The sequence below is a fragment of the Odontesthes bonariensis genome, chromosome 11, assembly GCF_027942865.1.
Source record: "Odontesthes bonariensis isolate fOdoBon6 chromosome 11, fOdoBon6.hap1, whole genome shotgun sequence".
NCBI classification, from domain to species: Eukaryota; Metazoa; Chordata; class Actinopteri; order Atheriniformes; family Atherinopsidae; genus Odontesthes; species Odontesthes bonariensis.
Window position 1 is genome coordinate 8,135,937 of NC_134516.1, and position 71,865 is coordinate 8,207,801.

The following is a 71,865-nucleotide window of genomic DNA, read 5'->3' on the forward strand; positions in this document are numbered from 1 at the left end:
TCTGGATAACCACACGACCTGCAGCAGCCAATCAGATCCCTGCTGGCTGCGTTGGCATGGTGACAGAGGTCAGAGGGTTCACTGACCCACAGAAGGAGGAGTACTTCAGGAAGAGATTCAGAGACGAGGAGCAGACCAGCAGGATCATCTCCCACATCAAGACATCCCGAAGCCTCCACATCATGTGCCACATCCCAGTCTTCTGCTGGATCACTGCTACAGTTCTGGAGGATGTGTTGGAAACCAGAGAGGGAGCAGAGCTGCCCAAGACCCTGACTGAGATGTACATCCACTTCCTGGTGGTTCAGGCCAAAGTGAAGAAGCTCAAGTATGATGGAGGAGCTGAGACAGATCCACACTGGAGTCCAGAGAGCAGGAAGATGATTGAGTCTCTGGGAAAACTGGCTTTTGAGCAGCTGCAGAAAGGAAACCTGATCTTCTATGAATCAGACCTGACAGAGTGTGGCATCGATATCTCAGCAGCCTCAGTGTACTCAGGAGTGTTCACGCAGATCTTTAGAGAGGAGAGAGGGCTGTACCAGGAGAAGGTGTTCTGCTTCATCCATCTGAGTGTTCAGGAGTTTCTGGCTGCTCTTCATGTGCATCTGACCTTCATCAACTCTGGACTCAACCTGATGGGAAAAGATGAAGAATACAAGAGGCCTGAAGTACTTGATATGAATTATCTCAATCAATGGGCTGTGTACAGGGCCTTAAAGAGTCCAAATGGACACATGGACCTGTTCCTCCGCTTCCTCCTGGGTCTTTCCCTGCAGACCAATCAGAGGCTCCTACGAGGCCTGCTGACACAGACAGGAAGTAGCTCACAAACCAATCAGAAAACAGTCCATTACATCAAGAAGAAGATCAGTGAGAATCTGTCTGCAGAGAGAAGCATCAATCTGTTCCACTGTCTGAATGAACTGAATGATCGTTCTCTGGTGGAGGAGATCCAACAGGCCCTGAGTTCAGGAACTCTCTCCACAGATAAACTGTCTCCTGCTCAGTGGTCGGCTCTGGTCTTCATCTTACTGTCATCAGGAAAACATCTGGATGAATTTGACCTGAAGAAGTACTCTGCTTCAGAGGAGGCTCTTCTGAGGCTGCTGCCAGTGGTCAAAGCCTCCAACAAAGCTCTGTGAGTACAAACACAGATATATTTCTGTATAAATACATTGTTTACTTATTAACTGGAGAAAAACAACGGAATCTGGAGCTGATCTGATCACGGGATGAGCCAATAACAGCAGCAGATACATCTTTTAGTTTCTCCATCTACTGAGTTAAGACGGCACATGTAGACATCGTCCATCACACTTTAATGTCTTTAACAAATAAACAGAAACAAACAGGGAAACAGAATTCTTCCACTTATCGAATATGAATGTAGTTTCATTGATTAATAGATCAAGTTATTTCCTTCCATCTCATTCCCTCCTCAGCCTGAGTGGCTGTGAGCTCTCAGAGAGAAGCTGTGCAGCTCTGTCCTCAGCTCTCAGCTCCCAGTCCTCCAGCCTGACAGAACTGGGCCTGAGTAACAACAACCTGCAGGATTCAGGAGTGAAGCAGCTTTCTGATGGACTGAAGAGTCCAAACTGCAGACTGGAAACTCTCAGGTAAGGACTGTATGAAAACAAGCTTCTCCAAACAACACTAAAGCTCCAGATAATGTAGATGAGGATGAAATCACGTGTACGCTCAGCTGGGCTCAGATGGACCGAGGTGCTCTGTGGATGTTCCTTCTTGTTGTATCTTTTAGCAAAAACAGTAAAGTGTAGGTGTATATTAATCCTGCTGAATTCCCAATAAAGCTGCTCTCATTCAAGGATTTTTCTGGGGTTTTTGTCACAGTTTTAAAGTGTGACTGAAAATCAGCCCATTAAGACTACATGTCAGCTGGTGGTCACTTAAAGCATGTAATAAAATCACCATTCAAGTAACTTAAAGACAACAGGTGTACAGTGAGTTCAGCTGTACTTACATGTACCCTGAAGCCAAACTGGCAGCTGGTTCCACAGAGAGGGGCCTGATAACTGAAGGCTCTGCCTCCCATTCTGCTTTTAGAAACTCTGGGAACCACAAGTAAACCTGCAGCCTGAGAGCAAAGTGCTCTGTTGGGAACATATCCAACAATGAGATGTTCTCACTCAGGCTGCAGAGTTGCAGCGTCAGACAGACTTCAGTCAGTAACTGGATTCTGCTCCTCTGCATGTGAACAGTTATAAGGAAGGTGTTCCAGTTAATGATCCAGTCAGGCTGTGAGCAAAGCTCAACTCAAATGTGGAGGAACTGTGCATGATACAGCCAGCAGCTGCAGAGTCATCAGAATATTTGAGGAGATGACAGGACTCTGGGGTGTGCTGGAAGTCTGAGGTGTGCAGAGTTCAGTGAAGAGTGAAATGTTGAAATATTCACAATAATCTAAAGTTTTTATTCTCAGAGGTTTTCTTTTCATCCAGGTTTTTCCTTCACTGCTGCCATGTTTCCTCATTGTTTGTCACAGAAGATTGTTTATATTTTCTTCTCATTTTATCTGAAACTGTTACTGGAGCAAAATGATGAAAAGAATCTTTCTCTAAGAATGTTGTTACCATTGGATGACCTTCAGCTTGAGTTTCAGAGCAGTTCTCTCAGAGTTTCTGTTGTTGTGTGTGTCTGCAGCCTGTCAGGCTGTCTGATCACAGAGGAAGGCTGTGCTTCTCTGGCTGAAGCTGTGACCTCCAACCCCTCCCATCTGAGAGAGCTGGACCTGAGCTACAACCATCCAGGAGACTCAGGAGAGAAGCTGCTGAGGGCTGCACTGAAGGATCCACACACACTCAGGTATGGAGAGGCCTGCTGCAGCCTCACAATGTCTGATAGAGGAGGAAGAGCTGGGAACATGTTCTCTGTCCTGCACTCAGCCCTGTGCTTCCTGCTGAGTGTTGCATGAACAATCACACATGTAGGAGCCTTTTTACCTTTAACCCTAACCCATTTGTAGAGGAGGTCTGCAAGGAGAACATCTGCAGGAACAACAACGAGAAGTGTCTGTTGGTCAAAGTTAATTTAGTTTGGACAGATCTCTGCATGTTAAAGGAACAGTCTTTCATTTTTAGAAACGTCTTTTTGGTCCTCTGACCCTGATTCATTTACAAGGATGGGTCCAGGACATGTTAGCCTAGCTTAGCACAAAGATTTATAAACCCCTGTGGTTCAGGTAAAGTTTCCTTCATAAATCCTGCTGATTGGAGGTTCCTGATGGTGAAACACAGCAACAGACCCAGAAAATTGATTTAGTCTTCTATTGGTGCCAGTGCCCCGTGTAACATCACACACGAGTGGCATTGCAGCATTTATCTGTTTAGTTCAATCACCTGCAAACACCTGATCAATATGAAGGTAACAGACAAACAGACAGAGGGACGTGCTGCCATCTTGGACATCAGCTTTGTGACACTCTGGCTTTGAATAGAGATCTTTGAGCAGATGAAGTTGCTGCAGCTCATCTTGTCCAGGCAACAGATCTGATAGATGCTGAAAAGCTGCTTGAACATACATCAGATTATCAATCAGGTTCAATAACAGAGTGGATGTTGGACTAAATAGAAGCTTGATGATGTGACTGCACTTCAAAGTGGAAATGAATCCTGGATAAGATTTGGAAGGAGTGTGGTGAGCTGATGCTGCTGATCCCTCTGAAATGTGTTGCTGTCCTCACAACAGCAGCATCTGCAATGATAATGTGAGGGAACAAATCCTCAGTGTGATGATGAAGCAGTTGTTAATGGTCAGTGTGGAAACAAGCTGTCACAGCTAAAAACCTGCCTCAAACTGTCTCTGACAGTCACTTAGCTTCATGTGCACGGAAAAGAAGTCACTTTAACATTTCCCAGCTGAGTCAGAAAAAAGAGCAACAGTGAAAACAATGTGAAGAATCTGAGGCAGGCTGCTGTGCAGAGGATGTTCCTGTCAGAAGCAGATCAGTCAGACTTTAGGGCAGATAGAAGGTTGCAGCTCTGGGTCAGATCAGGAGTTTTTACAGTGTTCTTCATATGTGAAGAGATGAAAAGGAGGAGACGGCTGAAAGAAGAAATTGTGACTTCCACAAAGCAGTTTTGTACGCGTCAGTGTTGATTCTGCTCATTGTAGTTTCCAGATGCTCCACTCCAGTGGATGTGTCCAGATGTTGGACTGTTCCTTTCTCAGTGTAGAACAATGTGTGTGAGAGCCATGTAATGTCCATGTTTGATGCTGAAAGAGACGGTGCTGCTCTGACCCCCCTCCTCCTTTCAGGGTGGAGCCTGCTGGAGAACGATGGCTGACACCAGGGCTGAGGAAGTGTGAGTGTGTTCTTCATCTGATTCATGACATCCAGCCATCGTCACACTGTCACATCACTCATTGATCAAAGTGAACAGATGATAGATCAATAACTGCAGCTGGACTGTGTTTGTTCTCTCCTTCAGATTCCTGTCAACTCACAATCGACACAAACACAGTGAACAGAGTCCTGAAACTGTCTGACAACAACAGGAAGGTGACATATGTGGAGAAGGTTCAGTCATATCCTGATCATCCAGACAGGTTTCATGTCTGGCCTCAGCTGCTGTGTAGAAATGTTCTGACTGGTCGCTGTTACTGGGAGGTCGAGTGGAGAGGATGGGTTGAAATATCAGTGAGTTACAGAGGAATCAGGAGAGGACGAGGCTGTGAGTTTGGATGGAATGATCAGTCCTGGAGTCTGAGCTGCTCTGATGGAGGTAAATACTCTGTCTGTCACAATAACAGAGAAACACCCATCACCTCCTCCTCCTCTGTCTGTAACAGAGCAGCAGTGTATGTGGACCGTCCTGCTGGCACTCTGTCCTTCTACAGAGTCTCCTCTGACACACTGATCCACCTCCACACCTTCAGCACCACATTCACTGAAGAACTTCTGCATCCTGGATTTGGGTTCTGGCCCAGTTCACCTGGTTCCTGGTTGTCTCTGTGCTGAGTATACAGAGTGTCCTCCTGTCAGAGAATCCCTGCTGAACAGATAGTTCAGTCTGTTCATGTCTGTCTCTTTCACTCAGAAACACCTTTTCAGATTCATGGACTCAGTCAGTTTCTGTTTGAAACTCTTCTGAATGATTCCTTGGAAACTTCTTCCTCTTCCAGTCCTTTAAAGATGGAAGCTGCCATTCTTCCAGGATGTTGTTTTTCTGTGTGTTTCCAGTCAAAGCTTCACACTGAGTATCAGCAGGTTGTGTTTCTCTGCAGCTCACTTTAACTGAGACCATTCAGCTGAAGTCAGCTGCAGTTAGTTTGCTGCACATGTGACAAACTGTGACATCAGAGAGGAATCACTGAGCTGCCATCAGCCCAGATGGATTCCAACCTGCTGACAGATGTTCACTGATTCTGCTCCAATGAGCAGAGGTCTGGTGAGCAGCCGGGGTTCATCCTGATGTTTCACACATTCACTTCCTGTTAGATGATGAAAGGACACCTGGACTGGAGTTGGTTCCTGATGGCAGAATGTTGCTGAATGTTGCTGTTGAACGCTCACAAAGAGGACTGAAAGGATCCTTTACAAACAACATGTGGACATGAACAGTCCACAACATCTGCTTTGGACTGACAGTTCCTGATGTGGAACATGTCGGCCAGTTTTCCTCGCTGCTGCTGTTTGGATCCAGATGTTGCAGAGACTCTTCCTCCTTCTCTCAGTACGTGCATGTGTTTGTGAACGCTGGTGTGAAAATGAGCTTTTTTTTAAGTGGCAGCTGAATGTGCTGATGTCCTGCAGACAGATGGACAACAGCTGACCTGATGGCTTTAAAGTGAGTAGCTGGCTAAGTCTCCATGTTATTTTCTTCTGTGATTGTTTCATGTTCAGAGGGAAGAGTTGGAAAATATTTACTGTTTACTGTGTGAAATATATAGTTTGCTATGATCACATGATTTAAAGTGAACTGATGTTGAAATCCCAGGGTTTTCATACATTCACATGTTTAATTTGTCCCTTTGTGTACATGTACAGACAGTAATAATACAGAAAGTAAATGTAATGCAGAACTAAATAAACACCAATCTTTATTGATTTATATAGAGAGTAATTTCTGTATAAAATGTGTGTTTAACTGTGTAGCTGTATACCCAAGCAGCTGTAATGTTGGAGTAAAAAAAGACATCCAACCAGGAACAGAATGTGAAATAAAGAGGCAGATCTGCAGGTTTCCAGCCCACAGAGGAGTCCCAGTCCAGCCGGCTGCTGCAAACAGTGAAATCCTCTTTGTAGCTGCCATCAGGAGTGAAAGTCCCGGCTTTGGGCTGGTTTGTTCAGTGAGGTTTTAAAGCCTCCGGGTCAGCATTCAGGCATCCCCGTGTTGGTGCTTATAGAAGTGACTGTAATGGGACGAGCTGCTGACACCACGATGAGAGAGAAAAGGTTTGGAGTTGGAATTTAATCAGAGGAGTCGGTTTCTGAATGGAAGTGTTTAAGAAAGCCATCATCCGAAGAAATGTTCCCAAAGCTGAGCTTTTAGTGAATTCCCAGGAATATTGCGTGTGACCTGTTGGCTCCGGGCGTCAGACTGATTCTGAGCTGTTTAGAAGCTTTGGGCTCAATCCCCAGGCAGTAAAAAAGTATTTAAAGCTCAGCAGCACACAGGTGAGGAAGAAATGAAGCGGAATGGTTGTTTATCACTGTGGTAAGACAGCTCAGAGTGATCGAGAGTGTTTCAGTTCTCACAAGTTGTTTTCAATTTAGGGGATTTGATGAAAATCATTTTAGTGTAAAAACTCGGAGAAGAATCAAATGTGCTCACAGTTTGCAGCAGAATAAGCAGTAAAAAATAATTGGGCTACTAAGAAACGTTTCAATAACAACAATCAATTAAAGAAAAGTCACATTTCTGGTTTTACACAACTCAGAATATTTCAACACAGTTATGTACGTGTTCAGCAAATCTACATGAATATTAAAGTCACCCACTACTACTCAGCACTAACTGGGATAGAAACTCTGAGAATTAGGAATAAACATACTTCATTACCACAGCCAAGTGTGAGAAGCTGTGGAGATGTAAATATTCACGTGTTCTGGCTCTGTCCTAAGATCGCAAAATTTTGGGAAGATTTTCATTTAATTATAGGAAGAATTTTGGATAATGGTGTATCCAAGTCTTGTACATTATTTTATCTTGGCGTCATTACGGGAAATGTTGTGTTGAAAGATGATACATATTGAAAAATATGTTCGTTGCCTGTAAAAAGGCAATTACAAGAAAATGGTACAAGACAGACCCACCATCACAGGAAGATTGGATGAAAATGATGTATGAAATCCATATTATGGAACAACTGACTCATGAAATGAGTCTTATGACTTATGAAGAGGATCAAAGCTGCTGGAAGTGGGAGAAATGGACCGAATACATAAAAACGACAGGACGTGGACCATCACATTGACATTAAAAAAGGCTCTAACTGTAGAAGCATGCTGATCCAACATGTTCTTTTTCCAGATCTTTGTTTTTTATTTGTTCCCCCCTACCCTCCGCCCCCCTCTACAATGTTTATCCAATGCTAAGGAAAAAGAATAAAAAGAAAGTATTAAAAAAATTAATGTTCTGACTGGTTGCTGTTACTGGGAGGTCGAGTGGAGAAAGCAGTTTTGTACACGTCAGTGTTGATTCTCCTCATTGTAGTTTCCAGATGCTCCACTCCAGTGGATGTGTCCAGATGTTGGACTGTTCCTTTCTCAGTGTAGAACAATGGGTGTGAGAGCCATGTAATGTCCATGTTTGATGCTGAAAGAGACGGTGCTGCTCTGACCCCCCTCCTCCTTTCAGGGTGGAGCCTGCTGGAGAACGATGGCTGACACCAGGGCTGAGGAAGTGTGAGTGTTCTTCATCTGATTCATGACATCCAGCCATCGTCGCACTGTCACATCACTCATTGATCAAAGTGAACAGATGATAGATCAATAACTGCAGCTGGACTGTGTTTGTTCTCTCCTTCAGATTCCTGTCAACTCACAATCGACACAAACACAGTGAGCAGAGACCTGAAACTGTCTGACAACAACAGGAAGGTGACACGTGTGAGGGAGGATCAGTCATATCCTGATCATCCAGACAGGTTTGGTGGCTGGCCTCAGCTGCTGTGTAGAAATGTTCTTACTGGTCGCTGTTACTGGGAGGTCGAGTGGAGAGGAGACGTTTATATATCAATGAGTTACAGAGGAATCAGGAGAGGAGGAGACTGTGAGTTTGGAAGGAAGGATCAGTCCTGGAGTCTGAGCTGCTCTGATGGAGTTTACCATGTCTGTCACGATAACAGACAAACACCCATCTCCTCCTCCTCCTCCTCCTCCTCCTCCTCCTCCTCCTCCTCCTCCTCCTCCTCCTCCTCCTCCTCCTCCTCCTCTTCCTCCTCTTCCTCCTCCTCTTCCTCTTCCTCCTCCTCCTCCTCCTCCTCCTCCTCCTCCTCCTCCTCCTCCTCCTCCTCCTCTTCCTCTTCCTCTTCCTCCTCCTCCTCCTCCTCCCCCTCCTCCTCCTCTTCCTCTTCCTCCTCTTCCTCCTCCTCCTCCTCCTCCTCTTCCTCCTCCTCCTCCTCCTCCTCCTCCTCCTCATCTGTCTCTAACAGAGCAGCAGTGTATGCGGACCGTCCTGCTGGCTTTGGTTTCGGGTGAAATGCTTGAGCGTGAGCGTATGTGTGGTCATTTGTGTCATAGGTCTCTGTGATGGCCAGGTGTACCCCGCCCAATATCTAATATAATAATATGGATCTCGCCCAATAACGGCTGGGATAGCCCCCCCACCCGCGACTGAATTAGATTAAGTGGGTATAGAAAATGGATGGATGGACATGTTTGTCATTTATAAATGTACATGTATACATTTGTATGTGTGTTCAGCCAGGTCATCTGTTTCAGTCCTGCTCAGATGGAAAGAAAATGCTCTCTTTCTTTCCAACATCAGCGATATTAATGAGCATGTTCCCTCCTCCATCTGATTGTTGCTTCAGAGTCAACATGACCAGTCTACCTGATACCAAAGCAGGATGCCTCCCAGTCCCAGACTGGCTGTTAGATGCTCAGTTACCATTTTGACCTCCATCGGGATCCCTCCCTAATATGAGATAACTCCTCAGTGAGGACATGATGGAGGAAATAAGCAGATGATGGCTGATAGGAGTCAGGAGTGAGAGTAAGACTGATGAAGTTTATTCATTTTAAAACAAATCCCAACAAGGTTACAAGCTTTTAAACTCAGATGAAAATTAAATCGTATCCTGTTGCTGCCCCCCCTCCTACTTGTCCTGACCCTCCCTCCTACCTGTCCTGCCCCTCCCTCCTACCTGTCCTGCCCCTCCCTCCTACCCGTCCTGCCCCTCCCTCCTACCTATCCTGGCCCCCCCTCCTACCTGTCCTGCCCCTCCCTCCTACCCGTCCTGCCCCTCCCTCCTACCTGTCCTGCCCCTCCCTCCTACCCGTCCTGCCCCTCCCTCCTACCTATCCTGGCCCCCCCTCCTACCTATCCTGGCCCTCCCTCCTACCTGTCCTGCCCCTCCCTCCTACCCGTCCTGCCCCCCCCTCCTACCTGTCCTGCCCCTCCCTCTTACCTGTCCTGCCCCTCCCTCCTACCTGTCCTGCCCCCATCAGGGTTAGAGCTCTGACTGATTCCAGGAAGCAGCTCACCTGTGTCTGTGGAGCGGAGCGTCATCTTCTTAAACACTTGGCTTGAACAAACTGTGAGTTTGAACTTTGTCTTCAGTAACCTTCCTGTTTGTTTCTGCTCTGTAATGTTTGGGGAACATGTTCACTTCTTATTTCAGGTCCAGTTTGTCACTCGAAGAACTTTGAAAAAAAATCTGCATGATTATTATTTACATTGTTGTTGATTAGAAACATATTATTTATTGTTTTATTCCCAAAATAAATCACATTGTGTTTTAATTTGTGGGGATAACTGCGGTTTCTTCCACTGAAGTCAGACACAGAAACTCTCTGCTGTTTTTCTCTTAAAGACTAAAGATAACACACTGGATGGAGGTGTGGTTTTCTCATTGTGTAATTCAGTAAGTCAGACAGGTTTTTCAAGGTTTTTAAATTCCATCACCTTGATCATAACCCACCTCCATGTTCCAGTACAGTCGATACACGTCAGAACAGTTTTTCCTTGTTTCTCTGTGTTCAGTTTCCTGTCTTCACTGAATAAAAATGTCTCTTTATCCCACAAACAAACTTAAATTTCAGCATGTTTTACATCTGCTTTATTGTGTCGCTGAATTAGAGCTGCAACAACACGTCATTTATCTGGAGATTAGCTGAAAATTATTGTTTTTCTTGTGACTTTTTCAAGTATCTTAGAGAGTTTTCTTTATACTTTTCTTTTGAAAATCTGTTGAAAACATCACCTGAAAAACAGGTTTTAGTGGCGTCTCTGATGTAAGTTTCTCTGTATGAAGAGTCAAATTACTGGAACTGGAGTTTTGAAAAGTTTTCTGGTTAATTTTGACCTTTTATTGCATGCATTCATTTAAAATATCTCTTTTAGTCTATAGCATCACTTTGCTGAGAAACACATTAATGACAATAATGATTCAACTGAGACTGGTGTGGAACAGAGAATCTGAGCCAATCAGAGGAGCAGCTGATCTTTTTACAGAAGAAATGATGGAGAGGATGTGAGTTGCTGTGCAGATGAATGATCTGTGTTTCCTCTGCAGAAGAAGGTAGAAAGTGTGTGTGAGCTGATGTGAGTTCAGCAGCATGGATCAGTGTGAGGACACTAAAACCTCTCTGTGTGGGGAACATGAGAGCCAGAGCAAAGCTCAGAGGTGAGGTGACCATCTCTAACTGTCCATGACTCTTCTCCATGTCCCAGCTCAGCGCTCACATCACCAAACCTCCTTTATTCACAGGAAGGGACAGAGACCTGGATCCAGGAGGGGGTCCTCACAGAGCGAACTGCAGAAGGATCTCCCACTTTTCAAATTACAGGCCTCGAAAGCAGAGTAAGTTAACATCAGGTCATTGATTTAGAGGTTATTAAGTATATCATGCACGCAGGCTGAAAAGCATTTTTTTCCCATCAGGATCCACCAGAGACCTGAACCTGGACCTGGACCCAGCTGTGTGTCCATGAAGAGTGACCGGTCGATGGGTCGTTTTATTAACTTCAAATCAGCCCAACATCCATCCCCTCAGAGGTGAGCTGAGTGTAAATGCTGTAACAGAGTAAAATGCAGCAGAGTCAGTTTGAACAGTTTTAATCCAACATGTGTTTAATGTGAGCTCAGCTCTGCTTCATCCATTTCTATGTTCATATGTGAAGCGGTGTGTGTTGGATGTTTTCCACCAACACAGCAGTCAGAGAGGAAAGAATGATGTTGGAGGAGGTGTTTCTGAGTGTCTGTAGGACACCAGCTGGTCCAGCAGGGGCGCCTTTGTGCTTTGGCTCTAACACGGTGTAGGAAGGTAGCCTGGGTGCCAGCCGAACTTAGCCCCGCCCATAAAAGATTTGGTCGGGAAGTTCGGTCTTGGGAAATCATTATGCCCGACCAAGAATTGGTCGGACCAATCAGATTGCCAGGGCGGGCTTTATACGATGATGGACAGATGATCAACAGGGACATTATCGACTACGTCACTAAAGAGCTGAACACGGCTGCCGCTGGAGAGCTAGGGTGTGTAGATTCGGCCATCGAGTCTGTTCTACAGGATCTCCACATTGCATTCATTTTGAAAGACGAACAGAGGAACGCGATAAAGGCTTTTATCGATAGAAAAGATGTTTTTGCCGTCCTTCCTACAACAAGTGTGTGTTCCTTAATCTACGTCACATACTACGTTGCTCTGATTGGTTGTAGGTCTATCCAATTGAGCAAAGAGGCATTTTTTCTCCTGGTTCGGTTGAAAGACGCCCCATACCCAAATCTCTATTGAGCGGTATCAGACTCACATTCTGACTAGAATCGTGAGTATGACGTAGTCAGGCTAGTAGGAAGGAGGAAGTCTGAGTTTTTTACTCCACAGTCAGTGTTTTAGTAGAAACCTTCCATCAGTTTGGGGTGAACAACAAAAACGCTCATTCAGCCTAAAGCTAGGCTACATGTATGTTTTTTACTGTGATATTTTCTGTCAAGAAGCCGTTTAAAGTGTCGCTCTCACAGCCACCAGGCTCCATTGAGAAAAACACTCATTTTACCTCCCATAATGCTGCCTTTATCTGATGGTCTGTGTTACTGTCACCCATCAGCAGAAAACCTGATCAACACACGTCCCTTCTACTACTGTCCCCTCTGAGGTTCATCTGTTTCCAATAGAGCCTGGTGGCTGTGGCTGGCTAACAGTGGAAATATTCAGCTTTTTACAAGAGAAATACCCTCTGCTGCACAAATCTGATCTGTTGTTAATGTTCAAATGTTCCTGACACTTGTTCTTCATCAGGAGGAAGCTGGAAAATCCTGAGCCTCACCGTGAGCTCGAGAACAAACGTCATATATCCGGCAAACGTAAACGCAACCGTGTCAAACAAAGGTGAGTTTTTCAAAATCATGTTTCGCAGATTAATTTATGGGACTTTTTTTATCCCAAAAGATTTCTAAAATGAAAACTTTGCACTGTTTTCTACATTTCTAATGTAGAGGGGAAAATTTTCTTTAGTTTAGTTGCACAGAGATTAGCTAGTTATTTAGAAAAGAATAGCTTAATAGATACGACTGTGCAGAAGGCAGGAATACCAGGTTTCGCAGGGTGTTTAGAACAAACTAGCATGATTTGGTATCAGATTCAGACAGCCAAGATTGAGAAAAAAGACTTGCATGTTATATTTCTGGGTCTAGCAAATGTATTTGGTCATGTCATGTCATGTCCACGTCCACATCAAAAGAACAAAGCGTTTTGCAGATTAATTTAATTTAGAAAATTACTTACAAATCTAAGGCCTGATATAGTCTTGTGGTCTTGAGTGTGAGGAAAATAGTGAAGGAAGTGTCAGATGAGGAAGTAAAGTCCAGTCAGTGGATTTGGATAAGAAGAATCAATAGTAGCTGGGGGCCCAGCAGGAGGAGCACTTAGGGAAAATTCAAATTCAATTCAAATTCAAAAATACTTTATTTATCCCAGAGGGAAATTAAATGTTGATGTAGCTCAATTAAATCAAGGAGTTATTATAGATGCTGATGGCTGTGGGCAGGAAAGATTTCCTGTAGCGGTCCGTTTTGCATCCAAACTGAAGAAGCCTTTGACTGAAGAGACTCTGTTTTCCGATAACAGTCTCATGGAGAGGATGTTCAGGGTTGTCCATAATTCTCTTGATTTTATGCAAAATCCTTCTTTGCATTATTGTCTCCAGAGGTTCCACAGTCGTCCCCAGAACAGAACCAGCCTTCCTTATCAGGTTGTTGAGTCTTTTTAGGTCCCTGGTTCTGATGCTGCTGCCCCAACAGATGACGCAAGAGGAAATGACACTCTCGACAACAGACTTGTAGAATATCTGCAACATCTTGTTGCAAACCTTGAAGGACCTTAGCTTCCTCAAGAAGTACAGTCTGCTCTGTCCTTTCTTGTAGATGGCTTCACTGTTGTGTCTCCAGTCCAGTCTGTTGTCCACATGAACACCAAGGTATTTATATTCCTCAACCACCTCCACTTCTTCTCCCATGATGGAAACAGGGTTTGATCTGACCCGGTTTCTCCTGAAATCTACAATGATCTCCTTTGTTTTGTTAACATTCAAGATGAGATTATTGTTCCCACACCATGCCACAAAGCAGTCCACCAGCTCTCTGTACTCAGCTTCTTGTCCATCTCTGATACACCCGACAACTGCAGAGTCATCTGAATATTTCTGTAGATGACAGGAGTCTGACTTGTACTGGAAGTCTGAAGTGTACAGAGTGAAAACGAATGGTGAGAGTACAGTCCCCTGTGGTGCTCCTGTGCTGCTGATCACCTGGTTAGACACACAATTCTTCAGTCTGACAAACTGTGGTCTGTTTGTCAGGTAGTCATTAATCCAGGTGATTGTTGAGGCCTCCACCTGAGTCTTCTGGAGTTTCAGACGAAGCAGATCAGGCTGGATTGTGTTAAATGCACTGGAGAAATCAAAGAACATGATCCTCACAGTGCTGCCTGCTTTGTCCAGATGACAGTGGGTTTGTTGAAGCAGGTGTATGATAGTGTCTTCAACTCCAACTCCATGGCGATAAGCAAACTGCAGGGGGTCCTGATATGTGCTGGTTTGCTTACACAGGTGGGTCAACAGGAGTCTCTCCAGGACCTTCATGATGTGGGATGTCAGGGCAACAGGTCTGTAGTCATTGATGTCTGAAGGATGAGTTTTCTTTGGTACCGGAACCAGACAGGATGTCTTCCACAACAGTGGTACCTTCTCTTGGGTCAAGCTAAGGTTGAAAAGGTGTTGCAGAATCCCACAGAGCTGCTCTGCACAGGCCTTCAGGACTCGGGGGCTGACACCATCTGGACCTGCAGCCTTGTTCCGGTTCAGTCTCTCCAACTGCCTCTTCACCTGACTTCTAGAAACAGAAAAGTGGGAGGGGGAGGCAAAGGGGACAGCAGCATCTCCTGATTTGGTTGAAGACAAACTAGTGGAAGCAGAAGAATCCATGACTGAGGTGGAGGTGGAGATGTTACAGGAAAGCTGTGGGTCAGAGGAGGGTGGGATGTCTCTTTGGCTGGGAACAGGAGGGGAGGATGGTGAGCTTGTTCCTGAACTGAACCTGTTGAAGAATGTGTTCAGCTCATTTGCTCTGTCCAGACTTCCATCCATCCGATCCTTCCTCTGTTTGAGGCCTGTGATCTTCTTCATTCCTGACCACACATCTCTGATATTGTTCCTCTGCAGTTTACTCTCAAGCTTCTTTCTATACACCTCCTTGCTCTCTCTGATCTTGACTTTGAGCTGCTTCTGTATACTCCTCAGTAACTCCCTGTCTCGCTCCCTAAAGGCTCTTTTTTTCTTGTTCAATAGTTCCTTTAGCTCACTGGTGATCCAGGGTTTGTTATTAGGGAAGCATCTCACTGTTCTGGTGGGGATGGTGTTGTCCACAGAGAAGTTTATATAGTCAGTCACACACTCAGTCATGGCATTAATGTCCTCTCCATGTGGCTTACAAAGAGAAATCCAATCGGTTGCATCAAAACAACCCTGTAAGGCTTCTTCAGCTTCCTGTGACCACTTTCTAACAGTCCTTTTTGTGACAGGTAGTCTCTGGACAAGGGGTTTATATGCTGAACAGAGAAAAACAAGGTTGTGATCTGATTTACCCAGGGGAGGTCTTGATTTGGAAATGTATGAATCCTTGACATTTGTGTAAAACAAATCCAATGTCTTGTTTTCTCTGGTAGAGCAGCTGACAAACTGTTGAAAAGTTGGCAGTGTAGCAGAGAGTGAGGCATGATTAAAATCACCAGATATTGCCACAAAAGAATTGGGGTGTTGTGTCTGTATCTGAGCAACAACGGAACTGATGACATCACATGCAGTGTCGGCAACAGCTGAGGGTGGAATGTAAACAGCCACCAAAACAACACTGGTGAACTCTCTTGGCAAATAATATGGACGAAAACTTACTGCCAATAGTTCAATGTCAGGACTGCAGAGACGACTCTTCACAGTAACATGTCCTGGGTGACACCATCTGTTGTTGACAAGCACTGCCAATCCACCCCCTTTCCTTTTCCTGCTACTCTTTAAATCTCGATCTGCTCGTACAGTCAGGAAGCCCGGCAGAGAGACGCTGGAGTCGGGGATATGATCCTGCAGCCATGTCTCAGTAAAACACATAATGCTACATTCGCGATATTCTTGCTGAGTCCTTGTCAAGGCTAGAAGTTCATCCAACTTGTTGGCTAACGATCTTACATTGCCCATGATGACGGATGGCAGAGATGGTTTGAACTTCTTCTTTCTTTCTCTCCTCTTTGCTCCTGCTCTGCATCCACGACGCCTCCTTTTCAATTCCAGTGGGATTTCTGGCTTCAGTTGTCGAATTATTTCTGCTTTTCCAATGTTAATCAGCTGCTCCCTGTTGTAAACCACCTTGTTGCTATGGTTATGCATCATAACAAAAGAGCAAAATATACAAAAGTATTGGGAAAAATCAATCCAGCTGCACAGCATCCAAGGCAGGAAGGAACAGTTGTCCAAAAAATGCAATTTCTTCCAAGAAAAAACAGGAATGAAATTTAGAAAAAAGAATAAATCTCAATGTGAGGTACAGAGCTACTCCAACGTGCTGCCACCCTCAGCAGCGCATTCTAGAATCAGACTCTTGAAAGAAGCAAGGAAGAAATCCAGGATTTATTTAAGTGGAGGGTGTGGCCCATGTGAGCCTTTTGAAACCAGGTGGCCATTTTAGATGTTGAACAGTCATGGTCTGAGGCCTTCACACTGGGAGCTGCCCAGTACAACCAGTCTGATCCCAGCATACACTGGCTCTGGCTGCCTTGCTCCAGGGCACTTCAACAGGGAGGGAAAGCTTTCTGAAGGGGTTGGTGAGAGCTGCTGGGACCCAACCAAAGTGAGCTGAAAGCTCCAAGCAGCTGCAGACTGAGCTGTTGGTTCTCAGTGGGATCAGCAGGACCAGTAAAGCTTTCCCACTACAGGGAGTCCTCTGAACCCTCATGCCCTGGTGGGACATTCTTCGCTGGATACTCAATGGACTCCTGGGGGAAGTGGAGAATTGTGTGTCTATCGATGTTGTCAGTCGAGGATGTTGAAGATTTATAAACATTTGGATTTATGATTACTGGTTTCCTGATGTTTGGAGTTGGAGGATCCCTGGCATATCAAGAAATTAAGAAGACGTGGGCAGCGTTTGAGGGGGTCGGCAGAGCAATCAACACTCAGACTGAGATGTTACGTGAGCTGAAGCATCCTCTGAAACTAAACCTTTCTCACATCCTGAAGCTTGTGCTAAATATGAGCCCAAAGTATGTGAACCAGGACCAGCAGTCACATCCAGACTTCAACCTGAATATGAACCACCAGTTGAGGCAAGACTAGAGTCTGGACTGCATTCAGCTCTTGAAAGACAGCCTCTGAAGCAGGGGCGTCTGTAGCTTGAGCAAACATTCGGGGCTGTAGCCCAGACATGAAAATAATTTTTAACGGGGGTTTTAAAAAAAAATTAAAAAAGGGGGTGTTAAAATGAAAATTTAACACACTTCATGACCAGCTGCTACACAATTAAGAGTTCAGCTTTGGCCACTAGCTCTGTCCCCATCTCATCAAGTTTGTAAGTTTCCCCAATTATTCATATTTAAGCAAACATGAATGTTCATATTTATCTGAAGAAGTCTAAGCATTGTCTCTTCAATACACCTTATAGCAAAATGTCCGTTTTTGTTATTTGTTGTCTTAGTCATATGTAACTTAGTATACAATGCAAAAACAATTTCCATACCATGTGGACCAGCTCGACTGGAGATGGTTGGTGATGGCTCAGGCACTCTTATTTCCCTTTCACAGTCTGAGCCCTGCACGTTATATTGTCCCTTGCTTTCTCCCTCAGCTTGGTGATGCTCTCCCTCCTCCATATCTTCACTGCTGTGATGTTCTCCCACCTCCTCCTGTCTCTGGTCGCCTTGGCCTTGTATTCTATCTCTGTCACGTTTCTGTTGCCCTTCTCCCTCTCCTTCTACCTCTTCTTCGTTTTCTCTCTCTCCTACCTCTTCTTCGTTTTCTCGCTCTCCTTCTACCTCAACACCTCCAAGTTGTTCATTTTCTACTTCTCTCGCCTTTTTCTTTGGTGAGAAAAAACTGCATATGCTCCCTTTCCTCTTCATTTTTGTAAGATGTAAATTTACAATGTTTCCCTTGACAGATGTTGAATGAATATTAGCTGTTGTACTTTACCTAGGCTAGGCTCAGACCTAGGCTAGGTCAGCTAGCTAACATTACATGTATAGTTAGCGAAATAACGTCCTTCACCGGATTTTTATCATCTCAAAATCAGAATCGCAACTATACTAGCACTGTGCTTTCATTATAATTTAACTTCTTGATAGATAGATAGTTAGATGATTAATAATCAGTACCTCTTTCCTTCCGTGTCTCCTTTCCTCGCGACTCCTGGTGTGCTCTCGTTTCGCGCCACTCAGTTTTCCAAACAAAGCAGTCTCTTGCCGCACTGGCGTCATCACGTGCTGCATTCACGACAGTCGGACATTGGAGATTCGCGCTCGTAAATATCGAATCGGCCATAACTTTTCTTTTAATTTGTTGCTCCCAACTGGGGTGGCAAGGCTATCGTTTAGGGTGGCATTTGCCACCCTATGCCACCCCGGTAGATCCGCCCCTGCCACGGAGCTTCTTCTTCTTCTTCTTCTTCTTCTTCTTCTTCTTCTTCTTCTTCTTCTTCTTCTTCTTCTTCTTCTTCTTCTTCTTCTTCTTCTTCTTCTTCTTCTTCTTCTTCTTCTTCTTCTTCTTCTTCTTCATCATCATTATAATACATATTTTATTTATGTCAGTCCAGAGAGATTTGGGGCTGAAGCCCCGAATGACCAGGTCTCTCGACGCCCCTGCTCTGAAGTAAACTGAAGCTGAAAGTTACTCAGATTAGCTTCATGGTGAAATATTTGAAACCTTCTTCACACACACTCTTGTTACGTACTTAGTCATTTACTTTTGCATCAGTTTTATTAGTTTTTGTTGCATTATAGAGAACTTTCCGGGTCTTTTTCTCTTTTAGAGCAAAGATGGAGACACCTGTGGAGCACCTGGAGGACCCTCCAACCCAGGCAGCTCCACCCCCTTCAGCAGGTAGGAGTCCAACAGTTTCTGCATGGAGACACCAGTAAGACACATGATGCTCAGACTGACCAATCACAGCTCCGGTTGTTTCTGTGTGGTTCCTTCAGCCTTCAGTTAGCAGTGACTGTTAGACTCTTTAACTACGTTATAAACCCTTAATACAGCTGCAGCAGTGGGCAGGAGGCAGGGTACAACACCCCACATTCACCTGTCAGTCACAACTCTGATATGTAAGGGAAAACACCAGTTACCATGGTGATAAGTGCCTAACAGTCTTATGTGATTTAAATTCCTTTAATCTAAAGATCTCTGCAGCCTGCCATCGGTTTGATGCCATCATTGAACAGAATGTAGAATGAGTTTTTAGGTGATGTCTTCTCCAGAATAACCAGAAACAAGTATATAGAAGTCAGCTCTATCCCGCTGATATCTGATCCAACACATCAGCCTTCATATCAGAGAGTATACGTCAGATTAAAATGAACTTTGATTTGGTCATTGAATCTCTACATTATTTTTGGTCACTGTCAGAGCGAACTCTGCTGCTTATTAAGTTCAGAGCTTTATGTGCAGCTGTCAGGATAATGGCAGATAGATATAAACTTTGCACAAATTATACAAGTTTTCATTTTGCTTTTGGAAACAAAAGTCTAAAAATGTTTTAGTTCTAATTGTGTTTATTTTGAAAATGCTTCAGATTTCCATCACTACTTTATAGCATTAGCTTTAATTTATCTTCAAACAGACCCACCCATCAAAAACCATCTGGTTAAATATAGAACAAACCATTTCTGATCAAGTTATCTTTGATCTGAAACAGGGACAACAGCAATGACTCTGACAGCCTGGAAGGTTCATAAAATCACAAGCACTCTTCTTGTGATTTACCTCAATTTTTGGAATACCTTGACTTTCAACCTTTTATGTCATTAAAATATTGTTTAACACCCTGGTCCCATTTTCTCATTTGGTTTGGGTGTGTGATATTAGGAAGAAACACTTTTTGGGAAATCTTCCACACAAACCGAGCTCAACAAAAGCACAATGAAAGCTATGTTCATGACTAGGGGTGGAACGGTACAAAAAACTCACGGTTCGGTACGTACCTCGGTTTGGACCCTACGGTTCGGTACATTTTCGGTACAGTGCCCGAAGGAGGCGTGTAGCGAGGTTCGAGCACATGTAATAGATATCTGAATCCTGCCTCTTCTACAGTGGAATATGGGCGCATAGCAGATGCGATGTAAATTCCAATTGCTTCGGTAATTTTTTTTGCTCTGCATGTATTCGTATCCAGGGGTTGTTGTAATACATTTGGGAGACGTAATTGGTCGGGTCTTTTCATGGTTTCTATAGAACGCATCTGACGGAGGTGTGTGGTGGTCGGTAGCTACGCCCCATGTCATGCTATCACGGCTGAAATGTTTCATCATACCACACAGACAGAACCGGCGCGTGTTTAATAAGTTAAACTTACTCGTTGTCTCCTTTGTCTGCGGCGCGCTGCTCTCCTTTCTTCCTTCATGAAACGAAGAAGTATGGCCTGCGCTTGATCCTGACTCTCTCTGTGAGCTCTTCCAGCCTCGATGTTAGACGCCTGATGTGATGTCCATGATTAATATCACCATCATGCAGACCATGAACACGGTTCCGCTGGGGAAGGACAGTTGTAAGAACGAAATTCGAGTAGGACAGTTCTGACAACTGCGTTCTTATAACTACTCTGTCCGAAAGCGTATATCTCTACGGACCAATCAGAGCTTGCATGTGGCAGTGTTTAGATGGGTCCTGAAGGAAACTCTTGCAAAATAAGTTCCGCGTTCAGATCAATATTAAACTTCCGTACCGTGTGTATTCTGCGTGGCAATGCACGAACCGTGACGGTTCGGTACGAATACATATACCGTGCCGGCCCTATTCATGACATCATTCATCACTGACTGTCAGCTTTCAAAATGTACATGGACCCCTGAAGTAGTCATGATTCACACGCATTAGTTTTACATTTCAACAACATTTACTGAAAAGTGAGATTCGTGTTCATGTCTATGACACCTTGCAGGGAGCGAACTCAACAGAATACGAACAGAGTTTGTGAAGAGGGTGACAGCAGAAAACCTCAAGCAGCTGCTTGATGCCCTCTTAGCAGATGGTGTCTTCAATGATTTGGAGAAAGAAGCAATAATCGAGGAGAACCAGATCAGAGCAGATAAGGCACGAAGACTCATCGATGATGTAAGAAGAAAAGGAGAGGAAGCCAGCAGGAAGATGATGGAACATCTTCAAAAATTTGACCGTACACTTTCCTCTCGGCTGCGTTTGTTGTCTGGCCCATCAGCACAAAAAGGTAAGGCCACATATTTCTGTTATAAGGGCTTATATTTTTATATTCCGTTATATTGACCAAATTAGTCTTTTGGACTAATAATTTAAACTTCTCTTAAAGAGCTGACATCCCTTATGGCCCTTTAAGACCAAGTGTGACATGTGCTTAGCCTTAGTTCAGCACACTGGTTGCAAATTACAGAGCAAAATAGACACATTATTTTGTTGTTGTTGGCAGGCAGGCAGGAAGCTATTGGGTGTTATGTATTGTAGGCTATTTGTAGTCAATAAGGAGGGTTAATCTGTCCTGTTCCCATCTATGTTGCAATGCAAATCTACACTGACAGTGATTCTGTGGGTGCAGGAGGGATCATCGCGAATAATTCACCCACACAACCAGCTTGTCCTCCATTTTTGCCTTGGCGTGCACTTTTCCTGCACAGCGACAAACCGTCATTACACAACGCAAGCTGTTGAAATGAATGGGTTACAGAGTGAAGCGGTGGGATTGTCTCATGAGGTCAGAGAGGGCCATTAGTAGGGGAGCAGTGTCATTTTTACAGACTTGAACCAACACCAGTTCAGTTCCACATTAGTTTGTGTAGTAGCTGCATCTGTGTGGCATGATAGATACAGTGGAGTCCCTCTTTAACCTCGGTATTAGTGGGAGAAAGACGTGTTTGGGAGATGCTCTTCAGTGGTATTTTCTTAGGGTGTACCTCTTGGTTTATGTTAGGAAATGTCTGGAGTTGCCTGTTTTCTGAGGGCTTTGAACAGGGTTATGGTTGCTAATGTGTTTGTAGCAAAGAATCTGTGATTTCAAGATGCGTTTGGATGTGTGTTTCAGAAGGAAGCTCCACCTGTGCAGCAGCAGGTGAATGTAGGGTTTGCAGTAAAGTTTGGTGTCGAGGATCTTCTGCAGTTGCTCAAAATTGTTTGATGTATTTATTTTTTTCACTTGGATTGTTTTTAGTGGGATTATCTTCTTGTTTTTCTTGGTTTGTGTTGTTCTTATGGTTGTTCTGGTTGGTAGTTTCTGGAAAAGTTGTGTTGTGGTTTGGATTCACAACTCCAAATATTTTACACCAAACTGTTACAAGTTGTTTTGTTATAGGGTTTGCAGACATGTGATCCTCCCCATCTACACTGAGTGTTAGAATGAATTGATAGGGACAAAAACATCGAAATTATTTGTGTCTTTCATTTGCAATAATAGCTTATATTCATGACTGTAACTAAGATAAGTGTCTCATCAGAGATTTAGGGAAATTTAGCTTTAAAGGCACGTGATTTCAGACTTTATTTTCTTAATATTTACGCTCCATACGCTGCTAAGTAACAGGAAATATTCTTATCTTCCATTTTGTCATTCAGAGGTTCTTCACAGGTGTCAACCCAAACTCAAGTTTAATCTGAAGAACAAGTTCCAGGATGTGTTTGAGGGGATTCCTAAAGCAGGAAAGCCAACCCTTCTGAATCAGATCTACACAGAGCTCTACATCACAAAGGGAGGGACTGGAGAGGTCAATGATGAACATGAGGTCAGACAGATTGAAGCAGCATCCAGGAAAGCAGGCAGAGCAGAAACATCCATCAGACAAGAAGACATCTTTAAAGGCCCACCTGGAAGAGATGAACCAATCAGAACAGTGATGACAAAGGGAGTGGCTGGCATTGGGAAAACAGTCTTAACACAGAAGTTCACTCTGGACTGGGCTGAAGGCAAAGCCAACCAGGACATCCAGTTCATGTTTCCATTCACTTTCAGAGAGCTGAATGTGCTGAAAGAGAGAAAGTTCAGCTTGGTGGAACTTGTTCATCACTTCTTTACTGAGACCAAAGCAGCAGGAATCTGCAGCTTTGAACAGTTCCAGGTTGTGTTCATCTTTGACGGTCTGGATGAGTGTCGACTTCCTCTGGACTTCCACAGCAAGGAGCCCCTGGCTGATGCTACAGAGCCCACCTCAGTGGATGTGCTGCTGACAAACCTCATCAGGGGGAAGCTGCTTCCCTCTGCTCGCCTCTGGATAACCACACGACCTGCAGCAGCCAATCAGATCCCTCCTGACTGTGTTGGCATGGTGACAGAGGTCAGAGGGTTCACTGACCCACAGAAGGAGGAGTACTTCAGGAAGAGATTCAGAGATGAGGAGCAGGCCAGCAGGATCATCTCCCACATCCAGACATCCCGAAGCCTCCACATCATGTGCCACATCCCAGTCTTCTGCTGGATCACTGCTACAGTTCTGGAGGATGTGTTGGAAACCAGGGAGGGAGCAGAGCTGCCCAGCACCCTGACTGACATGTACATCTACTTCCTGGTGGTTCAGGCCAAAGTGAAGAAGCTCAAGTATGAAGGAGGAGCTGTGACAGATCCACACTGGAGTCCAGAGAGCAGGAAGATGATTGAGTCTCTGGGAAAACTGGCTTTTGAGCAGCTGCAGAAAGGAAACCTGATCTTCTATGAATCAGACCTGACAGAGTGTGGCATCGATATCTCAGCAGCCTCAGTGTACTCAGGAGTGTTCACACAGATCTTTAGAGAGGAGAGAGGGCTGTACCAGGAGAAGGTGTTCTGCTTCATCCATCTGAGTGTTCAGGAGTTTCTGGCTGCTCTTCATGTGCATCTGACCTTCATCAACTCTGGACTCAACCTGATGGGAAAAGAAGAAGAACAAGAAGAAACAACAGACATTGATCTGAATGATCTCAATCAATGGGCTGTGTACAAGGCCTTAAAGAGTCCAAACGGACACCTGGACCTGTTCCTCCGCTTCCTCCTGGGTCTTTCCCTGCAGACCAATCAGAGGCTCCTACGAGGCCTGCTGACACAGACAGGAAGTAGCTCACAGACCAATCAGAAAACAGTTGATTACATCAAGTATAAGATCAGTAAGAAACTGTCTGCAGAGAGAAGCATCAATCTGTTCCACTGTCTGAATGAACTGAATGATCGTTCTCTGGTGGAGCAGATCCAACAGGCCCTGAGTTCAGGAAGTCTCTCCACAGATGAACTGTCTCCTGCTCAGTGGTCAGCTCTGGTCTTCATCTTACTGTCATCAGGAAAACCTCTGGATGTGTTTGACCTGAATAAATACTCTGCTTCAGAGGAGGCTCTTCTGATGCTGCTGCCAGTGGTCAAAGCCTCCAACAAAGTTGTGTGAGTACAGATATAGAGGGATGTGTGTGAATATCCTGCTGCTGTTTCTATAGTAGAGAAAGTCCCAGATTCCTACTTCTCTCATTATTTCCTCCTCAGACTGAGCAGCTGTACCCTCTCAGATGAAGGATGTGCAGCTCTGTCCTCAGCTCTCAGCTCCCAGTCCTCCAGCCTGACACAACTGGACCTGAGTATCGACGGCTCAGGAGTGAAGCAGCTGTCTGATGGACTGCAGAGTCCTCACTGTAACCTGGAAGCTCTCAGGTCAGGTTTCTCTGCTGTTTCAGCTTCATACAGTCTCTGTGATGCAATAATCTGAAAACCTCTTCACATCTGTTTTAAATCCACAAAGTAAAATGTCTCCAGATCTGTGTCACTTTCCTCTGATCTCGTCTGCGCAGCGCAGCACACACACATGAACTCTGGTGGAACATTTATTTATATTCTGGTAGAGTTACAGGAAATGATTCAGTATATCTGTTGTAGTTTTCTCAAAGCGTGTCATTTCCATCCACAAACACGTTTTTAACATCATGAGAACAAAGATGTGCAGAAATGTGAAAATATACATCAGATACGTGCAGAGTGATTTTTATGTTTGTGGATCCCTTTGTTCATGTTAAACATGTGAAATGTGGAGAAAACCCCTTGTTTCCATTAGATAACAGGAGAAGTATGATAAAGTGGAACATCCAGCTGATTTCAGCTCGGACTGTTGGAGGATCCAAACTGAACTGTGAGTCGGGCTGTTGGTGTGTCGTCTGTTTTACTGCAGTTATCAGAACAGACACCATCACTTTGGAGGCAAAGATGAGAGGCTGAACAGGTCCTGCTCCTCTGCTCCATCCAGCAGCTGGTTGGTCATGTGATCAGTCATGTGACCAACATCTTCTCTTTCTTTGTTTCAGAAAAAAGCCAAAAAAGCCTTCAGAGAGCAGAAAAAGCTTTTGGTGACATTCAGGAAGTTGTTTTCTGTTTCCATGAAGCTTTTCAGAGTCGCTGCTTTAAAACATGATGTGATCAAAGATTAGGACATAAATGAACAAGTTATCATGAAAATCTGCTTTGACTTGTTAACATAATGAGATAATTAACGACCGATCGAGGATCAGCCATCTTTATTGGTCACATGCAGCTGAACGCCGGCAGTGAAATGTACACTGCAACCAGCTCAACTGTGCAAGGCAGCAAAATAAGAATAAGACAGGGTGAGATGAATCTGACAGAAATGAAAATATACAAGTAAACATGTGAGTAGGAGCGGGGTGTTCCTGCTCTGGTGGTGCAGCGCCTGGTGTGGACCTCCTGCAGGGTGGGCAGTGCTGACCTCACTCTGTGGAGAGCTCTGCACATCACATGGATGCATGGTCTCTGCAGGTCAGCTGCAGTAAAACTGCACAAAACGGAGCAAAGTCACAAACTACAGAGAGACAGGAAGAGATTCACAGATGTGCAGAACACATTTCACATTTTAAATCAGTGTTTTTCTTCCATTTTAAAGCATGAAACTACAGATTAATCTGTATATCTGTGGATCAGCCTTTATGAATCAGTAATAAAGTGTTTCTGTGTATAGTGAGATATTTGTGGGCGATGGGAGACATTTTCATCATCTCTGCTGTGGATTAGTAATTGAAGTCCATTAAAAACTTGAATATAAAATATCAAGAATGGAACCATAGTGCACATCACCAGAGACTCCTAAGTAGAAGTTACAGAGATATTGTGGCTGCAGAGCAGCTTCACATCATTACTGTCCCTTATTTGACTGTTCTTATTAAATGTGACTGAATGTAAGACTGTTTAACATCTTCTCCTCAGGCTGAGCGTCTGTAACCTCTCAGATGAAGGATGTGCAGCTCTGTCCTCAGCTCTCAGCTCCCAGTCCTCCAGCCTGACAGAACTGGGCCTGAGTAACTACAACCTGCAGGATTCAGGAGTGAAGCTGCTGTCTGGACTGCAGAGTCCAACCTGTGGGCTGGAAACTCTCAGGTGAGGCTGTTTTCATGCTGGAGCAGAGTGCTGATAAATGTTAGCCTTTGTTCCCGGTGGGCAGCTCTGAAGTCAGCCCCACCATCAGTCTGATGGGATCAGTTCCTCAGCTTTGTTCCCCATGAAAGCCTCTGCTGTTTGAATCAGATTCTGAGACTGTCTCTGATGAGCTGCAGCTCCAGGGTGGAAAGGCTCAGCCACCGTGTGGACTCCTTGTTTCACTCATGATGCGTCTCTGAGCATAAAAACCACCGCACGGACATGATCACAGGCTTCTAACCCTGATGTTCCCTCTAAGTGGGCTTTCAGTCCACAGTCAGCATTAGAGCTGACTGATTCTGATCCCAGCTGTTGTTTTTCTCTGTAACTGTCTCCTCAGGCTGAGCGTCTGTAACCTCTCAGATGAAGGATGTGCAGCTGTGTCCTCAGCTCTCAGCTCCCAGTCCTCCAGCCTGACACAACTGGACCTGAGTAACAACAACCTGCAGGATTCAGGGGTGAAGCAGGTGTCTGCTGGCCTGAAGAGTCCAAACTGCAGACTGGAAACTCTCAGGTAACAGAACACCTGTGGATGCTCTTTGTATGATTGTTCCAGCAGCTTTAGGCCTCTGACACCACAGGAACTCACCTGAACCTGGAACCTGAACCTGGAGCAACCTGGAACAACCTGGAAAGTCTTTTTTAGCTCATTTGCTCAGTTTCCTTTTGGGCTGCGTTCTCCTCCAGTAAATAATGTAGAGTGCAGATTCCTACAAAGTTCTTTGAGTGAGTTGTCCTCCTGAGCCCACCTGATGGGCGGGGCAAACCAGCTGTAAACAAGCGTTGGACCTCGTTCCTTCTGACTGAACTGATACGCATGACATTACGTTCCCTTTCAGTGGATTCCCTCGCTACAACACATACAGTATGGGACATGTATACTCGCCCCGCAGAGCAGCCGTCAAACCTGGCTCAGAACCATGTTCAGGCTTCTAGGGGCCCATGATTAAGAGGGGCACAGAGAGGCCCCAATAAAATTAACAATAACTTTATTTGTTTTGGAAACATTAAGCCCCCCCCTCTCTATTTATGTGAAATGGTTCAGTCCGACTGGATCAGCTGCAGCGCCGCAGCGGGTAAGAAGGCAGAGAAGGCCATATGCCTCAAAGTCAGGTAGCCAAACACGAAAAGAAAGCAAAGAAAGAGGAGAAGGAACACATTTTTGAAAACCAAAAACGGACTGAAAATGCCATCAAAAATAGCATCAAAATGCATAGTTTTATGTAAAATAGCATCATAAATTCATCATAATTCATCATAAAGCCTTCTGACCGGCTGTTTGGGGCCCATGAAAATAATTCTTAAATCCCTAGCGGCGCCCCTGCTGACGAGCGTCTCAGTTTCACATCAGTGAAATCAGCTTCTTCTTCACTGCTGCTCTCACTGTGGTGCAGACCATATTTTTATCTGAACACGACTCAGTGGGGAGTGTCTGCATGTGTTCGGGGCTAAAATGGGAGCAGAAATCAGGTCCATCCACGTGTGTGTAGTTTGATTCTGACTCAGATTTGTGAAGACACAGAGTCAATAATGTGAGACAGTTGCAGACATTCAGCTTCAGCTTCAGAGCAGTTCTCTCAGAGTTTCTGTTGTTCTGTGTGTCTGCAGCCTGTCAGGCTGTCTGATCACAGAGGAAGGCTGTGCTTCTCTGGCTGAAGCTGTGACCTCCAACCCCAAATCCCATCTGAGAGAGCTGGACCTGAGCTACAACCATCCAGGAGCCTCAGGAGAGAAGCTGCTGAGGGCTGCACTGAAGGATCCACACAAACTCAGGTATGGAGAGGCCTGCTGCAGTCTCACAATGTCTGATAGAGGAGGAAGAGCTGGGAACATGTTCTCTGTCCTGCACTCAGCCCTGTGCTTCTGCTTCCTGCTGAGTGTTACATGAACAATCACACATGTAGGAGCCTGTTTCCTTTGCTCACAGCACCAACGCTGGTTGGACATGAACAGCAGATATTTGTGGAGGAGGTCTCCAAGGAGAACATCTGCAGGAACAACAGTGAGAAGTGTCTGTTGGTCCTCTGACCCTGGATCAGACGCAGAGATGGGTCCAGGACATGTTAGCTTAGCTTAGCACAGAGATTTCTAGAACCATGTTCAGCGTACATCTGGAAATGCGTACATGTGGGTTAGACCTGCGTCCTGAGAGAGGATCTGGATGTTTGGCTGCCCTGAAACATTCTGAGAGGAGGAGTCAGCAGAAACAATGTGACCATCAGGAGAGACCATGATGTCAGAGACTGAAGAGATTTCAGCAGAGTGTTTGAAGCTCATATTTGGCTTCAGAAATTAGAGAAAAATCAAAGTGAAAATTCTTCCAAAGTTGAAGAGTTGAATTCAGAGACAGAAACTTCATCATCTCCATCATCTGACTGCAGAAAACATTTAGTTTGATCTTGTTTTTATTGGGTTTTCAGCGCCAACGTTCAGTTTCTACACTTTTCTCTATCCAGCTGGAGATGATAATTACACACATTATATCCAAATTAAGATCAAAAGCAAACAAGAGACGAACAAAACAAATATCCACTCCCAAATGAATACATAAAACATCCATCCATCCACCTTCTCCACCCGCTGAATCCGTCGGTCGGGTCGCGGGGGGGCCGGAGCCCCTCCCAGCGGGGCCAGAGGCGGGGTTTACCCTGGACAGGTCGCCATCCATCACAGGGCCACATTAAATATGTTAAATCAAATATACACATTCAGACATTCACATGTACAAGCCCACACAGAAATAAGTGATGAGGAAACCAGCACTGAAACATTGTGAGGCTCTGTGTGGATGATGGGAAACAGGTGGCAGAGGAGGAAGGCTAACCAGTCTCATTGTGTTCATAAAGAGCCGACAGGACTCCAGCGGTTAGTAAAGATGGACTTTAGGAGCCTTCATAGATTTGCAATGTGCTCCATCTGATGGAGGTCCCAAACCTTCTGGATCCAGATGTTATATGAAGGGGGGGTTCAGCCATCTAATAGTTCTGCAGCTCAGTGCTGCTGTGAGTAATATATGTACAGATGTTTCTCTGACCTCCCATTCAGCCCTTTAGGCATCACTCCTAATAGAGCCACAGCAGCATCCCGAGGTATAGAGCATCAGATACCTCTCCCCAGAGTGTCTTTACTTTGGGACATAAGCAGAATATATGGGTATGATTGGCAGCATGTGCTCCACCATTCCTCCAGCATCAGCTGGAATGGGACCGGCTCATTCTAGATACTATTTCTGGAGTCCTGAAAAATGTGACAATTATTTTCCTCCTTTCAGGGTGGAGCCTGCTGGAGAACGATGGCTGACACCAGGTCTGAGGAAGTGTGAGTGTGTTTTTCATCTGATTCATGACATCCAGCCATCGTCACACTGTCACATCACTCATTGATCAAAGTGAACAGATGATAGATCAATAACTGCAGCTGGACTGTGTTTGTTCTCTCGTTCAGATTCCTGTCAACTCACAATCGACACAAACACAGTGAACATGAAACTGAAACTGTCTGACAACAACAGGAAGGTGACACATGTGGAGAAGGTTCAGTCATATCCTGATCATCCAGACAGGTTTGATTGCTGGTATCAGCTGCTGTGTAGAAATGTTCTGACTGGTCGCTGTTACTGGGAGGTCGAGTGGAGAGGAAGAGTTTCTCTATCAGTGAGTTACAGAGGAATCAGGAGGAGAGGAGGAGGAGACTGTGAGTTTGGATGGAATGATCAGTCCTGGAGTCTGAGCTGCTCTGATGGATGTTATTACTCTGTCTGTCACAATCAGAGAGAAACACCCATCTCCTCCTCCTCCTCCTCCTCCTCCTCCTCCTCCTCCTCCTCCTCCTCCTCCTCCTCCTCCTCCTCCTCCTCTGTCTCTAACAGAGCAGCAGTGTATGTGGACCGTCCTGCTGGCACTCTGTCCTTCTACAGAGTCTCCTCTGACACACTGATCCACCTCCACACCTTCAGCACCACATTCACTGAAGAACCTCTGCATCCTGGATTTGGGTTCTGGTTCAGGTCATCTGGTTCCTCAGTGTCTCTGTGTTGAGTATACAGAGTGTCCTCCTGTCAGAGAATCCCTGCTGAACAGATAGTTCAGTCTGTTCATGTCTGTCTCTTTCACTCAGAAACACCTTTTCAGATTCATGGACTCAGTCAGTTTCTGTTTGAAACTCTTCTAAATGATTCCTTGGAAACTTCTTCCTCTTCCAGTCCTTTAAAGATGGAAGCTGCCATTCTTCCAGGATGTTGTTTTTCTGTGTGTTTCCAGTCAAAGCTTCACACTGAGTATCAGCAGGTTGTGTTTCTCTGCAGCTGACTTCAACTGAGACCATTCAGCTGAAGTCAGCTGCAGTTAGTTTGCTGCACATGTGACAAACTGTGACATCAGAGAGGAATCACTGAGCTGCCATCAGCCCAGATGGATTCCAACCTGCTGACAGATGTTCACTGATTCTGCTCCAATGAGCAGAGGTCTGGTGAGCAGCCGGGGTTCATCCTGATGTTTCACACATTCACTTCCTGTTAGATGATGAAAGGGACACCTGGACTGGAGCTGGTTCCTGATGGCAGCATGTTGCTGAATGTTGCTGTTGAACGCTCACAAAGAGGACTGAAAGGATCCGTTACAAACAACATGTGGACCTGAACAGTCCACAACATCTGCTTTGGACTGGAAAATATTTACTGTTTACTGTGTGAAATATAAAGTTTGCTATGATCACATGATTTAAAGTGAACTGATGTTGAAATCCCAGGGTTTTCATACATTCACATGTTTAATTTGTCCCTTTGTGTACATGTACAGACAGTAATAATACAGAAAGTAAATGTAATGCAGAACTAAATAAACACCAATCTTTATTGATTTATATAGAGAGTAATTTCTGTATAAAATGTGTGTTTAACTGTGTAGCTGGATACCCAAGCAGCTGTAATGTTGGAGTAAAAAAAGACATCCAACCAGGAACAGAATGTGAAATAAAGAGGCAGATGTGCAGGTTTCCAGCCCACAGAGGAGTCCCAGTCCAGCCGGCTGCTGCAAACAGTGAAATCCTCTTTGTAGCTGCCATCAGGAGTGAAAGTCCCGGCTTTGGGCTGGTTTGTTCAGTGAGGTTTTAAAGCCTCCGGGTCGGCATTCAGGCATCCCTGTGTTGGTGCTTATAGAAGTGACTGTAATGGGACGAGCTGCTGACACCACGATGAGAGAGAGAAAAGGTTTGGAGTTGGAATTTAATCAGAGGAGTCGGTTTCTGAATGGAAGTGTTTAAGAAAGCCATCATCCGAAGAAATGTTCCCAAAGCTGAGCTTTTAGTGAATTCCCAGGAATATTGCGTGTGACCTGTTGGCTCCGGGCGTCAGACTGATTCTGAGCTGTTTAGAAGCTTTGGGCTCAATCCCCAGGCAGTAAAAAAGTATTTAAAGCTCAGCAGCACACAGGTGAGGAAGAAATGAAGCGGAATGGTTGTTTATCACTGTGGTGAGACAGCTCAGAGTGATCGAGAGGGTTTCAGTTCTCACAAGTTGTTTTCAATTTAGGGGATTTGATGAAAATCATTTTAGTGTAAAAACTCAGAGAAGAATCAAATGTGCTCACAGTTTGCAGCAGAATAAGAAGTAAAAAAATAATTGGGCCAATATGAAACGTTTCAAAAACAACAATTAATTAAAGAAAGTCAAATTTCTGGTTTTACACAACTTAGAATATTTTAACACAGTTATGTACGTGTTCAGCAAATCTACATGAATATTAAAGTCACCCACTACTACTCAGCACTAACTGGGATAGAAACTCTGAGAATTAGGAATAAACATACTTCATTACCACAGCCAAGTGTGAGAAGCTGTGGAGATGTAAATATTCACGTGTTCTGGCTCTGTCCTAAGATCGCAAAATTTTGGGAAGATGTTCATTTAATTATAGGAAGAATTTTGGATAATGGTGTATCCAAGTCTTGTACATTATTTTATCTTGGCGTCATTACGGGAAATGTTGTGTTGAAAGATGATACATGTTGAAAATTATGTTCGTTGCCTGTAAAAAGGCAATTACAAGAAAATGGTACAAGACAGACCCACCATCACAGGAAGACTGGATGAAAATGATGGACGAAATCCATATTATGGAACAACTGACTTATGAAATAAGTCTTATGACTTATGAAGAGGATCAATGCTGCCAGAAGTGGGAGAAATGGACCGAATACATAAAAACGACAGGACGTGGACCATCATGTTGACATTAAAAAAGGCTCTAACTGCAGAAGCATGCTGATCCAACATATTCTTTTTTCAGATCTTTGTTTTTTATTTGTTCCCCCCTACCCCCCGCCCCCCTCTACAATGTTTATCCAATGCTAAGGAAAAACAATAAAAAGAAAGTATTAAAAAAATAAATGTTCTGACTGGTTGCTGTTACTGGGAGGTCGAGGGGAGAAAACAGTTTTGTACGCGTCAGTGTTGATTCTGCTCATTGTAGTTTCCGGATGCTCCATTCGAGTGAATGTGTCCAGATGTTGGACTGTTCCTTTTTCAGTGTAGAACAATGTGTGTGAGAGCCATGTAATGTCCATGTTTGATGCTGAAAGAGACGGTGCTGCTCTGACCCCCCTCCTCCTTTCAGGGTGGAGCCTGCTGGAGAACGATGGCTGACACCAGGGCTGAGGAAGTGTGAGTGTGTTCTTCATCTGATTCATGACATCCAGCCATCGTCACACTGTCACATCACTCATAGATCAAAGTGAACAGATTATAGATCAATAACTGCAGCTGGACTGTGTTCGTTCTCTCCTTCAGATTCCTGTCAACTCACAATCGACACAACACCCACCACCTCCTCGTCTTTTCTTTCTAACAGAGCAGCAGTATATGTGGACCATCCTGCTGGCACTCTGTCCTTCTACAGAGTGTCCTCTGACACACTGATCCACCTCCTGCTCCTCCTCCTCCTCCTCCTCCTCCTCCTCCTCCTCCTCCTCCTCCTCCTCCTCCTCCGTCTCTAACAGAGCAGCAGTGTATGCGGACCGTCCTGCTGGCTTTGGTTTCTGGTGAAATGCTTGAGCGTGAGCGGTCATTTGTGTCATATGTCTCTGTGATGGCCAGGTGTACCCCGCCCAATATCTAATATAATAATATGGATCTCGCCCAATAACGGCTGGGATAGCCCCCCCACCCCTGACTGAATTAGATTAAGTGGGTATAGAAAATGGATGGATGGACATGTTTGTCATTTATAAATGTACATGTATACATTTGTATGTGTGTTCAGCCAGGTCACCTGTTTCAGTCCTGCTCAGATGGAAAGAAAATGCTCTCTTTCTTTCCAACATCAGCGATATTAATGAGCATGTTCCCCCCTCCATCTGATTGTTGCTTCAGAGTCAACATGACCAGTCTACCTGATACCAAAGCAGGATGCCTCCCAGTCCCAGACTGGCTGTTAGATGCTCAGTTACCATTTTGACCTCCATCGGGATCCCTCCCTAATATGAGATAACTCCTCAGTGAGGACATGATGGAGGAAATAAGCAGATGATGGCTGATAGGAGTCAGGAGTGAGAGTAAGACTGATGAAGTTTATTCATTTTAAAACAAATCCCAACCAGGTTACAAGCTGCTGTTAAACTCAGATGAAAATTAAATCTGATCCTGTTGCTGCCGTCCCTCCTATCTGTCCTGCCCCTCCCTTCTACCTGTCCTGCCCCCCCCCCCCACCTGTCCTGCCCCCCCCTCCTACCTGTCCTGCCCCCCCCCCACCTGTCCTGCCCGTCCCTCCTACCTGTCCTGCCCGTCCCTCCTACCTGTCCTGCCCCCCCCTCCTACCTGTCCTGCCCGTCCCTCCTACCTGTCCTGCCCCCCCTCCTACCTGTCCTGCCCCCCCCTCCTACCTGTCCTGCCCCTCCCTCCTACCTGTCCTGCCCCTCCCTCCTACCTTTCCTGCCCCTCCCTCCTACCTGTCCTGTCCCTCCCTCCTACCTGTCCTGCCCCTCCCTCCTACCTGTCCTGCCCGTCCCTCCTACCTGTCCTGCCCCCCCTCCTACCTGTCCTGCCCCTCCCTCCTACATGTCCTGCCTGTCCCTCCTACCTTCTCCTGCCCGTCCCTCCTACCTGTCCTGCCCCTCCCTCCTACCTATCCTGCCCCTCCTACCTGTCCTGCCCCTCCCTCCTACCTGTCCTGCCCCTCCCTCTTACCTGTCCTGCCCCCATCAGGGTTAGAGCTCTGACTGATTCCAGGAAGCAGCTCACCTGTGTCTGTGGAGCGGAGCGTCTTCTTCTTCAACACTTGGCTTGAAGAAACTGTGAGTTTGAACTTTGTCTTCAGTAACCTTCCTGTTTGTTTCTGCTCTGAAATGTTTGGGGAACATGTTCACTTCTTATTCCAGGTCCAGTTTTATCACTCGAAGAACTTTGAAGAAAAATCTGAATCATTATAATTTACATTGTTGTTGATTAGAAACATATTATTTATTGTTTTATTCCCAAAATAAATCACATTGTGTTTTAATTTGTGGGGATAACTGCGGTTTCTTCCACTGAAGTCAGACACAGAAACTCTCTGCTGTTTATCTCTTAAAGACAAAAGGTAACACCCTGGATGGAGGTGTGGCTTTCTTGTTGTGTAACTCAGTGAGTCAGACAGGTTTTTCAAGGTTTTTAAATTCCATCACCTTGATCATAACCCACCTCCATGTTCCAGTACAGTCGGTACACGTCAGGCCAGTTTTTCCTTGTTTCTCTGTGTTCAGTTTCCTGTCTTCACTGAATAAAAATGTCTCTTTATCCCACAAACAAACTTAAATTCCAGCATGTTTTACATCTGCTTTATTGTATCGCTGAATTAGAGCTGCAACAACACGTCATTTATCTAGAGATTAGCTGAAAATTATTGTTTTTCTTGTGACTTTTTCAAGTATCTTAGAGAGGTTTTTTTATACTTTTCTTTTGAAAATCTGTTGAAAACATCACCTGAAAAACAAGTTTTAGTGGCGTCTCTGATATAAGTTTCTCTGTATGAAGAGTCAAATTACTGGAACTGGAGTTTTGAAAAGTTTTCTGGTTTAATTTTGACCTTTTATTGCATGTATTCATTTAAAATATCTGTTTTATTCTCTAGCATCACTTTGCTGAGAAACACATTTAATGACAATAATGATTCAACTGAAACTGATGTGGGACAGAGAATCTGAGCCAATCAGAGGAGCAGCTGATCTTTTTACATAAATGATGGAGAGGAGGATGTGAGTTGATATGCAGATGAATGATCTGTGTCTCCTCTGCAGAAGAAGGTAGAAAGTGTGTGAGAGCTGATGTGAGTTCAGCAGCATGGATCAGAGTGAGGACACTGAAACCTCTCTGTGTGGGGAACATGAGAGCCAGAGCAAAGCTCAGAGGTGAGGTGACCATCTCTAACTGTCCATGACTCTTCTCCATGTCCCAGCTCAGCACTCACATCACCAACCACCTTTATTCACAGGAACCAACCAGAGCCTGAACCTGAACCAGAACCTGAAACCGAACCTGGACCCAGCTGTGTGTCCTTTAAGAGCGACCGGTCGAAGGAGTTCTTCTTTGATTTCAAACAGAATGTTCCAACAGCCCAACAGTGAGTAGCTGTCAGTATTCAGTGGAGGCTGCATGATGTTTCAGATGATAACTGTTCCACCCAGGTAATGGAGGACGTAGGAGCAGGAGTTTTAATTCCAAAGCTTTTATTTGTGAGGACAGATGTTTAACAAGTTCCTCCAGAGAGAAACTAGTCAGGCTATAAAATATTATAGCCTGACTATAATATAGCATCTCCAGGATACTGTGCAAGTTTTATTGATGATTTTTCTGAATTATTGTCTGTTATTTCGACTGATTTTAACCATTTTATCTTGACCGGGGATTTTAACATTCACATGGATAATATGACGGATGGTACTGCCAAAGAATTTTCTTCTGTGCTGGACATGTTTGGTTTGTTGCAACATGTAACAGAACCAACGCACCTTCGAGGTCACATTCTGGACCTTGTCATTTCTAAAGGTGTTGATATTTCTTCTGTTGTGGTTATTGATTTGGCCTTGTCTGACCATTTTTGTATTTTATTTGATTACATATTACTCAGAATGTTCAAACAACCAGCTTCTCAGTTAAGAAGAGGTACATCAATGAGAAAACAAGTGCTCAGTTTAGGGAGGCCATAGCTATGTTACCAACAATGAGCGCAGAGTCGGTTGAAGGAATGCTGGATCATTTTAACTTGAAAATGTTTAATGTAATGGAAGCTGTTGCACCGATAAGAATCAAGAGCACCTTGATCAAACAGAAAACCCCATGGAGAAACACCACTACGGTCAAAAATCTGAAAAGAGAATGCAGGAAAGCTGAACATAAATGGAGGAAAACAAAGCTTCAGATTCACTATGAGCTATACAAAGAAAGCCTGCGTAGTTATAACAATGAGCTGTGCAAGGCCAGACAGCTGCATTTATCTGAAATGATTAATAAGAATGTCAACAATTCTCGAACTCTGTTTGCTATGGTTGAAAAACTCACAAATCCTCCTAAACAGTCAAACCCAGACCTCCTCTCCACTGAGAAATGCAATGAATTTGCCAACTTTTTTAGCCAAAAAATCAAAACAATTAGACAAAACATTAACGCAACACAGACAAACAAGAAAACTAATCTGTGTCCAAAACCTAGAAATAACTCTGACGTTATGTCACAATTTAATATTGTTCATTTAAAAATCCTAGAGGAAACAGTTCGGCAGCTGAAATCAACAACTTGTTCTCTGGACATAATACCATCCGACTTTTTAAAAACTGTTTTTACCTCAGTAGAAAGTGATCTCCTACGAATAGTTAACAGCTCACTGGCATCAGGCATTTTTCCCAAGTCACTAAAGACAGCTGCCATTAAGCCACTCCTAAAGAAGAGAACTCTAGATGCCTCTATGATGAACAACTACAGACCTGTCTCTAACCTCTCTTTTATATCCAAGATTATTGAGAAAGTTGTATTTAACCAGCTCAACGACTTTCTGAATGAAAGTGGAAGTCTTGATAAGTTTGAATCAGGCTTCAGACGTCATCACAGCACTGAAACAGCTCTGGTCAAAGTGTTAAACGACATTAGGTTGAATACTGATTCTGGTAATGTTTCAGTCCTGGTCCTGTTGGACCTCTGCGCTGCGTTTGATACTGTAGATCACAGAATCCTGTTGCACAGGCTGGAAAACTGGGTTGGACTTTCTGGAGCGGTCCTTAACTGGTTCAGGTCCTACTTAGAAGGCCGGAGTTATTTTGTTACTATTGGCAGCTATGAATCTGAGCGAGTGGCCATGACTTGTGGAGTCCCCCAGGTGTCAATTCTTGGACCTCTTCTGTTTAACTTGTATATGCTCCCTTTGGGTCAGATATTGCAGAATTTTAACATCAATTATCACAGTTATGCAGACGATACACAACTTTATGTGTCTCTGTCACCGGACGACTGCAGCCCAGCAGACGTACTGTGTCAGTGTCTGGAGGAAGTAAACACCTGGATGAGAGATAATTTTCTACAATTAAATGAAGACAAAACTGAGATCATTCTGTTTGGGAGCAAAGAGAAGAGGGTCAGCGTTGTTAAATATCTTGAGACTCGGGACCTTACAATCACTGACCAAGTTCGTAGCCTCGGAGTGTTGATAGACTCAGATCTGACTTTCAGCAGCCACATCAAAGCTGTCACCAAGGCATCTTTTTACCACCTCAGAAATATCAACAGAATTAAAGGTTTCCTCTCCCAAAAAGACCAGGGCCCTCATTTATCATTAGTGCGTAGAATCCCTTCTAAATCCTGTCGTAGGAGTGAAATTTAGAATGTGCCCAAGTACAAAAAAATCGGCATTCATCAAACGTTCTTAGACAGGTCGTACACACACTGGTAGGTAATCTGCAATGATAAATACCACACCTGCCAGTTCACCTTGCGCGGGCACGAGCAGACTAATTTGCATCATGGAACGCCCCCAAGTAACCATATATGGCACCAACATTCCCTTTAAAAGCCACCGGAACTTGCTTGCTTGCGCTGGACTCAGAGCGCGGATCTCGAAAACACATGAGAAGCAATACAGAATCATACGCGGCGGACAGCACAGCTTTATGCCAATTACGCACACAGGCTCCACACCTCCACACACGCATCGCGTCTCCAATCATAACTCATTAGGGGAAATCACATTTTGCCAATATTTTTTGGCCATCGGGCAACGACATTGAGAAGCAGCATATCACTGTCGCATATAAGCTGTACATTAATGGAGTGCTTCCCCTTCCTATTCACGAGGTTGTATTCGTGCTGTGATGGTGCTTTTAGTGCGACGTGAGTGCAGTCTATTGCTCCTATTACGTTGGGGAACTGCGCGATACCATAAAAACCTCGCTTAATGCTGCCTGGCGTGGACCCCCATAAGGGAATCGAATGTAAGTCGGGGCCAAATAAATAATCGCATCCAACACTGTGGGCAGAATTCGGCTCATGGACGGCTGAGAAATGCCGCATCGATGGCCCCAATTCACGGCAGAGGTTGAGCAATATATGTTTTGGAAATCTGAACCTGCTTAGAAGCCACTCACTACTTTCTGCCAATAAATCTGCACGCTCCCTAAACACGCGCTCCCTCCGTAGCGCACGGTTTTCCAGATCCTCAAGCAATGCAAGATGGGCCATGTTGCGTTCTGAATGGCATGTCCTACATGTGCCTTTTATACCCATATCAATTAAACTAGGCTGATTATTGTCAGGTCTTCTGGTGAAACAATTATTGTTACACTCTGAATGAAATGCAATGAACGCCAGGTAGGTCTAATGCACCGTGCTTTGGAATTGCATAGGCTACACGGACCCAAATGCCGTCAGACATACTGTAATGTAACAATCTAATGAACATTGTAATATTCCCCTGTGCAGCGATCAACACCATTTGAAGTTTCGTAATTCTACCACTAGGCAATGTGCGTAAGCATGGTCAAAGCTGTGCGTAGATTTACGCACATTTCTAAGTTCAAGTACATGTTCATAAATCCCACACTTTGCTCAGGAATGATCGCACGCACGCTTTACGCACAGATCTGTTCCTAAGAACGCTTGATAAATGAGGGCCCTGGACTGGAGCTGGTTCCTGATGGCAGAATGTTGCTGAATGTTGCTGTTGAACGCTCACAAAGAAGACTGAAATGATTCTTTACAAACAATATTTAGACTTTAACAACATCTGCTTTGGAAGTTCCTGATGTTCAACATGAAAATCCTCCCAGTATTTCACTGTTAGTTTGTTTGGTTCATTCTGTCTTTATTTGGACTTTCTGACATTTTCACATGTTGAATTATTGATTTTTCATCATTGTTCACCACAATGTTAATTTTTTTTTAAATTCTGTCTCAAAGACTTTACATGTGAAATGTAGACTTTTAATCAACATTCAGATTTTTTTTGATGAAAATTTCTCTTCTATATCAAATTTGTTCTTCAAGTCTGAACATTTAGATTTTTAAATGGTTCCACACTTTCTGTATATATGTATATATGTGTATATATTGTTTTATCTGATTACTTTCACTTTGATTAAAATATATACAAAATCTCAGATTTTATTTCTCAGATTCTTTTTTAAATGTTTTTTTTTTCTGAATATATTTAGCCGCCAGGGGTCAATTCTTGGACCTCTTCTGTTTAACTTGTATAAGCTCCCTTTGGGTCAGATATTGCAGAATTTTAACATCAATTATCACAGTTATGCCAACGATACACAACTTTATGTGTCTCTGTCACCGGACGACTGCAGCCCAGCAGACGTTCTGTGTCAGTGTCTGGAGGAAGTAAACACCTGGATGAGAGAGAATTTTCTACAATTAAATGAAGACAAAACTGAGATCATTCTGTTTGGTAGCAAAGAGAAGAGGGTCAGCGTTGGTAAATATCTTGAGACTCGGGACCTTACAATCACTGACCGAGCCGGTAACCTCGGAGTGTTGATAGACTCAGATCTGACTTTCAGCAGCCACATCAAAGCTGTCACCAAGGCAGCTTTTTACCACCTCAGAAACATCAACAGAATTAAAGGTTTCCTCTCCCAAAAAGACCAGGAGAAACTCATCCATGCATTCATCTCCAGTAGACTCGATTACTGTAATGCTCTTTTAACTGGACTTCCCAAAAAGAGCATTAAACATCTGCAGCTCATTCAGAACGCTGCTGCTAGAGTTTTAACCCGGACTAAGAGATCTGAACACATCACACCAGTTTTAAAATCTTTACACTGGCTTCCAGTCAGTCACAGAATAGATTTTAAAAGCCTGCTGATGGTTTACAAATCCCAGAATGGTTTAGGCCCAAAATACATCTGTGATATATTCAGAGAATATAAACCCAGCAGAGCTCTTAGATCCAAGGACTCAGGTCAGCTGGTCCAGTCCAGAGTCCAGACTAAACATGGAGAAGCAGCATTTAGCTGTTATGCTGCAAACAAGTGGAACAAACTGCCAGTACAGATTAAACTTTCACCAAATGGAGACGTTTTTAAATCCAGGTTAAAAACATTTCTTTTCTCATGTGTCTATGCATGAAATATCTTTTAACTTATCTAGACTGTTGCCTGATTTTAAATTCATTTAAATGATTTTATTTGTTTCTTTGTATATTCTTTTATGTATTTTTAATGCTTCTTGCACTCCCTGCTGCAATGCTTTTATTTTATGTAAAGCACTTTGAACTGTTTGTACATGAAATGTGCTATACAAATAAATTTGATTTGATTTGATTTGATTTGATTCAAAGCAGGTCTGTTTAAGAGTTGTTCTTCATTCAGATAGCTTTCATAAGGTGTGTGCACATTAAGAATGATGAACACGTGATCACATCATGACCTCACAAGGCCACACGATCCATGTTGGATTATTGGAGCGGCTGCCACTGCATGCTCTGACTGGATATAGAAGAGTGGAAGCTGATGCCTGAACGCCTCCATGACATCAACATCTGAGTGTGAGCAGCAGAAACTTCCAGATTCCACTTAAAGAAACTGTTGGTGCTGCCAGAGAGGAGGAAAATAAAGCTGTTTGTTCTCAGCTTTTCTCAGAGTAGCAGCAGGAAGCTGCTGCGGGTTAATTATTGATGAATTAAAGTCATATGAAGCTGCTAAAGCAGCTGACCTTTGATCACTTTAAGACTCTTTCAGGGTTTGAAGACTTTCAGATTTTCAGAGTGACGGCAGCCTGCAGACAGAGGACTGATGTCGGAGAAGAAGCAGAGGATTTCCTCTTCTTCTACACAGACCTGGTCCACACAGCAGAGATCTGCAGAGGGAAGAAGTTCGTGGAAGAAGCTGAGTAAGTGACACTTTGATTCATTTAAGGCGAGACGGTGGGCAAAAACAGTGATTTTTCATGCAGTGGTCAATTTTGGGCCAGTCTACTCCTTCAATATGTGTTATTTAAAAACATAAATTAAAATGTTTATTTCATCACATTTTGTTTAATCGCGGCGGTACATTTTGCCCAAATTTACCAAAATGAATTCCCCTATTTAAATCTTTCAATGCCGTTTTCTCAAAATCAGTATTTTTTTAATATCAATATCTCAGCCTATGGAGCACCTACTGACACCAAACTTTCCAGTTATACACTTAGCAGTATTCTGAAGATATTTACAGAAGGATTTGTTGATAAATCATTCCTGACCTGATTTACGTGACATTATAATAAAAACATATTGCGAAAATCGATGTTTTTTAGGCTATGGACAGTATATTTTGATTTCCTAGGAAATGAAAGCAGATATCCTGAAATTCCTCTGTAATTTTCTTTTCATTTGTGTGTAAACCAAATGAAAAAAGAATTTTGCACCTGGTTTTATCATATGTTCAGATCTATCTTCCGGAAATATATGTAAATGTGCGCATATTTAATGAGATGATGCCTCATTTGCAAAATTAAACATACAAATTTCTAAAATTTGTAATACATATTTTTTTCATACTTGTATAAGTAATCAACTGAGGAAGTTTCATGGTGATATCTATTATTTTAAAATATTACCCTATTCACCTGTAGTGTCTCGCCTTAACAAAGCCTCAGAACAGAGAGAGATTTCCTCTGCTGATGAGACACAAGTCATGTGAGCTGAGAGTAAACAGCAACAATCAGTGTGTTGATGAGGAGCTGCAGCTTGTTAGCAACATGAAATGTTTCCCACTCAGTCTGCTGCTGTTTTCTCCTCCAACAGAGGAACTCTACTTTACTTTACTTACTTTACTTTACTTTTATTTTTCAGGACATTGCACATTAATGAACATATACATAGTGTACATACATGTAAATGTGCCAGATTTTAGCACAAATGCTAATTTCCATCTGGTGTCCAAATAGGCAGGCTAGGTGGAGCAAAGAAATTAAAATCAAAGACAAGCATTACAAACAAGAACACTGTTAGTAACAAAAGAAATGGTACAAATACAAAAGCAATAAGCATGTTAATAGAAACAAAGAGACCCCAAAATAGAGCTATGTATTAGTGATGTGCGTGTGTGCGGGTTCAAACTAGTGGTGTGTACATGTTTGTTGAGCTCGAAGCCACGTTTTAATCTGGCTCTTGAAGGTGGCTAAAGAGGGACATTCCCTTATGTGCAGTGGAATTGAGTTCCATAATGCACTGCCTTTAAGAGATAGTGCATTATGGCTAAAAGCGGTTTTCCTAAAAGGAACCTCCACATCTTTGTTAGCCACTGCTCGGGTAACCCATGTCTGACGATATTTTAAAAAATCCTGTATACAGGGTGGCGCCAGGCCATGCAAAGTTTTATAAAATAAGCAGCTGTAAGAAAATTTACAGAAATTGTCAAAGCTCAGTAGATTGAACTTATCTAAAATGTTACAATGGTGGTAAGAAAGAGGTTTTTTATCTAAGATTTTGAGTGCTTTTTTAAATACAATCTCCACTGGCTTGAGTGTGGTAGACCCCACCATAGTCCAGCTTGTGATGCAATAACTTAGGTGAGAAAAAATCATTGCATGTAAATATGTCAGGGCAGCACTATCTGACATAGCACCTCTAATGTGCTTAAAATTATGAAGGTGAAATTTAATTTTATTAGTTGTCATTTTTATATGTTTTTTAAAAGAAAGATTGGAGTCTGGAATGACTCCTAGATATTTAAAATCCGTGACCACTTCTAGTTTTTCCTTCCCAAAAGTGACACCAGGCAGAGCCATAAGAGGGGAAGGTTGCTTGGACAGATACATGCAGACAGTTTTTTTTGCATTCAATATGAGACATGATCTGTTTAGCCATGTTTGTATATGTGTAAGAGATGTAGAAAGTACACGTGCTGCTTCTGCAGGGTCTTTGGCTTGAGCGAAAATGACTGTGTCATCAACATGTGGCAACAATGACTGGAATGTGCTGTTCACTCACACTCTGTTCATCACTGCTCTCTGAACACACTCACAGTAAAACTGATAGAGTCCTGATATGAGATCCAGATTAGTCCTGGACCCTGATCCTGTTGGTTACTCAACCTGTTTTATAAAGGATCATAATTCATGAGGATCAAAGTGTGATCATGTAGACTCATCAGCAGGTGAATAATATTTAACAGAGAGCAGTGAGCGCCCCCTGGTGGTTCCTGTCAGTCTGCAGTGATCCTGCAGGATGGTTTTATGGAGTCCTGCTGCTACTTAGCTACAGTGTAGCTGTTTATGTGCACTTCATTCATTTATTACTGTTCCTTGGGAGGAATTAATAGCAGAAGCATATGAAAGGAAAAAGCTTAGGTAAGTGGAGTTGGGGGCAGAAGCAGAGCAGCGAGAATGGAAAGTTAGGATCTTACCAGTGGAAGTAGGATGCAGAGGATTTGTTGCAAAGTCTGTTGTCTCATTGTTGAGGGAGCTGGGTGTAAGTGGACAGAGTGTGAGGAAAATAGTGAAGGAAGTGTCAGATGAGGCAGTAAAGTCCAGTCAGTGGATTTGGATTAAAAGAAGCAATAGTAGCTGGGGGCCCAGCAGGGGGAGCACTTAGGGAAAACAGACTCTTTGAAGAAGCAAAGAAGAAATCCAGGATTTTTAAGTGGAGGGTGTGGCCCATGTGAGCCTTTTGAAACCAGGCGGCCATTTTGGGTGAGTTGGCCTATATGGCCTTGTTTTTGATGGCATTTTTAGTGATTGTAGGACTGTTTAGGTGAGTTTGTCTGCTGAATCTGTATGGAGTAAAATAGCTGTCAAAAATGTTCGTGTGCATAAACTAGAAATGCATGCATATGTTTTGATGTTCGTGTGCATAAACTAGAAATGCATGCATAAATGAGTCCAAAAGTTTTGACATCAAGAATTACGAGTTACGAATTACGAGTTACGAATTACGAGTTACGCATGCAAGTTCTCTTTTTTTTATTTTTTTTTTAACTTTATTAGTAATTCAACAAAATAACAGTTTACAAATGTGAGCATAACGCCAAAAAGAAGATAGCCAGGGGGAGCATAGGAATAATAATAAAAAGAAGAAGATGACCTTCATGATGCACTTACAACAAGAAAGCTAATGAACACAAAGACATGTGTGCCAAGAAATCTCTTGTATCAAAAAATAAAAAATAAAAATAAAATAAAAAATAAAAAAAATTTGGAATTATGACAACAGTTCGTCCAAAATCCCAAGTTGGGAACAGGCCCATATAGTTGTTTTTGCTTTTTTATTACGCATGCAAGTTCTCTGCCGTGACTTTACTGTCAAAAATACGTCATCACTTGTTGTCATACAAACTGTTGTCATAATTCCTAATTTTTTTTTATTTTTTATTTTATTTTTATTTTTTTGTTACAAGAGATTCCTTGGCACACATGTCTTTGTGTTCATTAGCTTTCTTGTTGTAAGTGCATCATGAAGGTCATCTTCTTCTTTTTATTATTATTCCTATGCTCCCCCTGGCTATCTTCTTTTTGGCGTTATGCTCACATTTGTAAACTGTTATTTTGTTGAATTACTAATAAAGTTTAAAAAAAAAAAAAAAAAGAGAACTTGCATGCGTAACTCGTAATTCGTAACTCGTAATTCGTAACTCGTAATTCTTGATGTCAAAACTTTTGGACTCATTTATGCATGCATTTCTAGTTTATGCACACGAACATCAAAACATATGCATGCATTTCTAGTTTATGCACACGAACATTTTGACAGCTATTTTACTCCATAAATCTGCTAATGTGTCTTGTCCTGCCTCCACCTTTGGCACCCTCTAAACTTTCATTACCCCCTACGCAAACCAGGGTTTTATTCCCCACCCCGCTGTGACTGGTGTGCAGTTGGTGAGAGGCTGGGGTAGCTTGTGATGGAGGAGCAGTGATGGCTGGCAATAGTGGAGTGACTCTGGGACACCAGTGATCACTGTCTAGCCTCCTGCAGGTGTCGTGGGCCCAACTAGACAAAACACTGATGCAGTGACGTCGAGCGGTGCCTACACCACGCTTAAGACCATCCGGACTCTTTTCATGTGTCATTCCATGATGGTGGAATGACCTACCAAGCACTACCAGAACAGGGGCATCCCTGAATATCTTCAAGAAACTCTTGAAGACCCAGCTCTTCAGAGAGCATCTCCTATCCTAGCACTTAGCCTGTACTTCCCTCTATGCCTGCTCTCTATCGCTACACTGTCCCCTCTGACAGGGTCTGACTGGTGGTTTCCTTCTCGGTAGCTTATTGTTAGCTTTGATGTTAGCTGTAATGTTATATATTTTTTCAATTGTAAGTCGCTTTGGATAAACGCGTCTGCTAAATGCATAAACATAAACATAAAGCAGGTTCCCACCTGATGGCCCCAATGACATGTCAGCACTGCTCACTGATCTATATTATAGGGATTATAGGGAATTATTCACTGAGTCTGGTCCATTTCTTTCTTTAGGACAAGTTTCTTGTGTTTGCCTTAAATTAAATTCAGCTGATACTTTGAATCCTGTCACCTGACAGCAGCTGAGATCTAACATCTGTCACTGTTTGTATTTCATGTTAAAAAGTCCTCTGGAAACTAAACAGTAAGATTCCTTCTGAGACTTTTATCACTGATGAACCTCTGCTGCATCATCTATCAGCTGAAATGGTTCAAATGTTCAGCTGACTGAAGCTTCCAGCTGGACTGAATCAGGAAATGTTGCTCCATCATCAGGATCATGATGTGTGCTGGGCTGCAGCTCCGTGCCTCCATCTAGTGGACTGATAGTAGAAGTACAGCAGCTGATGGCAGCTTCCTCTGCCTCACTCTGCTGTCTGACTGCGTGAAACCGACACTGATATGAAACGGAGAATAACAGCCAATCAGTGGAGGAGCAGCTGGTCTTTTTACATAAATGATAGAGAGGAGGATGTGAGTTGATGTGCAGATGAATGATCTTTGTTTCCTCTGCAGAAGAAGGTAGAAAGTGTGTGTGAGCTGATGTGAGTTCAGCAGCATGGATCAGAATGAGGACACTGAAACCTCTCTGTGTGGGGAACACGAGAGCCAGAGCAAAGCTCAGAGGTGAGGTGACCATCTCTAACTGTCCATGACTCTTTTCCATGTCCCAGCTCAGCGCTCACATCACCAAACCACCTTTATTCACAGGAAGGGACAGAGACCTGGATCCAGGAATGGGTCCTCACAGAGGCACTTGCTAAAGGATCACCCACTTTTCAAATTACAGGCCTCGAAAGCAGAGTAAGTTAACATCAGGTCATTGATTTAGAGGTTATTAAGTATATCATGCATGCAGGCTGAAAAGCATTTTTTTCCCATCAGGATCCACCAGAGACCTGAACCAGAACCTGGACCCAGCTGTGTGTCCTTTAAGAGCGACCGGTCGAAGGATATTATTACTGAATTCCATCATGATGTTCCATCAGCCCATCAGTGAGTAGCTGTCAGTATTCAGTGGAGGCTGCATCATGTTTCAGATGATAACCAGTTTCCAGCTGAATTACTTGAGACTTGTTGATGTCTCTGATGAACTAATGAGCTGCATCATGTGTGTGATGTGATGTTTTAGTTCAGTCCTGCAGCTCTTTATTAAAACAAAGGGAGAATATTACTGAATATCTGCCACTGATGTGGCTTTTTTACAAGATGCTGATTATGTAGTGAACAGGGCGGCTGATGCAGAAATATTATGTTCTCACACGTTGTGTTTAATGACGTCAGTTTAAAATGAGCTCCTGAAGCAACACGCCAATAATGCAGGTAATTGATCTGTTATTAATTATCTCCAAAGAAACCTTGTTAAAACTAACATTGTTCCACAGCAGCCACACTGACTCTCTGACAGGCCGTCTCACTGCAGACTCAAACACTATCACTGATACTTTAGTTTGAATGAAACAAGTGTTTCTCTGTCAGGATCCATCAGAGACTCGGACCTGGACCTGAACCTGTAGCTGAGCCTGAACCCAGCTGTGTGTCCATGAAGAGCGACCGGTCGATGGGTCGTCCTGTTAACTTCAAATCAGCCCAACATCCATCCCCTCAGAGGTGAGCCGAGTGTAAATGCTGTAACAGAGTAAAATGCAGCAGAGTCAGTTTGAACAGTTTTTACTCCAACATGTGTTTAATGTGAGCTCAGCTCTGCTTCATCCATTTCTATGTTCATATGTGAAGCGGTGTGTGTTGGATGTTTTCCATCAACGCAGCAGTCGTCCAATAACCAGAAGGTTGGTGGTTCGGTTCCCACTCAAAAAAAGTTTGGTGAACTAACAGCTGGAGGGGTGTCCACCTCCTTGCCACAGCTGAGGTGCTCTTGAGCAAGGCACTGTACCCCCATGCTCCCCAGGTGCTGTGATTCCAGTGTATATGGCATCTGTCTCAATGAATGTGTGACCCTGTGTGTGTTCAACAGGTGCCAACCTGGATGGGTTAAAAGCGGAGGAGAAATTCTGTGTATGTTCCCTGTAATGTAGATGACAATAAATCTAATCTTAATCTTCATGATTCCTCCACAGAGTGGACCAGCAGAGCTCAGAGGGTCCCAGTGGTCCGTCTGCCCAGCAGCATCAAACACAGCTGGACTCCATATTTATGGTCTGTACATGCACAACAACTACTTCCCCATCTGTTCTGCTCACAGCCATCTCCATGCTGCACTCTGTAGACCAGTGGGTTGTCAGTGTGTCCAACATGGATCTGATGTTTGGCTCCATGGTTTCAGTCTGATTGGCTCATTCATATAGTTTTCTGTTCCAGCTGCTGGAGGACAACATGCTCACTTTTGTGAAGGAGGAGCTGAAGAAGATGCAGAAGGTTCTGAGTCCAGATTACCCAGAATGCTTAGAGAGTCAGAGGGAGGGTGAGGATGAAGAGCAGAGGAGCAGCAGAGAGGCATTAGTGAAGATCACAGCTCACTTCCTGAGGAGAATGAAGCAGGAGGAGCTGGCTGACCGTCTGCAGAGCAGTAAGAGGATTTCTCTAAAGGTTTAACCTGCTGGATAAATGACACATTTACTGATGTCTCAGCACACAGAACAGCAGATGTTCAGATACTCATTCTGTACAGGGTTGGAATGTCTGTTTACTGATGTTATTTCTTGTCTTCATTCAGAACTTGTTGCTGTAGTTTGTGGACGTAAAGTTAAATGTGCTCTGAAGAAGAAGTTCCAGTGTGTGTTTGAGGGGATTCCTAAAGCAGGAAAGCCAACCCTTCTGAATCAGATCTACACAGAGCTCTACATCACAGAGGGAGAGGTCAATGATGAACATGAGGTCAGACAGATTGAAGCAGCATCCAGGAAAGCAGGCAGAGCAGAAACATCCATCAGACAAGAAGACATCTTTAAAGGCCCACCTGGAAGAGATGAACCAATCAGAACAGTGATGACAAAGGGAGTGGCTGGCATTGGGAAAACAGTCTTAACACAGAAGTTCACTCTGGACTGGGCTGAAGGCAAAGCCAACCAGGACATCCACTTCATGTTTCCATTCACTTTCAGAGAGCTGAATGTGCTGAAAGAGAGAAAGTTCAGCTTGGTGGAGCTTGTTCATCACTTCTTTACTGAGACCAAAGCAGCAGGAATCTGCAGCTTTGAACAGTTCCAGGTTGTGTTCATCTTTGACGGTCTGGATGAGTGTCGACTTCCTCTGGACTTCCACAGCAAGGAGCCCCTGACTGATGCTACAGAGCCCACCTCAGTGGATGTGCTGCTGACAAACCTCATCAGGGGGGAGCTGCTTCCCTCTGCTCGCCTCTGGATAACCACACGACCTGCAGCGGCCAATCAGATCCCTGCTGGCTGTGTTGGCATGGTGACAGAGGTCAGAGGGTTCACTGACCCACAGAAGGAGGAGTACTTCAGGAAGAGATTCAGAGATGAGGAGCAGGCCAGCAGGATCATCTCCCACATCCAGACATCCCGAAGCCTCCACATCATGTGCCACATCCCGGTCTTCTGCTGGATCACTGCTACAGTTCTGGAGGATGTGTTGGAAACCAGAGAGGGAGCAGAGCTGCCCAGCACCCTGACTGAGATGTACATCCACTTCCTGGTGGTTCAGGCCAAAGTGAAGAAGCTCAAGTATGATGGAGGAGCTGAGACAGATCCACACTGGAGTCCAGAGAGCAGGAAGATGATTGAGTCTCTGGGAAAACTGGCTTTTGAGCAGCTGCAGAAAGGAAACCTGATCTTCTATGAATCAGACCTGACAGAGTGTGGCATCGATGTCTCAGCAGCCTCAGTGTACTCAGGAGTGTTCACACAGATCTTTAGAGAGGAGAGAGGGCTGTACCAGGAGAAGGTGTTCTGCTTCATCCATCTGAGTGTTCAGGAGTTTCTGGCTGCTCTTCATGTGCATCTGACCTTCATCAACTCTGGACTCAACCTGATGGGAGAAGATGAACGACCCAAGAGGCCTTCATTTTTTAATAAACCAAAACTAAAACATCTCCATCAGAGTGCTGTGAACAAGGCCTTAGAGAGTCCAAATGGACACCTGGACCTGTTCCTCCGCTTCCTCCTGGGTCTTTCCCTGCAGACCAATCAGAGGCTCCTACGAGGCCTGCTGACACAGACAGGAAGTAGCTCACAGACCAATCAGGAAACAGTCGATTACATCAAGAAGAAGATCAGTGAGAATCTGTCTGCAGAGAGAAGCATCAATCTGTTCCACTGTCTGAATGAACTGAATGATCGTTCTCTGGTGGAGGAGATCCAACAGGCCCTGAGTTCAGGAAGTCTCTCCACAGATAAACTGTCTCCTGCTCAGTGGTCAGCTCTGGTCTTCATCTTACTGTCATCAGGAAAAGATCTGGATGAGTTTGACCTGAAGAAGTACTCTGCTTCAGAGGAGGCTCTTCTGAGGCTGCTGCCAGTGGTCAAAGCCTCCAACAAAGCTCTGTGAGTACAAACACAGATATATTTCTTTATAAATACATTGTTTACTTATTAACTGGAGAAAAACAGCAGAATCAGCGTTAAACTCAGTTTCAAATGAACTTCAGTTTATTTATGAAGTGTCAGTTCACAACAAAATATCATCTTACAAGTGATGTGAGATGATACTTTGTTGGAAATAGAAACTCAGCACTTCCTCTGAGGAAGAACTTGGTGGCAGTTATTTATCAATTTTATAATTAATTTGTTTAATGGATTAATTCATCATTTTATTTGCTCCCATCTTATTAGTTACAGTAGTTATCTGGCTTAACTAACTCTAACAATAAGTCAATAAAGCTTCTCTGACTCTGGATATGTTTTTTTTATCTGATGTTTCCTCCCCAGACTCGTCAGACTCACACTGACTGCATGTGTTCAGTACGTCCTGAAGTGTAGATTTAGTTTTACTGTCTGTTTTAAACATGAGAAACTTTAACAAAGTAACCAAAATTCAGTTTGTGCTTTTTAACTTACTCTTCTGTGGAAACGTTTTAAGTCTTGAGTCTAAGAAAGAGAAAAACATGTTGTCATTCATGTATTAATTTCTTGGTAGAAAGGTCCGTCAGTCCTACAGAAAGCATGTCAGTCTGCAGAGTGACAGACAAAGGCTGCAGCTACAGAGCCACAGCTGAGCTGGGCCAGATAACACTTTGGTGCTGGAGAAACAGCTGACTGTTAGTGTGAGAAGATGCTTTGCTCACATGGTGTTCTTTGCTGAGCTGATCTGATCACAGGATGAGCCAATAACAGCAGCAGATACATCTTTTAGTTTCTCCATCTACTGAGCTAAGACGGCACATGTAGACATCTTCCATCACACTTTAATGTCTTTAACAAATAAACAGAAACAAACAGGGAAACAGAATTCTTCCACTTATCAAATATGAATGTAGTTTGATTGATTAATCGATCAAGTTATTTCCTTCCATCTCATTCCCTCCTCAGCCTGAGTGGCTGTAACCTCTCAGAGAGAAGCTGTGCAGCTCTGTCCTCAGCTCTCAGCTCCCAGTCCTCCAGCCTGACAGAACTGGGCCTGAGTAACAACAACCTGCAGGATTCAGGAGTGAAGCAGCTTTCTGATGGACTGAAGAGTCCAAACTGCAGACTGGAAACTCTCAGGTAAGGATTCATGAACTTTCCAGGTGAGAGCTGATATAATTCTGGGTTATTGGATTAAAAAGCAGCTTCCAGGTACTTTGATCAATGAAACAGGTTGATCTGTTCTGTCTTTTGATTATCTGGCTTAAATAACTGATAATGAAATTGTAGCGTTACCGGGTATTTATATACCTATTAAATATAAGGATTTATGAGATGTTCTTACAGTCTCAAATAAACCTTACCTCGAATTCAGGGCACCACCTACCTAGGTTTTGACTTAATTTAAGTCACAGTCAGGTAGGAAAACTGTTCGAAATCTTACGATCCTGGTATGTTAAATTAATCTTTCAATTAATATTCAGTCTCATATCTCGCTACTTTCGTGAAGTTCTCCTTTGGTTGGACAGACATTACGTAAAGAAAGCATACGACACAATCTGTGATTATAACATATATATAGATATATGAACTGTTTATTACAATGATATGATCTTAGACATGAACCTTTAAACAAACAGGAGATGCATGGAATATGGGTGATTATATAAAACACTTAGTGAATATAAAATAAAATATGGGAATGGAGAGATACTGGATGTATTCAAATAGTTTGGGTTGGCTGACTATTTGACGCTAAATACTGACATTTCGGATTAATTTATCATTCTGTGAAAACCTCGAGACATCCATCAAACCCACTTTAAGGTGAAAACGGGTCGGTCTTACTGTGCTGAAGTTCTGTTCAGTCGGTTCGGAACACGGCAGCGGCCACGCGGGGTCCGAGGGGATTTCTCTTCCGCTCTCTGGGCCTTCCTGGCTGTGGTGGCTGACTTTAGCGGACTTCTCAGTTGCTTCTTTCACCGGGAAACCGAAACGATGGTGCCGAGGACTGTGGTTAGATGGTCGAATCTTCTGATGTCAGTGGGTCCGTTGCTTCTCTGATGAAGTGAACTTAAGTTCACAGAAGATTAATAAAAGGTTGCTTGGAGTTGGCTTTCTTGGTAGGGAAAGGTGATGATGGCGTGAAACAGCGGAGGTTAGGACGTGCGACGTAGAAGGACAGGGATGGCGAGGGACGAACAAAAACACGTAAAACGTGCATCTTCAGAGTATTTCAATCTGTTTCTTCGTTCGGGTCTTCCTCGTCTTTCTTTGGGTCCTGCTCCGTCCTTCTCCTTCCTCCCCTCCGTCGTCTTCTCCACGGCTCATACTCTCATCTTTCCGCGCTCTTCAAATCTCTCTGAGCAACTCATCTGATCAATTCTCCATTGTTCTCCCTCTGAAAACAAGAGCGTGCTTCTGGAAAACAACAAAGAAGAGACAAGACGCCTGAAGCGAGCCAGCAAACGAGAGAACTAGAGAGAGTGTGTTTTCCGCGGGTTCCGGGTTTTGACTCTCGGAGGCGGGGCTTACACTACTTTTTCAGCCAATGACATGCTTGAACTGTGTGCATGTCTGTGTAAGGTGATCTGTGCTATATGGGGATTTCTGGATTTAGACAAAGAAAACTCTTATTTCTCCATTACTCCCATCTCATAGAACATTTGTCTCGGTGATTCTGAAAACACCACATCTTGTTAAGATATGCAGATTAAAGATATAACATAGACTTGTAATATAAAGACATCAAAATAACACACATGATAAAGACAATTATGACTTTCAAAATTCAGATGAATATCTATGAAATCGTGACATATGAATAGTGAACCACACAATGCTAATTTTCTGTGTTAACAATGGGGACACCAAACAAATACCAAATAGATACCGAAGGGACATCGTTAGAAGTTAATAGCTGCATATATCTTGCCCATTTTACTGAGTCCTCTGGGATTTAAATGTTCAACTAATCAACACTGCAGACCACTAGGGGGCAATGTGGTTCCATCAGGCAGGTTGGGCATTTTCCAACAAGTTTGTTTCTTCGTCAATATTTAAGCCAGAATCGTACAAATTGTCTCTATATGCGTCTTGTGATCAAGCTGGAAACCTGAAAGAAATTGTACACGGTTATCAAACACATTTAATATAGTTTTAAGATTCGACTAAAAGTGAGTCTTATGAAGTCTTCTCAGTTCGTATGTAGCCATCTGGTCTCTTTCTCTGGGGGAGAGGGTGTTAACATGTCAATTCGATTCATGGTGAAGATAAGATAGTGAGGTCTCCAACATTTCCAACAGAAAGGTTCTTTGTTCATTCGAGTTTTCCAATTTTTATGGCAAGTGTCTGTTGCTTATTTTTCACTCCCAAAAAGCTTTTAAGAGAGTAGAAGGTTGTCGTAAATTAGGCAGTTTCTGTCTCTTTTTCCTTTGTGGAAAGAAAATGAAGATCTGGTTTATATCCACATACGTAAACATCCCCCACAGGAATGTTGGTTTTGTCAAAGTTTGAAAAACTCTTAATCCACACGGCACTGTGACTGCTACATTCCCCCATTCGAATCGGATCTGAACTCGTGGCTGATCCGAATCGCAGGTGAAGAAGTCCAGTGTGTCCGAGTCTGGTGGTTGCTAGGACTCTCAAGAGGGTTATGGTGGGTGTCTCGAGACAGCCTAATACAATTCTGACACAACAATGGCTATAAACGTAATTTTGTTAAGCTTACTTAACCTACGTAGTAAATGTCTAATAGCTAAAGATAATGTTCATAAGTAAAGGTTTCTAAGCCTATATAATTTCAAATGGAAAACCCTAGTAAAAGCATGCAGATTTCTTTTGGAAAAAGATCAATGTTAGGGGAGAATTTTACTCATTGTTAGAGTCATGATCTAGGATGTGGTATTTCTTAATAGTTAGGAAATGAGCACGTTTACTACCTGAGTGTGAGCATATTCGCAGGACTTTATACGAACAGTGATGTGTAACATATGGCGGTCCTGGACAGGGCTTCACTGTACAGTAGCAACGAGTGATATTCTAACTAAAAGGATCCATGGTGAAAGCTGTTGTCAGTGTTTCACTGCTAATTTTGCTTTTAATTCAGTTATAGACCAGTTTCCCCCATTTGTAGATGTCACATGGGTGAAATAAGGTAAGTTGAGTGTGTCACCAGATGATGATAGACTTGAAAATTGAAGTTTTGAACACTGAGGTGTCCTGGATTCAATCTTGAGGCATCATGATACTACGGAGTAGTTTTATCGTGATTGGGTAAGTGATATTTTGAGGGTAAGCTTCTTTGCTTCCTTTAAGAGTTAGCTATGGTTAAACGTTTGGTATTCGGGGTTACTAGAATGTTTGTTGGAGTGTATGGTCCTACCTCCAGGAACAGGTTAGCATTTCTACGTCTCTGTTAGCACGGTTGGGTTCTGAACTTTTTCTTTTCTTTTAGTAGCGGACTTTTCAGGCTATCAATATCATCTTGACTGATGGCACTTATTTCACTAGACCATTGCTGAGATTTGATGTGGTCCTTGTCGATGACTCTGCTCATCTCAGTTGTTTTCTGATCTGGTGATGGTTGTGACCATGCAGTGTGTGATGGTTTATAGCGAGACCGAAGTCTATAATTGCAGTTGCGGTTTTGAGCGGATTGCTGGTCATGTCGATTTTGAAAAGACATGTCTTTTTGCGGGTTTGAATGGACACTGTGGTTTTCACTGTGGCAGTGAGTTGGTTCATGGCTGGGCCATGAGGATTTGGAATAGTTGTGTTTGGAGCCTTTCTTAGGCCGTTGAGAATGTGGCCAGTGGGGGACCTCTGCTGGAGGTCTGCCACTTTGTCCCACTTCTAACTCTGGAGACCAAGAACCAGGGTTCTGGGTCTGTGTGGTGATGGGTTCTGGCTGTTTAGCTTGTCTATGTTTTTGGAAACCTAGACTGGCCCGTTCACGTAGCTGCTGAATGGTAGCAGTGTGAGGGTTAGCTATAACTCCTAAGTGATAGCTGGTAGTTGGATGGAGGTTTTGAAGGAAAAGAGTTTTGAAACTCATGTCTTCTTCCATTCCTACCTTGTTGCTGAAACCAAAATAAGCTTTTAGGAGGCGGTAATAATACTGCTGAGGCAGCTCATTCCGTCCCTGTTTAACCATCATGGCAGCGGTTAAGCCAGATGGGGTCAGCTCGTCTGAAAACTCGCGTTCGAGTGTTTGGCAGAGGAGTGTATAGTCGTTCCGGATGTAATCGGGTTGACGTTCAATGAATCTACTGACTTCGCGGCTAGATGTAACCTTAATCAAGTAGAATTTGTTGTTAACTGATGCGTTTGGAAACCTTAGCAGGAAGAAATCAATGTCGTCCAAATATGCTCGGGTGTCATGTGGCGTCCCGAGAGTCGGCTCGAATCTGGGCACATGGCGAGCAATTTTGTCAAGCTCTTCGTCAGAGGGAGCTTGTGGAACGTGGGGTCCTAGAGTAGGAAATGATTGATCCGGTTTACCTGGATCATAAACGATCTTTTCAGATCTGAAAGAATTTGTTGTCGTTGAAGACGGGGGTGAAATAATTGAGCTCTTGTAGGCTGGTTTCACTTCAGGAAAAGGGTTCCCTCTGTCTTCCTGGGGGAAACCATGTGTTTCCTGTTCATGTCCAGTCTCCAAAGACTGACGTAGGTCTATCTCAACACCTTCTGGTTTATCTGATAGGTGTTCCTGCTGTGGATGAGCGGCGTTTTGCTCATCCTTAGCTTTGCTTAGCTGTTCCGTCAACAGCTGCATTTGTTCCTTTTCAACATTAAGATGCTTGTCATCAGTTGGCACTTTGGCTGTTAAATCCTGCATTTTCTGCAGAACCACGTGTAGAGATTGCTGGGACTGTTTTTGTGCTTGGTCCACCTTCTTCAGTTGGACTTGGGTTGAAATCAACTCTTGTTGGCAGTTTTGAAGTAGCTGTTCAAGCTTTTTGTTGTTTTCATTGAGTTGAATAATTTGTTGGTTTGAGTTCTCAACCTGTGTTGTTAACTCTGTTACTTGGGCATTAGCTTGGCTGGATGCCCTCTCAGTGGCTTTAAGTTGGTGTTGGAGGAATTTGGTTTCCTCCTGAAACTGTGGCTTTTTCTGTGACCGAGTTTTAAGTTTGTCAGCGGCTTGTTCCATCACTTGGTGTGCATGTTTAACGAACACCACAGCTAGACTACTTAACATTTTGGTCAGAGATTCTTCTTTGGGCTTTTTAGCTTTTGTCTCAGCCGATGGCTTTAAACTGATTTGCTCTGTTTCAGGTGTTTTAATGCATCTTTTCTTTAAGGCATAACCCAGTATCAACTGTTTTGTTAAGTCCATCATCTTGGTTTTTCACTTGTCTCAGAAAGGGTTTTTTCTGAAAATAAGTTTGAGTTTGGAACTAGGGAAAATAGTTGGGTTAATGTGAAGGTAGTTGGGAATAAGGATTGTTCACCTGAAATTAATTTCTTCCTTTTGAATTTGTTTACTTGAGAAACAAATAAGGAAGGATGTTAAAATAAACACGACTGTGTTATTTTACTCAAAAATGGAAGAAATGCATTTAATTTAGAAGCTTATCATTAACCGTTATGGTACAAAGAGGGAAAACATTAATGCTAACACAAAAGGGAACATACAAGCTCTTGGCTGTTGTTTTCTTTAAGCCTTAGTGTCTTATAATCAGTTCCTGTTAAGGTAATCTGATTTGGTGAAAGACACACATTTGAGATAAATTAGCTTCAATTAATGTTTCCAAATAACAAAGTTGGTATTGTTTATGTCAAACAATTAATTCAAATGCATTAAAGAATATTCAAATAAAGCTGGTATTCGTTAGTACCAAGCAAAATGATCAGCTTTCTTTGTGATCCTATTTACTGTGATCCGAAGCGCTCACATGTCAAAAGCTTCAAGTGGGCGGGTTTGAGAGAAGGGAGTGAGGAGTTGACGTCACTGGTGACGATTTCTAGCACCGCCCACCAATAGTCCTTCAAGGATTCAGTGAATTCGCCTCATTTCCCCTGGGGAATGAGAGGGTTAAGCGTCTCTCACAGACAGTGCACAAGCGATGTTCCAGTTTGCTCACAAATTTTTAAACACAGCTTTGCGAAACTCACAATGCTTGAGACACGGCGGTCTCAGTTCAGAATTCTTCTAAAAGTCACCAACTTTGATAATAACAACAAATAGAGTCACCAACTCAATTTTTCTGCAGCAAAATTGGTCTGTCCACTACTGCCGTTTATTATTTTAGTTAGGGCTTGTAAGCATTTTAAAAATAAACACACCCTCAGTTTTTTCTTTCAACTGGGTTCAACAGACACGGCGTTCCGGTCGTTTATTTAATAATACAAAAACAATTGACTGTTTAAGTCATTCATGCGATCACGTTTTGTGACCGTGTGTATTTTATTTATTTATTTTATTCATTTATTTTATCAGGAGCGACGGCTCTGACTCATTCAGTTAAGCTCAGCAGCTTTAACTTTCAATAAGTAATCTGTATTACTTTATTTTAGGCGTCACAACGCTCCGTTAAACAACGTTTAAACTCGCTCCCCCACTTCATGGGGTTTCAATATAGCACCTTGATGCTTTTTTTATGTCCGGCTGCAAGATTACAGCGGATCAAAACTCCTGTGTTTGAGGAGGCTCTGAGTTGACTAAATTCGCCGGGACTCGCGGCTGAATTTGTGATACTCATAAAAATCAAAACAACCGTGTTGGAAACTCGCAACTACGGCCAGGCCTTTAAATTCAGCGTTCTTGCGCTGTGCATGCAATCTTTATTCTGGGAGTAGACAGAGACAGCGGGACAGCTGGCTGCTCTTCTGCGGTGTGCAATTAATATTGCGCACCCACGGATTTGGAGAGTTATCATGCGTCCACGATTACTCTGATAAAGTGCTTTTAGTCATTCTAAGTTTATAAAGACAGACACAGCCACTGCTTGCATTGCTCACACACAGATAATGAACCAGCCAATATCATGTTTATGCTTTCCTTCACGTAAGTCAGTCTATCGTAAAACGCCTCGCACGGCGCACCAAAAATATGTAGCGTTACCGGGTATTTATATACCTATTAAATATAAGGATTTATGAGATGTTCTTACAGTCTCAAATAAACCTTACCTCGAATTCAGGGCACCACCTACCTAGGTTTTGACTTAATTTAAGTCACAGTCAGGTAGGAAAACTGTTCGAAATCTTACGATCCTGGTATGTTAAATTAATCTTTCAATTAATATTCAGTCTCATATCTCGCTACTTTCGTGAAGTTCTCCTTTGGTTGGACAGACATTACGTAAAGAAAGCATACGACACAATCTGTGATTATAACATATATATAGATATATGAACTGTTTATTACAATGATATGATCTTAGACATGAACCTTTAAACAAACAGGAGATGCATGGAATATGGGTGATTATATAAAACACTTAGTGAATATAAAATAAAATATGGGAATGGAGAGATACTGGATGTATTCAAATAGTTTGGGTTGGCTGACTATTTGACGCTAAATACTGACATTTCGGATTAATTTATCATTCTGTGAAAACCTCGAGACATCCATCAAACCCACTTTAAGGTGAAAACGGGTCGGTCTTACTGTGCTGAAGTTCTGTTCAGTCGGTTCGGAACACGGCAGCGGCCACGCGGGGTCCGAGGGGATTTCTCTTCCGCTCTCTGGGCCTTCCTGGCTGTGGTGGCTGACTTTAGCGGACTTCTCAGTTGCTTCTTTCACCGGGAAACCGAAACGATGGTGCCGAGGACTGTGGTTAGATGGTCGAATCTTCTGATGTCAGTGGGTCCGTTGCTTCTCTGATGAAGTGAACTTAAGTTCACAGAAGATTAATAAAAGGTTGCTTGGAGTTGGCTTTCTTGGTAGGGAAAGGTGATGATGGCGTGAAACAGCGGAGGTTAGGACGTGCGACGTAGAAGGACAGGGATGGCGAGGGACGAACAAAAACACGTAAAACGTGCATCTTCAGAGTATTTCAATCTGTTTCTTCGTTCGGGTCTTCCTCGTCTTTCTTTGGGTCCTGCTCCGTCCTTCTCCTTCCTCCCCTCCGTCGTCTTCTCCACGGCTCATACTCTCATCTTTCCGCACTCTTCAAATCTCTCTGAGCAACTCATCTGATCAATTCTCCATTGTTCTCCCTCTGAAAACAAGAGCGTGCTTCTGGAAAACAACGAAGAAGAGACAAGACGCCTGAAGCGAGCCAGCAAACGAGAGAACTAGAGAGAGTGTGTTTTCCGCGGGTTCCGGGTTTTGACTCTCGGAGGCGGGGCTTACACTACTTTTTCAGCCAATGACATGCTTGAACTGTGTGCATGTCTGTGTAAGGTGATCTGTGCTATATGGGGATTTCTGGATTTAGACAAAGAAAACTCTTATTTCTCCATTACTCCCATCTCATAGAACATTTGTCTCGGTGATTCTGAAAACACCACATCTTGTTAAGATATGCAGATTAAAGATATAACATAGACTTGTAATATAAAGACATCAAAATAACACACATGATAAAGACAATTATGACTTTCAAAATTCAGATGAATATCTATGAAATCGTGACATATGAATAGTGAACCACACAATGCTAATTTTCTGTGTTAACAATGGGGACACCAAACAAATACCAAATAGATACCGAAGGGACATCGTTAGAAGTTAATAGCTGCATATATCTTGCCCATTTTACTGAGTCCTCTGGGATTTAAATGTTCAACTAATCAACACTGCAGACCACTAGGGGGCAATGTGGTTCCATCAGGCAGGTTGGGCATTTTCCAACAAGTTTGTTTCTTCGTCAATATTTAAGCCAGAATCGTACAAATTGTCTCTATATGCGTCTTGTGATCAAGCTGGAAACCTGAAAGAAATTGTACACGGTTATCAAACACATTTAATATAGTTTTAAGATTCGACTAAAAGTGAGTCTTATGAAGTCTTCTCAGTTCGTATGTAGCCATCTGGTCTCTTTCTCTGGGGGAGAGGGTGTTAACATGTCAATTCGATTCATGGTGAAGATAAGATAGTGAGGTCTCCAACATCTCCAACAGAAAGGTTCTTTGTCCATTCGAGTTTTCCAATTTTTATGGCAAGTGTCTGTTGCTTATTTTTCACTCCCAAAAAGCTTTTAAGAGAGTAGAAGGTTGTCGTAAATTAGGCAGTTTCTGTCTCTTTTTCCTTTGTGGAAAGAAAATGAAGATCTGGTTTATATCCACATACGTAAACATCCCCCACAAGAATGTTGGTTTTGTCAAAGTTTGAAAAACTCTTAATCCACACGGCACTGTGACTGCTACAAAATATAACACACACAGTTTAAAGAAAAATGCTAAAGTGCTCTTTTACTTTAACTCCTTTCCATTCCTGTAGATTTGTCCTAAAACACAGATCCATCACATACCCAAAGTAAACTACTTTACAGAAATATGAGCAGTTTTTTCCTTTAAAATAGTGCATAAAACCTTTAAATGTGGACACACTGCACTGGGGCAAAGGGATGATATTTGGTTGGTTATTTGGTTTGAGGTGAACCTCCTTTGTGAAGGCGGCTGTGAATTAGACAGATGTGTGGCGACAAAGCCACATCATCCTTTAGTGAATCAGAAGCTGAATTTATTTCCCAAACAGACAGAATCCTTCTAAGTGTTACTGGAAGTAAATAAGACATGTTTGAACTCATTGGAAAGTGTGATTTTTATAAATAGATGCCTTTAGGTGACTACAATCTGGATCTCCAAGTCCCAGCTCCTCACCAAGTCTGACTCTAACTTTTAATATGTCTCAAAAAATAATATTTTACAGCTAGAAGCTCTTGAAAAACAGCTCCACGCAGACAGCTGCATGTCTTCACTCTGAACTGAAGTGTGGATTTATTTTAATGTCTGTTTTGTCATGTTGGAGGATGAGAAACTCTAAAAAACTGTTTAACTTCTTTCATTCTGTCATTTTTTACTTTATTTCCACGGACAAATAAACAAAACCAAATGGGAAAGAATTCTATAAAGGTTATTTGATTGATTAATTAATGTATTTTCTCCCTCCTCAGCCTGAGTGGCTGTAACCTCTCAGAGAGAAGCTGTGCAGCTCTGTCCTCAGCTCTCAGCTCCCAGTCCTCCAGCCTGACAGAACTGGGCCTGAGTAACAACAACCTGCAGGATTCAGGAGTGAAGAAGCTTTCTGATGGACTGAAGAGTCCAAACTGCAGACTGGAAACTCTCAGGTAAGGATTCATGAACTTTCCAGGTGAGAGCTGATATAATTCTGGGTTATTAGATGAAAAAGCAGCTTCCAGGTACTTTGATCAATGAAACAGGTTGATCTGTTCTGCCCTTTGATTATCTGGCTTAAATAACTCTGATAATGAAATATAATACACACAATTTAAAGAAAAATACTTGATGTTGTTACATCTTGTTCTAGAATGCGCCGCTGAGGGTGGCAGCACGTTGGAGTAGCTCTGTATCTCACATTGAGATTTTCTTTTTTTCTAAATTTCATTCCTGTTATTTCTTGGAAGAAATTGCATTTTTTGGACAACTGTTCCTTCCTGCCTTGGATGCTGTGCAGCTGGATTGATTTTTCCCAATACTTTTGTATATTTTGCTCTTTTGTTATGATGCATAACCATAGCAACAGGGTGGTTTACAACAGGGAGCAGCTGATTAACATTGGAAAAGCAGAAATAATTCGACAACTGAAGCCAGAAATCCCACTGGAATTGAAAAGGAGGCGTCGTGGATGCAGAGCAGGAGCAAAGAGGAGAGAAAGAAAGAAGAAGTTCAAACCATCTCTGCCATCCGTCATCATGGGCAATGTAAGATCGTTAGCTAACAAGTTGGATGAACTTCTAGCCTTGACAAGGACTCAGCAAGAATATCGGGAATGTAGCATTATGTGTTTTACTGAGACATGGCTGCAGGATCATATCCCCGACTCCAGCGTCTCTCTGCCGGGCTTCCTGACTGTACGAGCAGATCGAGATTTAAAGAGTAGCAGGAAAAGGAAAGGGGGTGGATTGGCAGTGCTTGTCAACAACAGATGGTGTCACCCAGGACATGTTACTGTGAAGAGTCGTCTCTGCAGTCCTGACATTGAACTACTGGCAGTAAGTTTTCGTCCATATTATTTGCCAAGAGAGTTCACCAGTGTTGTTTTGGTGGCTGTTTACATTCCACTCTCAGCTGTTGCCGACACTGCATGTGATGTCATCAGTTCCGTTGTTGCTAAGATACAGACACAACACCCCAATTCTTTTGTGGCAATATCTGGTGATTTTAATCATGCCTCACTCTCTGCTACACTGCCAACTTTTCAACAGTTTGTCAGCTGCTCTACCAGAGAGAACAAGACATTGAATTTGTTTTACACAAATGTCAAGGATTCATACATTTCCAAATCAAGACCTCCCCTGGGAAAATCAGATCACAACCTTGTTTTCCTCTGTTCAGCATATAAACCCCTTGTCCAGAGACTACCTGTCACAAAAAGGACTGTTAGAAAGTGGTCACAGGAAGCTGAAGAAGCCTTACAGGGTTGTTTTGATGCAACCGATTGGATTTCTCTTTGTAAGCCACATGGAGAGGACATTAATGCCATGAGTGAGTGTGTGACTGACTATATAAACTTCTGTGTGGACAACACCATTCCCACCAGAACAGTGAGATGCTTCCCTAATAACAAACCCTGGATCACCAGTGAGCTAAAGGAACTATTGAACAAGAAAAAAAGAGCCTTTAGGGAGCGAGACAGGGAGTTACTGAGGAGTATACAGAAGCAGCTCAAAGTCAAGATCAGAGAGAGCAAGGAGGTGTATAGAAAGAAGCTTGAGAGTAAACTGCAGAGGAACAATATCAGAGATGTGTGGTCAGGAATGAAGAAGATCACAGGCCTCAAGCAGAGGGAGGATCGGATGGATGGAAGTCTGGACAGAGCAAATGAGCTGAACACATTCTTCAACAGGTTCAGTTCAGGAACAAGCTCACCATCCTCCCCTCCTGTTCCCAGCCAAAGAGACATCCCACCCTCCTCTGACCCACAGCTTTCCTGTAACATCTCCACCTCCACCTCAGTCATGGATTCTTCTGCTTCCGCTAGTTTGTCTTCAACCAAATCAGGGGATGCTGCTGTCCCATTTGCCTCCCCCTCCCATTTTTCTGTTTCTAGAAGTCAGGTGAAGAGGCAGTTGGAGAGACTGAACCGGAACAAGGCTGCAGGTCCAGATGGTGTCAGCCCCCGAGTCCTGAAGGCCTGTGCAGAGCAGCTCTGTGGGATTCTGCAACACCTTTTCAACCTTAGCTTGACCCAAGAGAAGGTACCACTGTTGTGGAAGACATCCTGTCTGGTTCCGGTACCAAAGAAAACTCACCCTTCAGACATCAATGACTACAGACCTGTTGCCCTGACATCCCACATCATGAAGGTCCTGGAGAGACTCCTGTTGACCCACCTGTGTAAGCAAACCAGCACATATCAGGACCCCCTGCAGTTTGCTTATCGACATGGAGTTGGAGTTGAAGACGCTATCATACACCTGCTTCAACAAACCCACTGTCATCTGGACAAAGCAGGCAGCACTGTGAGGATCATGTTCTTTGATTTCTCCAGTGCATTTAACACAATCCAGCCTGATCTGCTTCGTCTGAAACTCCAGAAGACTCAGGTGGAGGCCTCAACAATCACCTGGATTAATGACTACCTGACAAACAGACCACAGTTTGTCAGACTGAAGAATTGTGTGTCTAACCAGGTGATCAGCAGCACAGGAGCACCACAGGGGACTGTACTCTCACCATTCCTTTTCACTCTGTACACTTCAGACTTCCAGTACAAGTCAGACTCCTGTCATCTACAGAAATATTCAGATGACTCTGCAGTTGTCGGGTGTATCAGAGATGGACAAGAAGCTGAGTACAGAGAGCTGGTGGACCGCTTTGTGGCATGGTGTGGGAACAATCATCTCATCTTGAATGTTAACAAAACAAAGGAGATCATTGTAGATTTCAGGAGAAACCGGGTCAGATCAAACCCTGTTTCCATCATGGGAGAAGAAGTGGAGGTGGTTGAGGAATATAAATACCTTGGTGTTCATGTGGACAACAGACTGGACTGGAGACACAACAGTGAAGCCATCTACAAGAAAGGACAGAGCAGACTGTACTTCTTGAGGAAGCTAAGGTCCTTCAAGGTTTGCAACAAGATGTTGCAGATCTTCTACAAGTCTGTTGTTGAGAGCGTCATTTCCTCTGGCGTCATCTGTTGGGGCAGCAGCATCAGAACCAGGGACCTAAAAAGACTCAACAACCTGATAAGGAAGGCTGGTTCTGTTCTGGGGACGACTGTGGAACCTCTGGAGACAATAATGCAAGGAAGGATTTTGCATAAAATCAAGAGAATTATGGACAACCCTGAACATCCTCTCCATGAGACTGTTATCGGAAAACAGAGTCTCTTCAGTCAAAGGCTTCTTCAGTTTGGATGCAAAACGGACCGCTACAGGAAATCTTTCCTGGCCACAGCCATCAGCATCTATAATAACTCCTTGATTTAATTGAGTTACATCAACATTTAATTTCCCTCTGGGATAAATAAAGTATTTTTGAATTGAATAAAACCTTCTTTAAATGTAGACATACTATACAGGAACAGTGATATTTGGTTGGTTGATTGGTTTGAGCTAAATTTGACCCTTTGTAAATTAGACAGATGTGCGGTCGAAAAACCTACGTTATCTTTTTTTTGAGTCAAGGCCAAAATGTATTTCTCCACACAGTCCACTGGAATGTTGTTTTTATCTGATGTTTCCTCCCCAGACTCGTCAGACTCACACTGACTGCATGTGTTCAGTACGTCCTGAAGTGTAGACTTAGTTTAGCTCTTTTTTTTGTTCATTTTGAACATGAGAAACTTTAACAAAGTAACCAAAATTCAGTTTGTGCTTTTTAACTTACTCCTCTGATTAATAGATCAAGTTATTTCCTTCCATCTCATTCCCTCCTCAGCCTGAGTGGCTGTAACCTCTCAGAGAGAAGCTGTGCAGCTCTGTCCTCAGCTCTCAGCTCCCAGTCCTCCAGCCTGACAGAACTGGGCCTGAGTAACAACGACCTGCAGGATTCAGGAGTGAAGCAGCTTTCTGATGGACTGAAGAGTCCAAACTGCAGACTGGAAACTCTCAGGTAAGGATTCATGAACTTTCCAGGTGAGAGCTGATATAATTCTGGGTTATTAGATTAAAAAGCAGCTTCCAGGTACTTTGATCTATGAAACAGGTTGATCTGTTCTGCCCTTTGATTATCTGGCTTAAATAACTCTTATAACTCTGATAATGAAATATAACACACACAGTTTAAAGAAAAATACTTAAGTGCTCTTTTACTTTAACTCCTTTCCATTCCTGTAGATTTGTCCTAAAACACAGATCCATCACATACCCAAAGTAAACTACTCTACAGAAATATGAGCAGTTTTTTCCTTTAAAATCGTGCATAAAACCTTTAAATGTGGACACACTGCACTGGGGCAAAGGGATGATATTTGGTTGGTTATTTGGTTTGAGGTGAACCTCCTTTGTGAAGGCGGCAGTGAATTAGACAGATGTGTGGTGACAAAGCCACATCATCCTTTAGTGAATCAGAAGCTGAATTTATTTCCCAAACAGACAGAATCCTTCTAAGTGTTACTGGAAGTAAATAAGACATGTTTGAACTCATTGGAAAGTGGGATTTTTATAAATAGATGCCTTTAGGTGACTACAATCTGGATCTCCAAGTCCCAGCTCCTCACAAAGTCTGACTCTAACTTTTAATATGGCACAAAAAATAATATTTTACAGCTAGAAGCTCTTGAAAAACAGCTCCACACAGACAGCTGCATGTCTTCACTCTGAACTGAAGTGTGGATTTATTTTAATGTCTGTTTTGTCATGTTGGAGGATGAGAAACTCTAAAAAACTGTTTAACTTCTTTTATTCTATCATTTTTTACTTTATTTCCACAGACAAATAAACAAAACCAAATGGGAAAGAATTCTATAAAGGTTATTTGATTGATTAATGAATGTATTTTCTCCCTCCTCAGCCTGAGTGGCTGTAACCTCTCAGAGAGAAGCTGTGCAGCTCTGTCCTCAGCTCTCAGCTCCCAGTCCTCCAGCCTGACAGAACTGGGCCTGAGTAACAACAACCTGCAGGATTCAGGAGTGAAGCAGCTTTCTGATGGACTGAAGAGTCCAAACTGCAGACTGGAAACTCTCAGGTAAGGACTGTATGAAAACAAGCTTCTCCAAACTACACTAACACTCCAGATAATGTAGATGAGGATGAAATCACGTGTACGCTCAGCTGGGCTCAGATGGACCGAGGTGCTCTGTGGATGTTCCTTCTTGTTGTTTCTTTTAGTAAAAACAGTAAAGTGTAGGTGTATATTAATCCAGCTGAATTCCCAATAAAGCTGCTCACATTCAAGGATTTTCTGGGGTTTTTGTCACAGTTTGAAAGTGTGACTGAAAATCAGCCCATTAAGACTACATGTCAGCTGGTGGTCACTTAAAGCATGTAATAAAATCACCATTCAAGTAACCTAAAGACAACAGGTGTACAGTGAGTTCAGCTGTACTTACATGTACCCTGAAGCCAAACTGGCAGCTGGTTCCACAGAGAGGGGCCTGATAACTGAAGGCTCTGCCTCCCATTCTGCTTTTAGAAACTCTGGGAACCACAAGTAAACCTGCAGCCTGAGAGCAAAGTGCTCTGTTGGGAACATATCCAACAATGAGATGTTCTCACTCAGGCCGCAGAGTTGCAGCGTCAGACAGACTTCAGTCAGTAACTGGATTCTGCTCCTCTGCATGTGAACAGTTATAAGGAAGGTGTTCCAGTTAATGCTCCAGTCAGGCTGTGAGCAAAGCTCAACTCAAATGTGGAGGAACTGTGCATGATACAGCCAGCAGCTGCAGAGTCATCAGAATATTTGAGGAGATGACAGGACTCTGGGGTGTGCTGGAAGTCTGAGGTGTGCAGAGTTCAGTGAAGAGTGAAATGTTGAAATATTCACAATAATCTAAAGTTTTTTTTCTCAGAGGTTTGCTTTTCATCCAGGTTTTTCATTCACTGCTGCCATGTTTCCTCTTTGTTTGTCACAGAAGATTGTTTATATTTTCTTCTCATTTTATCTGAAACTCTTTGTTACTGGAGCAAAATGATCTGTAATTCCTCCAGGTACCGACAGACACAAGTGGTTTCCCAACTGATGCAATTTATTGAATCCATCTTGTTATAGAATCATAAACACACCGTGAAAACTAAAAACACAGAGAGGACAAACATTAGCTTGCTTGAAATAAAGACAGTTGGCAAATAAAACTACTTCTACAACATAAAACCGACAAAATACCTCGTTGGCTGAGTACCACATAAGGAATTAGGCTTTCTTCTTATTTTGCTTGGCTTGCTTCGTTTCTTAAACCCGTGTCCATACTTTTCCTTTTCTTTTTACCTTTCGAGATCGCTTCTTCTTGACTTATAGCTACTCAGCACAAGCACACTCTGACATCACAGCGCCCCCTAGTGGCGCTTCGCAAAATGAATATAAAAATACACAAAACATGTAGAAATAGAAATGTGGCAGTTACATAATCTTTCTCTAAGAATGTTGTTACCATTGGATGACATTCAGCTTGAGTTTCAGAGCAGTTCTCTCAGAGTTTCTGTTGTTCTGTGTGTCTGCAGCCTGTCAGGCTGTCTGATCACAGAGGAAGGCTGTGCTTCTCTGGCTGAAGCTGTCACCTCCAACCCCAAATCACATCTGAGAGAGCTGGACCTGAGCTACAACCATCCAGGAGCCTCAGGAGAGAAGCTGCTGAGGGCTGCACTGAAGGATCCACACACACTCAGGTATGGAGAGGCCTGCTGCAGCCTCACAGTGTCTGATAGAGGAGGAAGAGCTGGGAACATGTTCTCTGTCCTGCACTCAGCCCTGTGCTTCTGCTGAGTGTTGCATGAACAATCCCACATGTAGGAGCCTTTTTACCTTTAACCCTAACCCATTTGTAGAGGAGGTCTGCAAGGAGAACATCTGCAGGAACAACAACGAGAAATGTCTGTTGGTCAGAGTTGATTTAGCTTGGACAGATCTCTGCATGTTAAAGGAACAGTCTTTCATTTTTAGAAACGTCTTTTTGGTCCTCTGACCCTGATTCATTTACAAGGATGGGTCCAGGACATGTTAGCCTAGCTTAGCACAAAGATTTATAAACCCCTGTGGTTCAGGTAAAGTTTCCTTCATAAATCCTGCTGATTGGAGGTTCCTGATGGTGAAACACAGCAACAGACCCAGAAAATTAATTTAGTCTTCTATTGGTGCCAGTACTGGATAAGATTTGGAAGGAGTGTGGTGAGCTGATGCTGCTGATCCCTCTGAAATGTGTTGCTGTCCTCACAACAGCAGCATCTGCAATGATAATGTGAGGGAACAAATCCTCAGTGTGATGATGATGCAGCTGTTAGTGGTCAGTGTGGAAACAAGCTGTCACAGCTAAAAACCTGCCTCAAACTGTCTCTGACAGTCACTTAGCTTCATGTGCATGGAAAAGAAGTCACTTTAACATTTCCCAGCTGAGTCAGAAAAAAGAGCAACAGTGAAAACAATGTGAAGAATCTGAGGCAGGCTGCTGTGCAGAGGATGTTCCTGTCAGAAGCAGATCAGTCAGACTTTAGGGCAGATAGAAGGTTGCAGCTCTGGGTCAGATCAGGAGTTTTTACAGTGTTCTTCAAATTTGAAGAGATGAAAAGGAGGAGACGGCTGAAAGAAGAAATTGTGACTTCCACAAAGCAGTTTTGTACGCGTCAGTGTTGATTCTGCTCATTGTAGTTTCCAGATGCTCCACTCCAGTGGATGTGTCCAGATGTTGGACTGTTCCTTTCTCAGTGTAGACCAGAGTGTTGTATAACGTACTGAAATCTCACACTCAAGTAAAAGTATAGGTACCCCTCCAAAATATGACTTTGGTAAAAGTCCAAGTCACTGACTGAAATGTTACTTGAGTTAAAGTCTTAAAGTATCCGAAACGTCTTGTACTTAAGTATGAGAATTACTGTAAAAATAGATGTACTTAAGTAATGTAATGAGAAGTATAAGTAAAAAGTAAACAAGGCAAATGCAGTTTGAATGACATTTTTATATATTTTGGTAAACTTTGAAGGTCAAATACACTTAAAATCTACCCACAACCAAGTGCAGGCAAAATTTAGACCAGGTTTAGACAGATAAATACAAACTTTGTGAACCTTTAAGTTTTTCTTCTTCAAGTAAGGCCAGTGCTGAAAATGAGGCGTACATTACACCATTAAGAAAAAAAAAATGAAACAAAAGAGGCTGCTACTGTTATTGCCATCATTATAAACAAAATTTAAAGAAAAAAATAGGAGAAAACTGAAGCTTATCTGGCATCTGAAGAGGGAGTCCAGTTTGAAACCTCTTTTGTAAACCTTTCTAAAAAATAAATAAAATAACTCAGTACAGAAAATGCGGCCAACATCACCAAGAAAAAAAGCTGTTAGGATTACTGTACTTCACAAGCTATAGGAGGTGCTGCTCTGACCCCCCTCCTCCTTTCAGGGTGGAGCCTGCTGGAGAACGATGGCTGACACCAGGGCTGAGGAAGTGTGAGTGTGTTCTTCATCTGATTCATGACATCCAGCCATCGTCACACTGTCACATCACTCATTGATCAAAGTGAACAGATGATAGATCAATAACTGCAGCTGGACTGTGTTTGTTCTCTCCTTCAGATTCCTGCCAACTCACAATCGACACAAACACAGTGAACAGGAAACTGAAACTGTCTGACAACAACAGGAAGGTGACACGTGTGGAGGAGGATCAGTCATATCCTGATCATCCAGACAGGTTTGGTGGCTGGCCTCAGCTGCTGTGTAGAAATGTTCTGACTGGTCGCTGTTACTGGGAGGTCGAGTGGAGAGGAAGAGTTTATATATCAGTGAGTTACAGAGGAATCAGGAAAGGAGGAGACTGTGAGTTTGGATGGAATGATCAGTCCTGGAGTCTGAGCTGCTCTGATAGAGGTAAATACTCTGTCTGTCACAATGACAGAGAAACAATCATCTCCTCCTCCTCCTCCTCCTCCTCCTCCTCCTCCTCCTCGGTCTCTGACAGAGCAGCAGTGTATGTGGACCGTCCTGCTGGCACTCTGTCCTTCTACAGAGTCTCCTCTGACACACTGATCCACCTCCACACCTTCAGCACCACATTCACTGAAGAACCTCTGCATCCTGGATTTGGGTTATGGTCACCTGGTTCCTCAGTGTCTCTGTGCTGAGTATACAGAGTGTCCTCCTGTCAGAGAATCCCTGCTGAACAGATAGTTCAGTCTGTTCATGTCTGTCTCTTTCACTCAGAAACAGGGACGTGCACAGGAATCTTGAAGGGCAGTTGCTCTAACCTGAAGAAAGGGCAGCTAAATTAGTTGTCTCTCTCTCTTTTCCGTGGGCATTTCGAATTGTCTGCATTTTAACACAACATGCAGGTGAATAATTCGAATTGTGCTTTATTTCCATCATTCATCTTGCTTGATAAAACGAAATGTCATCAGCTGCCTGTAACTTAGTTTGGTAGCCTACCACAAAACAACCTGAGCCATGTAAAACGTTGACTGCAAGCTAGCTGGCTGTTGGTGTTTTTTTTTTTGCTACCTAAACAGTAGCTGGCTGTCAGATTATTTATGGTCACAAAATGTCCTAAACTCGACATTGGATTTGAGAGAAGTTGATTGTGATCATGTCTTGTAGCCTAGGCACTGTGTACACATTTCGAGCTCACCTTTTCAGGCCGTCAGGGCAGTAGCTCTACTCCCACAGTGTCTGTGCTTGGCTCAAGCGCCGCCCGGTCGCGTGCGCGCTTTTTTTTTTTTTTTTTTCTAGTGAAGCGTGCTGCTTGCCCTCCGCAACGCCCGCGCCCCTCCCTTTTGCCTAAATCTCCAGGTGTCTGGTGAATCTGAATGATTGACTCTGAAGACTTTATTTTAGGAAACTTCAATCAAAATTACGAATTATACAGAAAATCATGTTGAAATATGAAATCATATTTGCCTATATTATTGTTTCCCCTCCCTCGGAAGGGCAGCATCAGCCAAGGACGGCAAAAGGGCGGTTGCCCTGGCAACTTGGGCCAT

The 71,865-nt window shown here is 43.3% G+C and overlaps 2 protein-coding genes across 2 annotated transcripts; both read left to right on the plus strand.

Moving 5' to 3' along the window:
- Window positions 1–9,608: 9,608 nt before the first annotated feature.
- Window positions 9,609–26,252, plus strand: LOC142391551 (protein NLRC3-like). Its single transcript, XM_075477398.1, has 9 exons — window positions 9,609–9,723; window positions 10,702–10,812; window positions 10,897–10,989; window positions 11,071–11,184; window positions 12,425–12,514; window positions 18,694–18,764; window positions 20,818–21,102; window positions 22,455–24,240; window positions 24,340–26,252. The coding sequence occupies exons 2-9, from the start codon at window positions 10,745–10,747 to the stop codon at window positions 24,557–24,559; spliced, it is 2,727 nt and encodes a 908-aa protein (XP_075333513.1). The 5' UTR covers window positions 9,609–9,723; window positions 10,702–10,744; the 3' UTR covers window positions 24,560–26,252.
- LOC142391191 (neoverrucotoxin subunit alpha-like) lies at window positions 25,370–31,131 on the plus strand. The gene is made up of 5 exons (XM_075476967.1): window positions 25,370–25,395; window positions 26,612–26,785; window positions 27,880–28,044; window positions 29,543–29,589; window positions 29,716–31,131. The coding sequence occupies exons 1-5, from the start codon at window positions 25,370–25,372 to the stop codon at window positions 30,306–30,308; spliced, it is 1,005 nt and encodes a 334-aa protein (XP_075333082.1). The 3' UTR covers window positions 30,309–31,131.
- Window positions 31,132–71,865: the final 40,734 nt, after the last annotated feature.

What these genes read in the sequence shown, in the direction of transcription:
- LOC142391551 (XM_075477398.1), top strand. Translation starts at nt 10,745, where the DNA reads ATGGATCAGTGTGAGGACACTAAAACCTCTCTGTGTGGGGAACATGAG. An exon ending in AGCCAGAGCAAAGCTCAGAG is followed by an intron (nt 10,813 to 10,896) that starts GTGAGGTGACCA and finishes CTTTATTCACAG; the next exon opens with GAAGGGACAGAGACCTGGAT. An exon ending in AAAGCCTCCAACAAAGTTGT is followed by an intron (nt 24,241 to 24,339) that starts GTGAGTACAGAT and finishes TTTCCTCCTCAG; the next exon opens with ACTGAGCAGCTGTACCCTCT.
- LOC142391191 (XM_075476967.1), top strand. Translation starts at nt 25,370, where the DNA reads ATGCAGCTGAACGCCGGCAGTGAAAT. An exon ending in CTGAACGCCGGCAGTGAAAT is followed by an intron (nt 25,396 to 26,611) that starts GTACACTGCAAC and finishes CTGTCTCCTCAG; the next exon opens with GCTGAGCGTCTGTAACCTCT. An exon ending in TGCAGACTGGAAACTCTCAG is followed by an intron (nt 26,786 to 27,879) that starts GTAACAGAACAC and finishes GTGTGTCTGCAG; the next exon opens with CCTGTCAGGCTGTCTGATCA.